Source organism: Salvia hispanica, chromosome 4 (assembly GCF_029641045.1).
Source record: "Salvia hispanica isolate PSC_SH4W2 chromosome 4, Shi_PSC_v1, whole genome shotgun sequence".
Taxonomy (NCBI): domain Eukaryota; kingdom Viridiplantae; phylum Streptophyta; class Magnoliopsida; order Lamiales; family Lamiaceae; genus Salvia; species Salvia hispanica.
This window is the reverse complement of record NC_142695.1, coordinates 8,359,715-8,420,662: the sequence shown is the minus strand read 5'-3', so window position 1 is coordinate 8,420,662 and position 60,948 is coordinate 8,359,715. Positions and strand designations below refer to the sequence as shown.

General features: G+C 36.6%; 6 protein-coding genes across 7 annotated transcripts; 3 read left to right on the top strand and 3 right to left on the bottom strand.

The window, feature by feature from the left end:
- The first annotated feature begins 6,913 nt into the window (after window positions 1–6,913).
- On the top strand, window positions 6,914–8,383 carry LOC125196721 (protein LATERAL BRANCHING OXIDOREDUCTASE 1-like). The gene is made up of 4 exons (XM_048095333.2): window positions 6,914–7,205; window positions 7,281–7,528; window positions 7,604–7,931; window positions 8,007–8,383. The coding sequence occupies exons 1-4, from the start codon at window positions 6,960–6,962 to the stop codon at window positions 8,253–8,255; spliced, it is 1,071 nt and encodes a 356-aa protein (XP_047951290.2). The 5' UTR covers window positions 6,914–6,959; the 3' UTR covers window positions 8,256–8,383.
- A 3,067-nt stretch (window positions 8,384–11,450) lies between these two features.
- Window positions 11,451–17,970, bottom strand: LOC125195894 (cullin-1). 2 transcript variants are annotated; one of them, XM_089056277.1, is made up of 20 exons: window positions 17,780–17,970; window positions 16,707–16,898; window positions 16,505–16,604; window positions 16,070–16,255; window positions 15,849–15,896; window positions 15,565–15,768; window positions 15,312–15,389; window positions 15,072–15,161; window positions 14,898–14,978; window positions 14,729–14,791; window positions 13,925–13,960; window positions 13,759–13,845; window positions 13,526–13,675; window positions 13,395–13,450; window positions 13,186–13,306; window positions 12,932–13,093; window positions 12,647–12,790; window positions 12,340–12,558; window positions 12,087–12,254; window positions 11,451–11,999 (listed from the first exon to the last, which is right to left on the bottom strand). In XM_089056277.1, exons 2-20 carry the CDS (start codon window positions 16,844–16,846, stop codon window positions 11,898–11,900), a joined length of 2,235 nt encoding a protein of 744 aa, XP_088912403.1. In that variant the 5' UTR covers window positions 16,847–16,898; window positions 17,780–17,970; the 3' UTR covers window positions 11,451–11,897. The 2 variants fall into 2 exon arrangements, with proteins under 2 accessions (XP_088912403.1, XP_088912404.1); XM_089056278.1 differs by having other exon boundaries at window positions 17,813–17,948.
- A 506-nt stretch (window positions 17,971–18,476) lies between these two features.
- Window positions 18,477–26,096, bottom strand: LOC125196300 (uncharacterized). The gene is made up of 16 exons (XM_048094755.2): window positions 25,838–26,096; window positions 25,307–25,477; window positions 25,078–25,197; window positions 24,885–25,001; window positions 24,422–24,574; window positions 23,929–24,066; window positions 23,464–23,595; window positions 23,105–23,254; window positions 22,858–22,995; window positions 22,643–22,789; window positions 21,192–21,453; window positions 20,737–20,866; window positions 20,358–20,663; window positions 19,518–19,625; window positions 18,998–19,435; window positions 18,477–18,689 (listed from the first exon to the last, which is right to left on the bottom strand). The coding sequence occupies exons 2-15, from the start codon at window positions 25,473–25,475 to the stop codon at window positions 19,019–19,021; spliced, it is 2,487 nt and encodes an 828-aa protein (XP_047950712.2). The 5' UTR covers window positions 25,476–25,477; window positions 25,838–26,096; the 3' UTR covers window positions 18,477–18,689; window positions 18,998–19,018.
- Window positions 26,097–27,031: 935 nt separating this feature from the next.
- Window positions 27,032–28,456, bottom strand: LOC125194580 (F-box/kelch-repeat protein At3g06240-like). The gene has a single exon (XM_048092839.2). It carries the CDS (start codon window positions 28,339–28,341, stop codon window positions 27,295–27,297), a length of 1,047 nt encoding a protein of 348 aa, XP_047948796.2. The 5' UTR covers window positions 28,342–28,456; the 3' UTR covers window positions 27,032–27,294.
- Window positions 28,457–31,213: 2,757 nt separating this feature from the next.
- LOC125196958 (uncharacterized) lies at window positions 31,214–32,043 on the top strand. Its single transcript, XM_048095628.1, has 2 exons — window positions 31,214–31,374; window positions 31,463–32,043. Exons 1-2 carry the CDS (start codon window positions 31,264–31,266, stop codon window positions 31,823–31,825), a joined length of 474 nt encoding a protein of 157 aa, XP_047951585.1. The 5' UTR covers window positions 31,214–31,263; the 3' UTR covers window positions 31,826–32,043.
- A 16,942-nt stretch (window positions 32,044–48,985) lies between these two features.
- LOC125193501 (epoxide hydrolase 1-like) lies at window positions 48,986–50,901 on the top strand. Its single transcript, XM_048091309.2, has 3 exons — window positions 48,986–49,501; window positions 50,245–50,474; window positions 50,562–50,901. Exons 1-3 carry the CDS (start codon window positions 49,025–49,027, stop codon window positions 50,806–50,808), a joined length of 954 nt encoding a protein of 317 aa, XP_047947266.1. The 5' UTR covers window positions 48,986–49,024; the 3' UTR covers window positions 50,809–50,901.
- The last annotated feature ends 10,047 nt before the right edge of the window (window positions 50,902–60,948 follow it).

Here is a 60,948-nt window from a genome sequence, read left to right as displayed (position 1 = left end):
AGTAGCGAGCCTTCCTGTTAATCCTCTCAGATGTGTACCTTTTAGGTGGAACTCCCCTATTCTCCCGATGAGGAAGGATGTATCCCCCTGTGTCGGGGTCAACTCCTTCGACCCCTTCTACTTCACTAGCTTCTTCACCTGTGCTCTCCGCAATGGGGTCTGTTTCTTCATCAACACTTACATCATCAGTAGTAAAAGGAACCAGGATTACAGGCTTATCAGTACTTACATTGGATAGCCTCAACGGGGAAGTAGTTGGGTGAGCGTCACCTTCAGGAACAGACTGTCCTACTTCAGAGACTTGCTCGGCGGAACTGCTTACTGCCGTCTCTGTTAGGCCCACTTCGAGATTACTTGGTGTCGGCATTGGCGCTGATATCCAACTTAGCGGGTCCTTACCACTACCCTCCCCCTGACCGTTGAGGTGGGTATAGAAGTATTTGGTTTCAAGGAAATTGCAATCCATGGTGACAAACACTCGGTTGGTTTTAGGATCGAAGCACCTATACCCCTTTTGGTTTACCCCGTATCCCACGAAGACACACTTGATTGCACAAGGGGAAAGTTTGTTTCGTTCATGTTTCGGGGCGTGAACAAAAACGGAGCACCCAAAGACTCGTGGTTCAAGGGTTAAGGGTGGTGGAATTTTGGTGAAGGAGGATAGGGCTTGGAGTGGTGTTTGGTGTTTGAGGATACTTGTTGGTAATCTGTTTAAGAGGTAGGCTGAGGTGGCAATAGCTTCTGGCCAGAAGTATTTCGGGGCTTTTGACTCAATGAGTATAGAGCGGGTCATTTCTAGGAGGGAACGGTTTTTTCTTTCGGCTACACCATTTTGTTCGGGAGTATAGGCACACCTGGTTTGATGAATCAGGCCATTTTCTTGAAAAAATTGTTTCATGGTCGAGTTAACGAATTCCCTCCCATTATCTGATCTCAAGATTTTTATAGAGTGTTGGTACTGGTTTTTGATAAGGTTAAAAAAATGTAAAAAATATGTATAAACCTCAGATTTTTGTTTCATAAAGTATACCCAAGTCATGCAAGTGCAATCATCTACAAAAACTAAGTAATATCTAAGACCCTGTCCCCCAGTAAAAGGTGCGGGCCCCCAAACATCAGAGTGAATTAAGGAAAACGGGAAATCAACACGAGTATTATTCAAAGGATAAGAAGTTCGGTGGCTTTTGGCCAAAAAACAAGTTTCACAATACTCATCATGTTTAGAAACAAATTCGGGAAATAATAGTTTTAAGTAACCGATAGACGGATGTCCCAAGCGTTGATGCCAAAGCCAAGCTTTCCTATCGGCAGACCCGTGAGTTAGCATGGCGGCCCCTTTTTGAGCTATCTCATCTACATAGTACAATCCATCACGTTCAGTGCCACGTCCAATTATTTCCCCGGTTCGGATATCCTGCAGCAGACAGAAATGTGGTTGCATCAATAAGGTGCAGTTTAATTCCTTCGTGACATGGCTAATAGACAACAATTTGTGAGACATCGAAGGAATGTAAAGACAATTAGATAATTGAAGAGTAGATGATATTTTCACAGTTCTCGCTCCTTCAACTCTTGTAAATTCCCCATTAGCTGTTTGAATATGGGATTTCTGAGGTTTATGAATCTCTGTAAGATCCGAAGCATCATAAGTTATTGTATCTGTCGCCCCACAATTGAATATCCACCTATCGTTCTTCTCATTTTCACTAGACACTTTACATGCAATTCCACAATTTTCTAGGAGCTTAAACCTATTTTTACACACAATTTGGGCATTTACAGGAATAATACACAATTTGGGGTCTGATTTGCACGAAATAGGAGTTCGGGGGTCATTGGGCAACAAATGGGGTGCATAACCCACAGGTCCCAGGATCGGAACCTGGCTCTGATACCATGTTAAATGGTACAGAAAACATAATTGAAAGGGAAGAAGAAAAGAGAACGGTTGTTTTGAATAGGATGATAATTTCATTGTAGAAAGCACCCTTTAAATAGGGATTACAAATAAGTAAATATGGTAGAATTTTTGCTCCAAGTATTCTTGAGCACCAAGTATTATAAAATATTTTGTCAATCACCTAATTGGAGTAATTGATTCCAATCACAATCTTCCATTTTCTAACAATTTGTATATTAACTTTTTGATGTGAATTAAATTGAAAGGTTTATGTTGTCTATTAATACAATATAAAATTATGATAGTTGTTTAATGGTATAGATAAAAAAGTGATTATTGGAAACTTTGAATAATTTTATAAATATAAATGTATGCACTTGGTTGATTTAAAAGTAGTTTAATTTTATGCATCGGGATTGTCGGGATTGCTTGCATGTTTGTGATTTCTAACCCTCGTATAAATTTACTATGATGAATTAAATCTATTCGTACATCGTACGAGTGTGACACTAGCTAGTTCAATATAATGAAGAATTAATTCAATATTGAAACTTATTGAAACTTATATTAATATACAAGGTAAAAATGAATTGGTCTTTAATTAATTTGTAACGAAGAAAGCCCAATCAATATAAAACTAATATAGGAAACATGACCCTTCTTCTCTAAGCTGCCAGAACTGATGTTGACGACGGGGCGGATATGTAGAGACTGTGGGGTTGGCGGCTGATTGAAGGCGTTTTCAGGCGATTCACCGGAGCCAGCGGTGGGGTCGGCCGACCCCACTCGACCCCACCTAGATCCGCCACTCATATAGATCATAGGTTAGATAAAAGACTGGTGGTATAGATGAATATAACAAGAGTGAAATTACTAGTCAATATAGCTAATTATCAGAGTCTTTCCATTAACGAAATATTTTGCTGCATTTCATCACCTTCCAAATATTTTGCTGTATATTTTTGTATGATTAACGTTCATTCGAAATCTATAAAAAATCAGAAGAATTTCGAATCGTCTCTATGATTTATAAACATCCATCCCACTAAGACTACTTTGTGGGACGTACAAGATTACAAACATTCAACCAATATTACACACAAACATTAAAACTCAAGAATAAAAACTCGAAATGTTTCAAGCCTAGAAGAGATGTGATCAAATTATATAGCTTAGCTTATCTCAATTTAACTTTTAAAAAAATGGAAAAACAGATGTGGAATGTTGGTGGAATGTTTTGTTAAATAAGTTAGGTTAAAAACCACAAAGGAATGGTCAAACCAAGATAACTTGATTACGAAGGAGATAATAAAAGCGTGTAGAAGACATTGATTAAAAGGGAATTGACATAAAAAGATTTAGGAATATTTTGCTTGTACGAATAGAAAATACGGTGTTATTATTGGGATTTGAATTGTTTGTGTCGCCACGCGTTGTGAGGGGGATTGATATTAAGTTGGTCCCAAATAGACGGGAAGGGTTGGTCAATTTGCAAAGAATAATTGGTTGATAGACTTTAGCACTATGTATGGACACCAAACTCAGATATATGAGCCAACTTGTATTTGTCACCTCTTGTCAACTCTCATTCTTAATTTGGAGTTGTTTTACTTTCATCATCAATATTACTACTAGAATAAGATATTTACACGTATTTTAATTGTAATTTATGTAATCATGTTATTACTTTTATATTTTTTCATTTTTTTTCTCTATATTTGTGTTTTGTTGGCCATATTGATGATTAAAAGTTAAAACAAATCTTTCGTTCCTTATGTTAAATCTAGTAGTCGGAAGATGACCCCTTCCTTGAGCGGCACGTAGATTTATGCAATTTTATTTTGTGTGTTAAATAGAGAAAGTAAAGTAAAAGAGAAGTAATAAAACATAAAAAAAAGTGTTTTAATTTTTAGTAATGAAAAGAAAAATGGATCATCTTCAATTGGATAGAGGGAGTATGAAATTTGAATTTGTTAACATCAGACAAACCAAACATATATTGCAATGCTAGGACTAGACACATTCATGCAAATGGCTTGATATATCAAACAAACCTATATGCATAAGTTTGGTAAACCTAAGTGTGAATTTAGAGTTTTACGAAACTTATGCACATGGGATGATACAATAGTACATGAAACCTAAGCGTGGATGAAGATTTTTCTCCATTGTGAATAATGGAGTTTTCGTGCACCATTATATCACCAAACACATAAAATCTTCCTCCAATTTGTATGATTAAATCGGTTTAATTTAAAATGAGTTGCTATATATAGATGTATCAATCGATTCCCTAGACGAATTGAAGTCGGACCGCTCATTTAATAGGAGTACCATTTTCTGACGGTGATGAGTTTTTTATTTTTGGTTTGAATTAGGAGTGGACATTCGATCGTCAATACATATTTCGCCGGAATATACCCCCTCCATCCCCGATTAAGAGTCACACTTTTCCATTTTGGTCCGTCCCCCATTAAGAATCACATTTTATTTTTACCATAAATGGTAAGTAGGTCTCACATTTCACTAACTCACTTCACTCACATTTTATTATAAAATTAATATAAAAAAGTGGATTCCACGTTCCACTAACTTTTTCAACTAACTTTTCTTTACATTTCTTAAAATCCGTGCCCGGTCAAAGTGTGACTCCTAATCAGAGACGGATGGAGTATCTTATACTCCCTTCGTCCCAATAAATATGCAACATTTGATTTCCGGCACAAGATTTTATGCAGTGGTGTTTTGTGAGTTAATGAAGAGAGAGTAAAGTAAGAGAAAAGAAAAAGTAGAGAGAGTGTTGTTTCCATTTTAAGAAACGTTTCATTTTTATTGGGACAGCCTAAAAGGAAAACGTTGCATTTCTAATTTCTAATGGGACAGAGGGAGTAATTATTACTGGTTTTTGTTCTATCAAATTTAATAGATACAGTATAGCTGCGAGAAAATAAGCAGTGTAATCCGTTTAATTATGTTACATTGGAGTGCTAATTGAACGACTAAAAATAAAATCAATTGTCACAATCGTTTGATACAACACTTAATGACGATGGTGACATGGTGCTATTAAATTGCATGCGGCCACCAATAACTCTCATCAAACTTTTTTTAAGTCTTTAATTTCGTAACTGTTTCATTTTTTGAGAAAATGTACGATTAAAATTCCTCGATGAGAACGTCAATCAGTTCCATCAATTAAAGAGTACATTGTCTACAAATAGTAAGTTTATGAGTAGTGTATTACTGTAGTATTATTTAAACTCTAAAACACTCCGTATATTCTAGATATATGTTCAAAAAGAGGACGAGAAAAAATTCGACAACATTGGGAAAGATTTACTAAAATTTAATCACTAAACAAAAATGATAACACTAATTAGAATAAATGTGAAGGTTAAAGTCGAAAATCATATTTAATTATTTTCATAAATTATCCTATAAGAACATACACTCCATAAGTCCATATTTTCTTTAATTTTGTGAAGGTACATTTATTGATGACATCCAACACCAAGTATCTCTGTACAACATTAAATTTAAAATCATTAAGTTTGACAAAAAGTTTTTGGTCAAGATCTATAGTCTATGTTATCTCCTGATTAATTTGGAATATTTGAAATAAAGTTACGTTCCAAAGATTAGAGTTTGAACTGAGAGCTTGGGAGAAAAGACTTCTAGTGTATATAGTGTACGATAATAGATTAAGAGTTGGTGTCCGAATTTCTCCCTTTCAGTGGGTTCCGTCAAAATGATTTTAGTGATGTTAGAGAATGAGTTGGATGTTAAAACAAGTTCTATGCTAAATGCCTAAATCTCCTCTTTTATTCTACTTTATTGGGTGTTGGTGAATGACTTGCGCACTATTTGGTTTTGGTTTTGGTTCTGGTTCGAGGGTTAAATGATGAAAATTCATGTATATTAATATATTTACTTTACAAGATTTCTCTCCTTTTCACTTGTCACCCTTTAGATTTCTTCATAGTTTGGCAAGATATATTTATCTTTATAGTTTGGGAAGATATATTTATCTTTCTATGTATTTTCTTCTCTTGAATTTTCTTACAATTTAGAAATATATATTTATCTTTTTATGATAACAAATGAGCAATATTCCATTCTTAATTTAGAATTAATTTGTATTGGTCTTAGCCTATAAGGAGAATATGATGGCATCAATCACTTGATTTGGTCTGTCCAAATGAAGACACACAATAATAGTTGAATGGGAATTTTTTGGCCCCTACTACTTACTACCACCACTTCCTCTCCATAACCCGAATCACATCACATTGTTTTTTATTCAAAAAAAAAGCAAATACACATCACATATCCTAGTCGTAACCTTAGAGATTCCAAATTCTATTATTCCCCCTCTTTTTTACCAAACAATCTCTATTTACCACTCATTTTCGCTTTATGTAGATTATTATTTAAGTAAATAAATTTGCTCTCATTCTATTTCATAATAAAAGTTTACATCAAAAGGGATATATGGCAAAAACACTAAGAAAATAGCATCCATAACGAATGCTCTGAGTGCTCTGGGATGACGTTCCAAGGGGAGGGGACGGGATGGGACGAGCCTCACACCTGCACGCGAAGGTTAATATGATGGCTTGCAATTTTTTTTCCATTTTTCTTTTATTTTATACTCCGTTTGTATAAAATAATAGTGGCATTCCTAACCATAGTCTTATATGAAGAATTTTGCAATATAAATACACCACGTTGTTTTAGAAGGCCACTTTTGAAATTTGAATTTAACCCACAGAACAACATCAATTTAATTTTTAACTAAGGTAGTATAAGTAGAAAATACAATTAATGATAGTATGACACTCGTCCCACTAAATAATTTCAAAGAATCATGCCCATAATACAACAACCACTAGTACCAAAGATCACTAATTTTTGCCAAATTTTTGTTGCCTACAATTATTGAAAAAGTATTACTAGTACAAGTTACTACAATGCATACCCCATCTATAATTCTATAAATAGAGGCTTGATCACCTCATCAACTACCACCTTCAAAATAACCTCAACATTTAACTTAGCAATGGCTCCAGCTCCAATCTCAGCCATCAAAGTAGGCCACATAGATGATGTTCAAGAGCTCAGAAATGCCAAATCCTCACACATCCCTCCAAGATTCATCCGCGACACAACGGAGAGGCCAGCGCTGGACAAGCCCATCTTCTGCTCTGACACCATCCCTCTCATTGATCTCTCCAAACTTGCCAAAGGAACCACTGCTGAACTACACAACCTCATGAAAGCCTGTCAAGAATGGGGCTTCTTTCAGGTTCATCTCTAAATTTTTTTGCATCCTTGAAAAATAAGTGTATTGTTTTTCTAATTACTATGCTTTTTATTGCAGGTTGTGAATCATGGGATTGATGTGGAGTTGGGTGAGAGAATAGAGAAAGTGGCTATGGATTTCTTCATGTTGCCTTTGGAGGAGAAGCAGAAGTACCCCATGACTCCTGGCACTGTGCAAGGCTATGGTCAGGCCTTCATCTTCTCTGAAGATCAGAAATTGGATTGGTGCAACATGTTTGCACTTGGTGTCATACCAGACTACATTAGGAATCCCAAACTATGGCCATCTAATCCTTCAGATTTCAGGTGAAGTTTTTGCACCACTATCTTGATTGTTGAGTTTCATTCATAGTCTGTGCTTATTTAAACTGTTTTCAACAGTGAGACTGTGGAAACATACTCAGCACAAGTAAGGCAACTATGCAAGAATCTACTGAAACATATAGCCACAACACTTGCACTAAAAGAGGATGTTTTTGAGGAGATGTTTGGTGTGGCTGTGCAAGCAGTGAGGATGAACTACTACCCGGCTTGTCCGAGGCCCGATCTCGTCTTAGGGCTAAGCCCGCATTCCGATGGAAGTGCCCTCACAGTTCTGCAACAGGGGAAGGGCAGCTCAGTTGGCCTCCAAATACTAAAAGATGGTAAATGGATATCAGTTCAGCCCATTCCCAATGCACTAGTCATCAACATTGGAGATACAATTGAGGTACTTTTCTTATTAGCACAACAACTTAATCACTTTACTTGATAGTTGTTTATAACTTTTGTTTTTGTTTTGAAGGTTTTGACAAATGGGAGATACAAGAGTGTGGAGCACAGAGCAGTGACTCACAAGGAGAAGGATAGGCTGTCTATAGTGACATTTTATGCTCCAAGCTACGATATCGAGCTCGGTCCAATGCAGGAGTTTGTAGATGAGAATAACCCTTGCAAGTATAGGACATACAATCATGGAGAGTATAGTAAGCACTATGTTACCAACAAACTGCAGGGGAAGAAGAGGTTGGAATTTGCAAAGATTGTGAACTAGTAGTAGCTTCTTTTTCTTTGAAAATGTCAAGTGTTTTAGGACTTGTGAATAGAAGGTTGTTGATGTAACAGATATCTCCAGTTCTATTATGTTCTCATGTTCAAATCAAATGTTTTTCTCTTTTTGAATTTGCCTGGAATTTTTACTGAATAATTTAAGCAAGTGGGCTGATATAACTAGTTTTTTCTTTGGGTTATTTACAATTCAGGACTCTACTTTTGAGGTCTTTTACAATTTAGACCAACTTTGACCTATTAGAGCTCTCAAATTTGTTGCATGAGACTTCAGTAGAATGTTAAAATGGGGGCTTAAATTGCCAATGGCCTAAAACTTTGTGAGTGCTTTATTGCAATGAAGGGCTAATATGCAAAGATTCCAACAGAAGAGGATCACTTTTCACTGTTTGTCCTAACAGATTCCATTGTTTGAAAAAGGTGAATGTAATAATGAGATCAAATCTTGGTGCATCACCATTCACTAACACCATGTTTTTTCACTACAAAAAAAAGAAAAAAAGAAAAAGAAAATAAATGTTTTCAGAGTTCCATTGATTGATTGGGGAGCTTTTGTGAGTGGAGGAGGAAGAAGAGGAGAGCCCACAATCATGTTTGTCTGCATCAAGTTGGTGGTATAATTGGCACTAACTTCCTCTGAGCAACTTGGCTTGGATTTTTCTTGTTATGTTTGGATCTCGTGACTTATTAGAATTGAAGTCATCGTTAATTGCGAGACCATATCATATCATGCAAATTAGTACTCCTACAAGACTAGATTTTTTTTTATAGAAAATAGAAAATTCCAAGTGTAGGCTTTATGGCATTGGTGTTGATGTAGCCCTTGAATCGCCATTTCAATTTTCAAGACAATATCAAAGTACCCGTTGGATAAATCACAACACCTCCAACAAAGAAGACAAACATGAAGCAATACAATATTAGCATATTCCCAACACTACCCACGGCCAAGCAATAACAAATTAATCACTATAGTATTCTCTTACTTTTACTATTTCTCATTTCTTACTAGTTTCAGTTATAATTTTCAATTAAATTAACTTTTGAATTAACAAAAAATACTAAAACTCACTAAAACATTTAGATTGTAATAAATGAAATACACATAGTTAAAATAAATAAAACTTTCAACTCATATAGATTGGTAGACGAAAAACACCCGTTCTCGTCGGTAGCTTTCTTTCATGGTGAATGTCTTGCTTCAGTAGTCAGGGTTGATTGAATTCCATTGCAGCCATAACACATTGTCAGTGCTGCCACATCACCATTGAGGGGTGTGAATGAAGTGGAATACTAGCATTTATAGGAGAAAATCAAAATTATTTAAAAAATATATCGTTAATAATCGTTGAAAAATATGTATTTTTTAAAAATCAATTGTTGTATTAAAGAAATGAGAATGTCACATATCATATGCTGGTTGGGCCACACAACTCGTGTTCAAGCACGAGCAAGCGTGCAAATATTGGGTGCACTTTGTGTCACAACGCCGTACGCTAATATGTACAGCGTAGTGACATGTGTCCAAAGAAATGTGAATTATTGAGACAAAATAGTTCTTTTTAACTATGCAGTGAAAGTAGTGGGTTTGAAGAGGGAAATTTCCACCATCATCACTAGAAGGGCTACAATCATTAAATAATTTCTAATCATGCTAACTATATTCCAATTCCTCCTCTTACAATAAAATATAAAAGGGACAATCAAACAATATCACACATCAAAAATAGATTATTTCATTCGCAAGTACTATAGTCTCGCAATCTCATTAAAATAGACATCTTTTGATTTTGATCGTCCCATAAAAGTAATCCACTTCTATTTTTGAAAACCTTTTTCTTTCTAGTGAGATGACACTTTCTAGCAATTATTCAATTCCTCTAACTCTCTCCTACTTTTTCAATTTTACACTAAAACTGGTTTCATCCCAAAAATGTCTATTTTTATGGAACAAATATACTACATTTCCTAAGATTTTATTCTCTTTAACACATAAAATGTGAGTACTACTTATTTAGTAGTACAAAAAAAAATAGTGAAACCAAATTAATACTCCACTTTTATGTTTTCAAGCTAAACTTACTCAAACAATCATAGTCTAGCTCATGAATAATTCGACTCAATTACAATCCTAATCTTATTCATATAGGAAACCAAGGTTTCTTAGACAAGTTTATAAAGGAATCAAAATCCTCATAGTTATAAACTAGGAACAAGATCAAGGTTTGAATTTTTGTAAAGTAGCATGTAAACAGTGTAAAAATGGACAGGCGCTAAAAAAAATCTCACTCACATAGTCACAACACCATTGACGTTTGTAACTGATCAACTTATTAAAGTACTTTATGTTTAGATTTCTATCAAATCATAAAGCACCCATCTAACAACATATACGTATTAATTAATTGTCTCTATAGATTCAGACCGTCAAAGAAAAAATATTGATGAACAAATAAAAATATTGTAAGCTGAATGAGAATAACACCAGTTAGTAGTTACACCATATCATTCTAGAAAATCTAATACTCCATGAATTATTGCCGTTGAATTCACCACTCTTTAAATATGTGAAATATATTAAGTTGTCGTCATCATAAGAAGATGAAATCATGTTCCATATTTGAGGGAAGAAAACTAACGACAAAACGTGATGTTTGTGCTTTTCAGTTGCCAACCCACTAGAGAAGAGCCCCTATAAATATAATAATAAAAAATGGAGTACAAAATTATGTTAGTGTAATTGTGATTTGTGGGATGACATCTTCAATAGTCATGACGGAAAATTTCACCCAATTTATTACTTTGACTTTGCTTAATTTATTTGACTGTCATTAATTTTTGCAACGTCATTACCTAAAATAAGTTCATAAAAATTTTAGGAAAACATCACTCTAAATTTCAAACTAACTCTTTAAATATTTATCAACAATGTTTAGAGATACACTTTCAACTCCGAAATAAACTTGGCTTGCATGAGGCCGCATGGTTAAATCGAAATTGCGTGAGGCCGCATGGTTAAATCGAAACCATGAGTTCGGCTCAGAATCGGACCAACAGCTACAATTTGGAACTTTAACCATCTCTCATGGGTTGAACCAAAAAAAAATAAAAAACACGAAAAACACCACTGAAAACCCAGTAGAAAAATTGGGCAAAATCCGCCCAAAATTAAGACACGGTATAACAGTATCAGAAGAAATACGAAATTATACACACTAAATAGGTGAATAATGTTTCTTAACATAAGGTTGTACAACTAATACAAAACCAGCAAGAAAGCTTTGACACAGGATGACCGCTTTAAATTTTCACATTTACTTGAGAGAAAACCCAACCTCAACAAAATAAGTTATCCAGATAAATAAACATACATGGATCTGTTGCAAAAGGAAACCAGAAAATGCTAGACTTGTCTCAGCCTCGGCCTGCAGTTAAGTTTTTCAACGCAGAACCAATCCATCAGGACAGTCCTTCCCCGAACCAGGCTAGGGCGAAATGTTCAAGAATTCCCTTCACAGAAAACATGCAGAAGACGACTGTACAGTAGACGGAGCTCGATTGGTGTGTTTGTGTGACTCCATATTCATGCTCACAGTACCAGCTTGATCATCAGCAGGCACATGCGGATTTACGCCAAGTATTTGAACAAGTTGGGGTTGTCCTTGTCCCGTTCAAGGTAGTCACGAGTGATTAGATCTTCGATCCTTTTCTTGATTGCTTTGACATCAGGCTTCACATTGCAAAGTTAGATTTGGGTTAAGGGCAGAAGATTAAGGAAAAACGGAAAAGTAAAATCAACCACGCCAAGAAAATGTACCTTGAACATTCGGCCCAATTGCTCAACACACTCCATAACCAGCTGCTGGTATCCCAAGACCTTCCTACTCTTCATGATACGCACAATTGAGGCATCAATGGCATATCGTCTGTCCTTGTCGACATCCTCAATCACTTTCTTCTTCTCATCCACAGGGGGAAGAGGGATCTGCATTCACACATTAATTAGCTTCATAATCGTAGTGGATCTCTCTTTCTCTCTCTCTCTCACACACACACACGCGCATGTGTACCTTGATCCTTCTCATTTTGTCAGTGAACTTCGAATTAAATTCGAAGACATCAGTCGGAGAAATTGTTTTGGTGCTAGGCTCCTTAGTCAAAATCTTATACTTAGCACATGAAAGTGAATGAAGCAGCCTGACAACATCGTCATCCGATAGATTTAACTGGGTCATGATTTCTTGATAACTTAATCTATCTGATGCATTGAAAAGCAGCAGCGCAGCAGCCTGAAGAATGAAAATTAAAGATTGGTATTACTAAGATCACTTACAGAAACAAGGAAATATAAGCTGACATCTGCCCGGCCAAAGTTACCTGATAAGTAGTCACAATCAGCTCTATTGTTTTTTGTTCAAATTTTCCATTGATGTTACAAGTGCCCAAAGAATATATCCATGTAAGTTTCCTATGCTTCGTTTTTGTTTGATAAAACTCTCTGAACACTTCAACACATTTGACCTGGAACAGATATCAAAGCACAAAAGGGAAAGAACGTTAGTGGCAGGGTGGATTCCACAGAAGAGAAGAGACCGACACTGCGCTCTCTTGGGGGTTTGGGTGGTTGTGTGGGTTGGGAGGGATTCTGTTCGGCAGCCATACCATTTCGGCAGGAAGGTTAAGATCGAAGGACTTGTAGCTAGGCCAGAAACCTGTTGTCAGAACAGTCACTGTCAAGTCTATCCCTGGATTTGCATTTGGACTATTGCTGAGATACTCCTCAAAGCTAGCTTGATTTTCTCTAGCTAGGGTCAAATCAGTTACCTGAAATGTTAAGAAATGAAAAAAACGCTTCTTACAACAGGACTGCCGACTCATACACCATCATAATTCATAAGCAATACTATGAAACTAACCATTCCCTCCATTTTTGAGGTAAATTGGCCACCACATTGCTGCTTCAACTTGGTTAGGATGCTTCTTTCGTGCTCGTCGTTAGCACTTTTATCAAATAACAGACGCCGTGCGAGCTTTTTCCTGTCAAAAGAGCAGGAGACAGAGTACAGATATAACTTGGTATTTTAAAAATGAAGAAACATTATTACCATAACCGAGGGAAACTTACCTATAAAACTCAGCAAATAAATCCTTATCGCTTATGTAAGCGAGCAGTTTTACAACCTGAAAAACACTCAGGACCTCAATCACAGTTTTAAATATGCCAATAAATGCAAACAGTAACATCACGAGACACACCTTCTCCAGAGTTTCTTCTATAGCTTCATCACTCAATTTTTCACTTCCACCCTTTTTGAGAATGTTATCACAAAATGTGGCAAGAAGTTCCGCACTAGAACTTCCAGAAACTCCCTTATTGCAGAAAACTTCAAAGGCCTCCTTGAGAGCCTATGCATTATACAGTAAAATTAACTTCCACATTTATCAGAGTAGAGAGGAATACAATGACGAATGACTTTTACAATTCTAACCTTGTGGAAAAGCGTGTGATTTAGAAAACAATCGTTCACATATGCCATGAATTTGTCATGCAGCTCGATTACTTTTCGCACAAATACCTGGATTAGAAGAATGATTTCATCTCAGATGAGAAACCATACACGGAAGTAATAATAACGAAATTCAATATAGTTGTACCTGCTCCTGCAATCCAATAATATCTCTCTTTTCTGCCTGTTAAAATAAGAAATTTCATAGTTTCAGAAACAAAAGTATTCATGATGTACATTATGCTGCCAAAACTTAGCATGAAGGGGTAATATATTGTCTTACAGTTTACGGACACAGATTGTGCTTGTTACATCTATCTATTAAATGTAGTGCAGTCACGTCAAATAAGATATCTCTTTTCTTTCAGAAAACAGTTTCTTTCTTACAGAGAACCTGAGGATACTTACTCCATACAAAATTTTAGTCCACCTTCGTCACTTGCTTAGGTTAAGAATGATTTATGACACTCAACAAAATTTCTTGTGTTCCGTGTTCCCTTATCTAATGAAGTTTAGGGCTTGCAAATAATGTAGCATAGCATTAAAATTGTCAACTTGTTCTGAGAGTAGATAGCAGGATGGGAAAGAATTATAGTATCAATTCATCATATACAAAATCTTCAACAAACAGAGCATTTTTTTAAATAATAGTATTCACTTTTTAGATGTCATAAGAAAGAGACAAATTGAAACTATAACCACTGGTATAGGAGTGAAACTTTTTTAATAATGCAAATTGATTCATTTCTAGATCACCGCATCATACAGTATGTGCATGAGAGACCGACTTTGCAGGTGATTTTCCTACACATTGAAGAGACCTTCAAAACCAAAATAAGAGATATTGTACACGACTTTTTAGCTTTTACCAGATTAGCGTGGCAATACTTACAACAGTTGTTCATAGGCAAAGTAACACAAAGATTCATCGGAAAAAATACTAGTGATTAACCTTTTTGGTACTTGCAGCATCTTCGGCTTGTTTAACCAAAGCTGTGCCTTCAGCAGTAACATGCTGTGAATTTGGGGAACCATCAAGTGTTAGTCCTCAATAATTCAAATACAACTACGACATAATTAAATGCCAATTGACATTGACTATAAACAAAAATAACACAAACCTGCTTAAAAATGTGTGCGACGGGCTCTAAACCACGAGGTATTTTTGAAAATAGCCTATACATCCTTGACAAATCATCAACCTAATGGACGGAAATGTAATGATTAGCATCAATAACAGCAAGTCACAAAAACATAAATACGACAATTGACAGCAGAGACTCAGTAGCAAGTACCTTGTCATCCCTCAATAAAGCATGGCAACCTGAGTGCTCCTTCTCTAGTAGTTGAGTGGCGTACACAGATAAGAGCTCATGTTGTACTTTCTGTTGGAATAGAAAACACAAAAAAAAGCTATAAAGTGAATCTGACAATTAAAAGGACTTCAAATGCGGATCACGCACAGCATACATTCCAATAGTTGGATGCTAATCTACGAGAAATTTGTACAACAGTCATTAAGGAGAAATACAAACCTCAAGCAACTTTGACTCACTACTTGAATGAAGATAATGAGCAACCCTGTCCTTTTCTCGTTTCAAACACTCCTCAGCCTGGATTTATTAGACAGATAGTAAGAAACTAAACAGAAAATAGCTGCAAGCACTACACTGGCAATCTTGACTAATATTTCCATGTTAATGAGCATGTGCGAGACAAGTCTACTTTCAGAGGCCACAATTTGTTTTAGCTAAAAAAAAGAACAATATTTATTTTTATAAAAAGAACCTTTAACATATAGTCAGGACATGAATCATCTAAGATCCAATTTGAAGCCTTCCGGGAATAATAAGCTGCTGTGTCCTTCAGCATTGCAGCTTCAAAGTCATTCTCATAATAATCCATCTGCCCCATTCCAATCTCAACAAAGATATCCAATACATTCTTTAACAAAGCTCGATCTATTTGCTCTCCTTCTCGCTCTTGATCAATCTATTGAAAATAAATATATTAATACACCAAAAAAGGGGGAAACCTATGCAAAATGAATCTGAATTAACAATATTACATACCAGAGAAATAACAGCATCCCTAACTTTCCCAGATAACTCCATATATACCTAAAACAGAAAGTAGCGAATTGAGTAGAGAGATTGAAAGAAAAACTGCTGGGGAACAAGGTTCAAATCATTTCATCTGAACTTCAGTGGATTAGTTTTTTTCCGAAGCAAAAGAAAAAAGGGCAACTGATAGTTCGAATTTCAAAAGAATGATTTAGAGGCTAAAATGTTACCAGGTCCCGGAAGCATGTCAGACCAACTTCCTTCAGTGCTGGAAGTGACCTTCTGGCTACAAAGTACCGGTCAAGATAATGGAAGAACCTTGAAAGCCACCGCACCATGATTTTATGATTTGACCATCTTTTTACAAGCTCCCTTAGCATGAACTCATCATGCTTTTCCCTTAAAGAAGGCAAAACCTTCATAGAAAAATTAAAACAAACTTAATTCATGGAAACTAAACTAATGAATGATCAAAAAAGCTTAATTTGCATAAATGAGCATTTCAGAATACTGGATTACAGCATATGAAATTTTGATGTAGGAATTTTATCCTAGCTCAGACGTCAGAAACAAAAAAAATTCGAAATCACTAACTGAAATACGATAAGCACTTCCAGGTACGTGCAGATGATGAAACTGTTAAGAAATCATCTTTAAGTCCTTACTGTTGTTGTAATGTACTCTTCGAAAGACTCCCGGTACTTGTCATATAACTGTTGAGAATAATCATGTGGGGGCTTTTGAGTGCACATGTTGTAGATTGTCCTGTAAAATAGAATCAAGTGAGCTCCCAAGCACTTGACAACAGCACAAAAATTTATGCAAATTTCAACAATTTGTATAAGAATATAGAGTGCTGAATAATACGTGTAGAGCATCATGTAGTCCTCTGAGCTGAACTGGGGCTCTGGCAGCCCTTCAAGAATATTTTTCAATTTTGTAATGCCTTTTTGCATAAAATCCCATCCTTGTTCTAAATCAATCGTGTTGCGCTGATTCATAGTCATCTTCTGTGCTAGACAAGATGAATACTGATCACCACTTAAACCAGTTGACAACCTGCCATGATACAGATGAGTAGACGCTCAATTCTGAGCAAGTGCAAAATGAAAATTCTTAACCAAAGTGGAGCCAGAAACAAATTATTGAGACATTAGGTCCAAAATATCAAGTAGTAATTTAGTTGAAGCTACTTGAATCATGCTAACGTTTGTGTATCAGACGACTAAAGATATAGGTTTCTCACTTACTACAGAAGCTAATCAATCAAGCTACAAAGATCAATCTTAAAGTAAAAAAAAAAAAAAGATAATGGACAGAACACAAGAATACAGAGATGGCAGCTCATGTATAATATACTTCAATAAAAACTATACATTTAACCCACAACAATGCACAACCATCACTTAATTACGATCAATCTTAGTACTCAATGATAGAAACTCAGTACAGATATCAAATTATCAAAACTTAGTAAATAATCATCACACCATTTAATTTCAACAGGAGGCCAACAGTATATCCTAGTATATTTTATATCCTGAAAAGTTTCAATAACAGTACAATCTTAAAACAGATGCTTCACAACTCAAGTATTCCAATCAAAACCCATACCATATTAAGCAAACAAATATAAATAAATCAGCTAATGATATTTAAAAAACCCCACCAAAAAGGAACGAAAATTGGTCAAAATAACCACGTCTAATCTCCATAAAGATACCACTAACAATACCCCAAGAATTAGAAAACAAAACCCTAAAATAGAAGTATAACGAGACAAATATAAAAAAAGAAAATCCTAACCCCCAGAAGGTGGAATTTCGAATTTGAATCAGCTAGAATCCGAAAAAAAGAGAGTCGTATCAATCCAATTATCCACAATCAAGCAGAAGAAAAACAAATGAAGAGCGATCGCACAAAATAATACGCATACATACAATTTCAGCTATCACCGACATAAAATCCACGACCTGTTGACATATATACACTATATATTCGTGTATATATGCAAATATAGAGATTTGGAAGGAAGGTAGGAGGGAGGGAGATCCGAGAGGAGGGGAGAGAGAGTGACTTGGGTAGGATGCGAATCCCTCTGGATCTTTTTGTTTTTCCCTTCTGTTTTTCTTTTCAATCTCTTCATTTTCTTATTTTGTGTGTATTACATAATTTTCAAATCGTATACTAATGTTTCCGATATTGCATTTGTGACCACTCTACTTTTCCAAATTGTTTTTGACCAGGGAACTATTAGTTTTGGTTCGGGGTTAGTCCTACTAAAATTATAGACTTATTTGATTTGAATTTATCGAGTTATAAAAAAGTTACAGGCTGTCCACCAAAAGCCAATCATTCTTGAATATCTTCTTTAGTAACCTGTTGTTATAATATAGACATACTCACATACATGTTGCTAAATTTTCATCAGTTGGATAGGAATATAGGATAAGTAACGAATTAAGAGGAATTTATCTTGATTAATTTTAATTGTTGTCGGCAAACATCAACTAAAACATTATGCATTTTTAAGTGAAGAACGTTTATGAGGAGGTCATGTAAACAATGAAAAAATCTGGACCTGGACCAAACACTTGTGTTATAATTCTAATAAACATAATTGTTAAATTCAAGTAATGAGCTTAACTTTTCTTGATTAGCTTAAATGATCCTTCATATGATACATATCTTGAAATCCATGATGAGAATTTTCATTTGTAGTTGCCTTCTAGTACTACGTTCTATCACTACCCAAAGACTTTGAATATGTAAGGGAAAGAAAGTCAAATCTTTTTGACTGATGTAACAAATTATACTTGTGTATTTTCTCCTGCTGTCCATGTTCCTCCCCTACAAAAAAAAAATCGCCATTTAGTGACAAAAATTTCCGTCACGAATAATCATATTAAACAATGTTAATGACGGACGTATTTCCGTCGCTAAAACTGTTGCATATTCATAAATTACTAACGGAATTTTCTGTCACTAATCTGACTTCTTGATCAATTATTTTCCAGTTTTAATCATTAATTTACCTGAATATTCAAATAAACCTCAATTTAATAACCAATAAACATTAAATCTAAAAAGCGTGATGACTAGGGATATAAGTTAGTAGTTAAAACAAGCAACAAAAGTATGATGTTCAAAAGACATACATTTTGTGATACATGGGTCAATCACATCCTTGAAGAAGAGTGGCTTGACTTGTGGGATTTCATGAGCTGCTTCACCATCTTTTGCATAACCGCAACATCATTTTCTATCTTGGTTCTTTTCTCACGATCGACATTTAATTCCTGATGTATTTCTTCTCGTAATTCTTCTCGTAATTCTTCTCGTAATTCTTCCCGCAATTCTTCCCGCAATTCTTGGCGCAATTCCTCTCGTATTTCCGCTCGCACAGAAGGATCTAAGCCGGCTGAGGCATGAGCATTCATACCTGTAGTTCGTTCTGACACGAGGCTTTCTGCCAGATTCCCAGTTCCAAACATCCTTTTCTTCTTATCGAGTTTACCTCCAAAAATATCATTGATAAAGATCTGGCTCAAATTTGCTTTATCACCCTGTGTTGCAGCAATCTCTCGCACTCTTGCCTAGTTATTGAGAAAAAAATTATATTAACAAAAAAGAAGTAATATATATTTAAGTTGATGTTATATAACTAACTTTACTTACATCAATGTCTGCAGCCCTCTTTGATGTATAGGAGCCATCCTTGAACATGTGTGTGTCATGGAACGCCTCATACACACAATCCATCACCGAGACTCCCCTCTCGGCCGCCTATTTATTAAAGTATCAGGAGTTAGCTATTAAGAATTACTACTATAAAAAAAGATGTTTGGTCTGATTGTATTAACATAAATCCTAATTTCCCGAATCATCCTAGTGGCTAAACTAATGGAGAAGAAGGTAAAAGACACCAACTGTAACATTCGCAATTAAATCTGATTGTATCAACATAAATCTGATTTCCAGAATCATCTCAGTTGCTAAACTAATGGAGAAGAAGGTATAATACGCCAAGTTGCTATAATAATGGAAAAGAAGGTAAAAGACACCAACTGTAACATTCACAAGAATCAACATAAAACTGGTTTTATGTTTTGAACTAGAAATATATAAGATTTATATTACTCCCTCCATCTCATAAAAATATGGATATTTGGGGCGGCACGAGAATTAATGCATAATTGGTAAAGTAAGAAAGATGAGAAGGGTAGTTAAAATAGTGTTAGTGGATAGTGGGACCTACATTTTTGTTAGTGTTTAATGGTGGGCCCTAGTGGTATAAGTTGTAAATAATTAATGTATTCCATAAATGGAAATGAACTATTTTTATGGGACGAAGGGAGTACTATTTAGTTTTGGATCCAACATGCACGCCTAAATGTAATCTTGTAGATTGTAATGAATCTAACATGCATGCCTCAATGTATGGTGAAACAACTCATAGGCACGCTATTAGAGAAAACTATCTAATTTCTCGATCATATATAAATATATAACACTTACCTTCCGCATAGCTCTCTCCTCGATAGACAACGACCCACCTCGTTGCTTCCTTATTCCGGTGCCAGGACCATCTGGTTCGGACATTCTTGCCTTCTTTGCTGCTTCGGACTTCTCAATAACTTTTGGATCTTTCCAGTGGTTTATCAATCCACTCCACATCTCCGGAGGTACGTAAGTTGGCCGGGATTTTCCGTCTGTGTAAATCTTCTTCAAGTAACTAATAAAACCCGAGTATCTTTTTGCAGCTTTATCATCCCACATCTTCTTCACCTCATGCTCCCAATCGGAAGGCCATGAAAATGCATTCTGTAAAAAGATGAAATATTTGGATATTAGTGCAAGTCAAAACAATCTTCTACGTAATTAAAAGTATACTTACCCGAAATTCTTTATAATACTCATCTTTTTGCTTCTGAGATACTAATTTCCAAGTAAAACCAGTGACATTTGGAAGCCGTTGGAAAGAAGAGGTGATCTCCCTTGAGATCCGATGATGAGCGCATATTTTCCTATAAAATCCAAATATTAGAGATTAATCGATATATAATGCTAAATTAATACTCCCTCCGTCCCACTTTAGGAGTCCCGGTTGAGTTCGGCACGGGTTTTAAGAAATACAAAGGAAAGTTGGTGAAAAAAGATAGTGGAATGTGGGTCCTACTTTTATATATTAGTTTTATAATAAAATGTGAGTGGAAAAAGGTGAGTGGAATGTGGGGCCTATTACCAATTATGGAATATTCCAACCGGGACTCCTAAAGTGGGACACCCAAAAGTAGTAAACCGAGACTCCTAAAGTGGGACGGAGGGAGTAATTAGTAACTAATAACAAACCCTGTATCGGGATTCATCCGAAGTGGCGTCCGACCATCAAACATAGCAAGAGGTCCTTCCTCGACACCCTCCTCCCTATCAACATTCTCCCCCCTATCAACACCCTCCTCCTTATCAACATTCTCCCCCCTATCAACATCCTCCCCCCTATCAACAGATGATGTCCCATCCGATGTCTGCGTTTGAAGCGATCCTGTGCAAAATGAGTTGGTATTCTGCCCACTACCGATACTAATGGCACGATGCACACAGTGATCCATATCTAAGTCAAGTAATGAAAAGTTAGTGCAAAATATGTCAATCATTTTCAATATTTGCATTATTAGAATAAATTAATAAACTTACAAAAATCAACCTTATCATATATCATCATCATTGTCATAGTGTGACCTATATCCATTAACAACATATCCATGATATGTATTCACCTTTAATAAAGGCCCTTTTGCTAGGTCAAATATATTTGTTCTCGTCAAAGAGGATATGGCTTCTTCCTAATCCTACCTTTGAACCAATCAACAAATTATGTATATATCATATCTCCTAAATCAGAATCTAATAGCAGCAGCAAACCGTCACTGTTCTGTGTAGTGAGGGGTCACCTTCTATCACTAATGCACTCAGTAATATGTGCTTTTTTTGTAGAGCTCTATTTCGTCCTCGTCGAGTAATCCATTATTTACTCTTCTTCGTGCAGTTGATCTTGGGCCGGCAATAGACGGTAGTGGGCGGCGCAGCTGGGGTTGATTTTGGGTGAGACTTGAGAGAGAAGAAGAATATTTAGGATTTGCGTTCTAATTTTTAACTTGATCTCTGTTTAATTCAAATATGGCCGGGTTATGTGGGTAAATGGGGGTTAGGTGGGTAAACGGGTCGGGCTACGCAGGTGATTTGGCTGGGTTATGGGTACATGGGCTGAAAAGTCAAAATTGAAGCTAAAAAGTCAAAATTGAGTGTCATGGCAGCTATGGCGGCACCATGGTGGTCGCCATAAATCGGCATGGTGATGGTGTTTCCATTTCAAACCGCCATGACATAGCGCCATGGCCACTATTTGACAACATAGACGAGTCGTAACTACAAACTAAATGCTATATCATGAATATATATAAAATGATCACAAAGTAGCAAGTAAATTTCTCCACTAATGCTAAATGAACGTAAATGTAAAGTAACTACTAAAAACATGGGATACTAAATGAAGTTTTGACTTTGAATAGCAATTTGAGCAGCGCTTATCATTTCTTCTTCCTGTTGCGGATGATAAATAGCCTATGTTGAAGATGGTGAGTTCAAATTCCATCTATCTATTCATTAGTGAAAGCAGGATTACCATTTTCATATTTAAACCACAAGTTTTATAGATTTAATACTCGTTAACTCACAAATAAGTGCAACTGTGTTAGTCCTACTTTACGTTGATTGAAACTTCTATAAACTAGATAACTAACCTTGTTGATCTTTAGTTTGCTGAGTTGTTAGAAACTCTGGTACTTCTTCATTTTGGTGCTGTCTATCTCTTTCGCTTTGGTCCTCGTCTCGTAATATGTTATGCCCACTTTGGTTTGTAGTTGCCTTCCAAGTTCTAGAAGCCATAACTGTAGAAACAAAAGTACATCTTATGAGCAAGAAAATCTTAAGACAAAAAAAAAAAGATCTTCCTCACCTGAAGCTTGATGACTGACTTGCGGCTGTAGTTGTTTACTATTCTGTGGCTGCCCATTTTCCTTCATTTGGTTCTTATCTTGATATCCAGAACGGGAATTTAGATCTGTAATTGCTCTGAGAGTACTAGGAGCCATCACTGGAGGAAAATGAGAGCTAATTAGCTCATGTAGCCATGACAAACGATGTAAAAAGATGTAATCCAAGTTCGGTCATTTATGTTACTAACAAATCAAACCGAAACTTACAGAACTTTAATGCATTTTCAACTTCTTGGGTGAATTCCAAGTTTGGCTGTTCATTTCCTTGCTGCCCATGTTCCTCTATTTCATCCCTATCGGAAAATCCTTGATTTAATTTTCTTTTCGCATTCGATCTTCGAGTACTGGAGGCCATTACTGCAAATGAAATGATAAGTATGATTTATGAATAAGACAATCACCATGATAGCAATAAGTAGCACTTCTCTACTGCTACTTGTACATAACATGTAGGCAGTTGACTACTTGTCATTGAAGTTTTGAATAGTAACAATACATACCCATCGATGTTTTCCTAGTTAAGCTACTATTCTATACTTTTAGTTGAAGACAATAAATTAGATTACCTCGTTGAGTCCTTTGTAAGTCTGGTTGTTCTTCATTTTGGTGATGTCTATCTACTTCCATTTGGATCTCATCTTGTAGTCTGTGACGCACAACGTGGCTTCCAGTTGCCTTCCTAGTTGTTGGAGTAATGACTGTAAAAAGAGAAGTATCTCTATAAGGGAGAAACTGGTATATCATAAACAGGACTAAAAACAAAAGAATTCATGATCTTTAGCTGTTATTTCCATTTAAATTTTAATAATATCATTAACAGATCTTTGAAATTCCATACGAGGCCTGTAAATCCAGAAAATTTAGAGTGAAATTAAACCAAAATTTGAAGACTGACAGAATGATCATATTACAAATATTAGGAGTTGGGTTTCATAGTTCCAAAAATATAGGGTCATGCAGTCGGACATCAAATTGCAACAAAGTGTACGACATTAAATCACCAAAAGCACCAAAAGCGTAATTTTCCTCACAAGAAGCTTGTTCACTGATTGGTGGCCGAATTTGTCCTCTATTTCTCCATTGCCCATTCTCCTGCCTTTGACGATTATCTTGAAATGCACTATGGGAGTTTCGATTGGTAGTTGTTCTTCGAGAACCAGAAGCCGTCACTACCAAAAAACACACACTTCATTAATTATTAATGCACTGTAATTGTAAGAGTACCAATTGATAAGAACTACTCCCTCCGTCCGCCATTAGGAGTCCCATTTCTTGGCGACACAGGATTTAAGAGATGTTAAGAAAAGTGGGTGGAAAAAAGTTAGTGGAATATGGGTCCCACTTGTATATATTAGTTTAAAATGAAATGTGAGTGGAATGTGGGACCCTATTATGGTAGAAGTGAATTGGGATTCCTATTCACGGACGGACTAAAATGGAAAAACGGGACTCCTATTCGCGGACGGAGGGAATAGTCAAGTAGATTAACTAACTCCTATAATAACACATTCAACTAACACTCACAGATCTGTAATGCATTTTTAAGTGCATCAGTTACTTCCAAGTTTGTAAACTGTTCGTTTTCTTGCCATCTATGTTCCTCCATTTCACCCTCCTCTAGATACCCATGATTTAGACTTCTATTTACAGTTGATCTTTGGGACCTGGGAGCCGTTTCTGCAAACAAAAGTTGTAGATGAATACATCAATGAAGAAAATAGTAACACATAACTCGTCTGTATGGATAAATCTACATAAATAATGATGACCCATTAACAAATTCACAAAAAGAATTGGATTAAACCATCTTCTGAAGTCCATGAATCCAACCTGATACGTAATATGGTTGGGCCTTTGATGTAGGTATATTATTAACAAATCAAATCAAAGTAAGTTTCATTTAATATCCTTGCATGCCCTCTTTTTTAATACTAGGTGTACATAATATAACTAATCATATCATTTGTAATTGTAACTAAAACATAACCTTGGTTTCGGTATTCTTCATCATTCTGAATCTCATGTTCTTCATTTAGATTCGTTTCTTCCAGCCCCCGATACCCACTTTGGTTTCTAGTTGTTCCCCGAGTTGTATGAACCGCCACTGATTCAAAAAAAAGAATTAAATAAAGTAGTCTAGTATACGCTATGAAATTTAAGTTCAACTACTGCTAGTGAACCTTTCCCGATAGCAGCTTGTGGCTGCAGTTGTTGCTGATTATCCATCATTTGCAGCCTATCAAGAATCCCAGAACGGGCAGTACGACTGGCAGTTGCACTTCGAGTGCTACGAGCCGTTACTATAAAAGGAAACAAGATGAATAATTAGTGCAAAGGCAAGCAAAACTCTACCTTATAAGTAACAAATTAAACCAATACTTAGTAGTTTAATACATATAAAAAATTAACCTTGCTTTTGAATTGGCTGTTGATTGACTTCCAAGTCTGGTTCTTGTTCGTTTTGTTGATGCTCATGCTCCTCCGTTCCACCCCCATCCCGTGATACAAGACTTGATCTTCTTTTCTTCACTGCTGGTTTTGATCTTTTCGCTACTGGTTTCCGAGTCTTGGGTGCCATCACTTTCAAGAAAAATGTAGGTTTTTTAGCAAAGATACAATGATCACAGCATTAGCAGGCCACAACTCTTCTCTTGCTAAATGTACCATCAAAACGACATGCAATGAGATTAATTTATCCGTGACAATTTTCATTTATTTCCAAATACTCAACTCTCCCACGGAATTACAATTGAATGAATAAGTTGAATATCGTGTTCTCAAGTTAAACAACTAATCAAACACTTGCAATTTCAACTTTTTGACAATGTAACGAGTAAACAACGAGTCAAAGAAAATTAAAATTAGGGACCAAATTGATCGGAAATCAGTAAGGCGACTACATAAAAACTAAATAGAGCAGAGGAAAAGCGAATTATATACCTCGAATTTCAAGAAATCTCCGAAATTTTTAGAAGACAGTGAGCTTCTGGGAAGCTACCAGGGCTTCTTGATCGGCTTATTTCCCCAAATCAGCCAGTAAAATGGAATAGCTCCCCGATTCAACTCAATGCTTGATTGATTGAAGCAAAGCTTGTCTAGGTTTTGTTGGGTCCCAAACGTTGAAGAGAGATGTTGGGAATGATTTTTGGAGCGATTGTACCGCGACCCAATAACGACGTCGTATCGAAGATGTAATTGTAGCCAATGCATTAATTCATCCGGAAGACGACGCCGTATCTTGGAGTCTCATTCTCAATGAGATTCTTGTGTTTCAATATGTGCAAATATATAAATTTATTTATGAAAACGTGGAGATGTTTAGAAAAATAAGTTTTCATATGGCTGCAAAATAAATCTCTCTTTAGTCTAAGTCTAGGAAATCGAGCGTGCTCATCATAAGTTGAAGGTGTCTAAATTAAATCCAAAAAGAAAACTTATATATTCTTTTTAGTTTGTAAATATATATACTTATAAATTCTTTTTAGTTTGTAAATATATATACTTTTGTTGGGCTCGTGATGTATTATAGGAGTCTCATTTTCCCGTTTTAGTCCGTCGGCGAATAGAAGTTCCGGTTCATTTCTACATATTCACATTCCACCGACATGTTATACTCAACATTACATTTAAAACTATATATGCAAGTGATACTCATATTTCACTAATTTTTTCCCCAATTTTTCTTTAAATTTCTTAAAACTCGTGCCGTCAAAAAATGAAATACCGAATGAAGTATTTCTTTATGGCCGGTGACTCGGTGGTGCTGAGAAAATTGCTAGTATCTCTGAATTTGACACATGCCCACAACTGCAATACAAAAAAAATAATTGAATTCAGTTTCTAATTAAGTAAAATATAATAATCACATAACTTATATAGGAAATCTCTTTTATTTATTTAAGATTCAGTAATCAATTACGTTTGAGAGATTATTACAAGAACATGAAATAAAATTCTCCCTAAGGTTTTGAAGCTAAGCCCAAATAAGTTATTAGTATTGAGGTATATTAGTAGTAGGAGTACAAAAAATGAAACCAGTAAGTTAGTAGTAGTACAAAAATTGAAACCTTGAATATTCTCACGGAATCCTAATCGTCTGATCATTTTATCTAGTACAAGTATTAATTAATTGCGTTAAAGAAAAAAAAATTCAATTTGATATCTAATGACAAATATGTCAGAAACCAAAGTGAAACAGACACTGATCAAGATTGGGATGTTTGTTTTCTAAGTGCAACAGCAAGACTACTGCAGTTCACTATAGCAATTTGTCCATTCCATACACTGCATTAATCTATTAACGATAGACATGAGCAACAGATACAACCAAGCAAAAGATTTACAGTGGATTCATCACTTTGTCGAATGAAATCACGTATTTACATTCCCCCCTCGTGTCAAGCAGGCGAGACGAGGCTGTGAAGAAAGACACCTCCGTCCACAAACACAGCCGGAACTCCATCAACAACCATCTCCCTAAACGACTTCCCCTTCGCATTGTAAACCACCAAACTCTCCCCCTCAGTCACCAACACAACCTCCTCATCTCCATCAAAACACAGAGGCTTAATCACATCAAATTCACACTCTCCCTCAATGCTGAATCTCCTCCAAGATTCTCCCACACCATACTCTTTCATAACCCAAACACGCGTTATATCTCTCAGAGCATCAACCAAACAAAGGCAACCACCAAGAACCACGAGCTTATAAAACACCAGCTTCTCCACATCAACATCTTTTGGAGCAGGCATTTCGTCGAACACCTCTCGTGCCAAATCGAAAGCAGCAATTACAGAGGCATAGCCCTCTTCCCGGCTACTCGCCAGCCAATGAATCTTGCCACTCACAAAGGCCCCGCAATCAAGATGAGGAACGGCGTGATCGTAAGGCGAATTATCAGCTCTTCTCCAAACGCCACTCCCAACAGAATACACGTCAACAAATGTATCGGCGCAATCCGGATTATACTCGTTGTCGGTGTCCCAATACGAAAGCGCCACAATTTTGTAATCGTCGCTGATCGCATCATGCCCTAATCCATACATGCTAAAGCTCTCACCTTTGGTCAAAGCAAGCGGTGAATCGGTTATTTCGATCAGCTGCAGAGTGATGGGATTAACTAGAAGCTTCCGATCTTCGTCGTCAACCAGCAATACTAATCCATCACAAGATCCGGCAAACTCTGTGATGTTTTGCGGCGATTGGAGCTTGCTTGAGACAGCGCCGTCAACGGCGGCGGCGGAGTGGACTGAGCCGGAGGGGGCTATGAGAATGAGATTTTCTTGAGGGGGGCTGCGGATGAGGTGAGATTTGATGAACTGAGGGGAGGAGAGCAGAATTTGCCATGTTTTCGCTAAGCATCTGCATTTTCCGACTGATTTTGCTGGCAGCCGGGAGAAAATGTCGATCAAGATTTCTTGGGGTAAGTCGGGTGTCGCCATAAATCCCTAATTTTGAGCAAGATTTCTGTATTTTGAGCAAAATTACTCCACTAATGACTTTTTTGACATGATGATTGTTTTTAGTTTTTTACGTTTTACATTCAAATACTGTGGGTGTGCGTGTATGTTTTGATCTTGATATGATATGGAGTATTGTCGTATTCAATTCAAGTAGTAGTATGGGCCAGAATAAGTAGATAAGTGAGCTTCTTAACAGAGTTGGCTTTGGTAGATGTGGTTCAGGTCACTTTTTTAACCAATTGGCTCAGTATTGGGATGCATGGGCCAGCCCGGACTATGGGCTGTTAGTTTCAGTTTGTAGCCCATAACTGTTGGCCTACGATTAACACGGAACCGGCTTATTGGTTGTAATGGACCGGTTCCGATTAAAGAAAAATGTAAACTGCGACCGGCTTAGTTTGCGACTCCTAACTGCTACTACTATACATCTAGTATGCATGCTTAGCCAATTATGGAGGTTGGAGATGTTTTAGGTGTTAAACGCACTAGGCATAAGAAGTTATCAAGTTTTTGAAAAACGCCAAAACCATGATTTTAACCTTTCGTAGATTTTGAGTTGAACTGCTAACACAATTGAACTTAATGATTGCCATAAGTGTTAGTTTGAAAATTTGGGTTGGATATTGGTATCAGACGTTTCTAACACTAAGTAACATAGATGTTACGTTGCAATAATCATATTGACGCATGGTTTCCAACTGATTAATGAAACATTTGATGTGGTAAAGAACTCAAAAGTCTATTTGTTCACTATATATATTCTCATCCTGTCAAACAATCAAATATCAAATTCATATATTTGGGGCTTAATTTCAAGAGAGGAACGACTAAATACAAAGGAGATGGATACGAGGAATTGCTGCAGTGGTTGTTTGGGTGTCGACAATGTATTCTCGTGCTCAAGTCCGATAAGGAGGGTGCCTTCTCATACGCATGTTGTCAACACGGTGAAGAAGGAAGAAATAGTTAGTCAAGGAGAAAAGGCAGTCATAGCAGCAATGCCTAAGGCCAGTGTTGTTGTCAAGAAAGAAGAAATTGTCAAAGTGGAAGTGAATGCCTGAAGATTTATCTATCTATGTTTGTATATGAAGATAATAAATTTGTCCCTACTATAATTTTGTCTGCCATTTTACCGCCTATTTCTCATTAGCTGAATCAGACCTTTTAATGTGCTACATACAACCACTCCTCTCATCCTTTAATTTCCCCTTCTTTTATCTCATAATAAAACGTATCATTCCATCTCATAATCTATTGGGCTTTAATTTTTTATATCAAAACACTAATTTCATTAGTTTGGTCAAAGCAATTAATCTCCTTTTGGTCGACCCACACTTGTCGAATTAATTATCCGCAGAATCTATTGGTGGTATGACTATGCACTAGTCCCAACCAAATTTTCATCTCCAAGTTAAAGAATTTGGCCAAAAATTTCATGAAGTTTTTTTTTTCCCCCATTCTATTTATAAAAGAAAGAGACGAATGAATGCACTATGGACATGTCATGAAGGTGGATTATTGATATTATCATATTATCACTTTCATTTCGAGTCAAAGACTTTGATAAGACATACATCCTTCACTTAGTACATAGTATTACTTCAATTTTGTGACTTACTACTATTAATTGCTCTTTCAATACTAGTATATTACTCCCTCCGTCCCGCTTTAGCAGTCCCATTGACTTTTTTGCACTCGTTTTATAAAAATGATAATAAATAGTTAACGTGGAGAAATAATAAAGTAAAAAAGAGAATAATGTAGATAAGACTTTCTCTATGTTATTCTCTTTTTTACTTTATTATTTCTCCACTTTAATTATTTATTATCATTTTTATAAAATGAGTGCAGAAAAGTCAATGGGACTGCTAAAGCGGGACGGGGGGAGTAGAAGTTTAGAACAAATCATTCATCCTCACTTGGTCACGTGATGTATGCAGTACTTTTCCACAAGCTATGTAATGAGTCTATTGACTATGAATGAGTATTATACACTCATGCTAGTAAATACTACTACTACTTCTTTCTTTTTACTATTATTTTATCAGTGTTCCTGTAATAGAGCCAATGCTGTTGGAATATGTATGCTTCGACACAGCAGTAAGAAATTACCATTAATGCTCTTTGAAGGATCATTTAGCACTCAAAACATACTCTCCATTGTGTAACATTGAGAATGATACAGATTTTATTTACTAAAATTGTGCAACATTGAAAATTATAAGTATTACTACTATAAGGTAAAATTATAAAAAGATGTACTTAAAATGATAATTAGGTCCAACCTTTTAATGGTCAAATAGTACAAATACCTTAATTATTTTTTATAATACGAACGTCTCCTATTAATTAGTTGATAATATTATGATATAATCATCTATAAATTCAATTTATTCAATTTTGATTTGGAAGATGTTGATAAACTTCAAATTCATGACTTTTTTTTTATTACTATTAAATGATCAATTATGACTCCCAAGATTAAATGTCGGCAGTACACAAAATCGTATGGTAACATATAGGCTAGTTACAACTCAATGGTATATATATGGAGTAATAATTTAGTGATTCTCAATAAAAGTTAAGTTATTTCATATTTATAATTACAATTGGACGTTACTAATCTCTATAATATGTAGTAGTACTATTATTTAATAGTAATTAATTCGATTAAATTGAATGCATCGTATACCTAAATGCAATCAATTAGTGTATAGCTGTATTTATAATAAATTCAGTATATATTAAACGTAATTATAGTGTATCACATGCGTTTGCAATTTTAATTGTTTTGAAGAATTGCATGTGATATTAATTAAACAATTGTATATATATTTAGTAGGGCGCCCGCTCCTCCAACGGCCATTCCCACACTCTCTCTCCTCATCTCTCTGTTCCAAAATGGAGATTTTCACAACAAAATCAGTGCCCAACACTTCCCCCATTTTCCCCATTCCTCAACCTCAACACTTTACCGACTACGGCTTTGAACCTCAACTCGACTACTTTCAGGTTCTCTTTCTCTCTCTTATAAAAAAAATTTAAAAAAAAATCAAATCTTGCATCGAAATGACAATGTGGGGGTTGAATTTTATTGCAGGTTTTGGAAGAAGCTCGAAAGCAGAAGAGGGAGAGATCCATAGACCTCCATTTCAAGCTGCAGAAGCCCATCTCCAAAGACGAATCCTCCAAGAAAATCAAGAAGACCAAGAAGCGGTGGTGGCGCAACGCCCTTCACTTCTTCAAGCCTCCCAAAGTGGCGCCTCCGGTCGCCGACGGCCGCTGCTCAATCCACCGCATATCGAGCCCAATTTACATCACCGAGAGCAGGAGCGGCGCCTCCACACCTTACAGGAGGCACGGTGAGGCCGCGGGTGTCCCGTATTTCAGTCTCCGGGAGCTGAATGCGGCGGAATCCCACCGGATTTCTGTGGCGGAGATGCCAATTTACTTGGTCACGTGATGACTGACTTGAGCTTTTGTTTCAAGGAGATTTTTTTAGCTTTCCTATGTAACCTTTTTTGACTCGATTTGTTTATTTCAAGTTGGGAATGCCACTCTCTATTTATTTGCAGAGAGGAATTGTTGTTTAAAAAAATTAAGAGAAAAGAAGAAGAAGAATGTGATTGTAATATTGTATTGATTGGGAATGCAATTTGGCTGTGCTTGTTTTTTGCTAAATTGGGTCTTCAATTTGTGATTGTATTGATTGGGAAATGCAATTTGGTCGTGATGAATTTCTGCTAAATTGGATCTTTCGCTTATTAAATCACTAATCACCAAAATTAGTTGTTGATTGGAGTACTTTGTAGCGGTGTCCATGCATCTTTTATTAACTAAATTGGATTATTGGAGCATGAATCGAATTATTCAAACATCCAAACCACACATTTCAATTATTTTCATTTTGCTTGTCACGTTTAAACAATAGAGAAGAAACATCAAATTAAATATGATTACAGTAGCCCAAAAGAAGAAGAAAATCTGGATCCAATTGCAAGAAAATTATTTTGGATCACTGACACCGTTTCATATAAGATGATATATGGACATTGTATCCAATACTATTGAGTGCTCTTTAGTAAATGGGGGATGGGGTTTTATTTGGTGAGCGATCCCAACTGTTAGAGTTTATACATTCTTGTAGGTCTCTATATAGTACTTCTGCAACTTGCAAATTTTCTTTTCCCATGGTTTTTGATTGGGTGTCTAATTTCCCAACCGTTCTTTTAGAGCATCCGCAATGGTGTTTAGGCCAGCCATAGGCCAGCAATTCTCTCCCCTGCCACGTCAGCAACACTAAAAAAACCACCTGCCACATCAGATTTAGACCAGCCATAGGCCAGCCGCAATAAAAATAATTCAAAATATACTACATTTACGGAATTAAAATTACGATTAAAATACGGAATTAAATTTACGACACATATACGGGAAAAATAATCCATTCCATTAAAAAAAAATTACAAAGATTTAAATAAAAAAGTACATGATTTTTTTTTTAAAAAAAAAGGGCTTCAACACACGAGCCCCGCCACTCTCTACTCCTCATCGCCGTCGTCGTCGTCCTCGTCGTCGTTGCCGCCGCCGCTGCCGCCACCCGTGGTATCTGAGCCCACGTCGGAACCCCCCAGCCGTGACCTCGCGATCTCTAAATCAGCACGCATGCTCTCGAGCATCTCGTAAAGAAACCTCTTCTCCGTGGGGTCAGTGGCGTTCTTCCACTCTCGAAAGACCTGTAACATCTGAGCCCGCGTTTGGTTACGCGAATGGAGAGTGTACTCGAGTGGGGCGGCTGGGAGGGCGGAGGACTGGACCTCGCGGGGCGATAGGGGGGATCCGCCCCTCGCAGCCCGCTGCGCCCGCTTCTGTCCAACCGGGCGGGGGCGACCAGTAAATGAAGGAGGGGATGGAAACTCCTCAGCATCCGGGGGGAGGTCGTGGGATCCGCCGCTATAGTCCAGTGGCAGCAGGCTGCGATGACTCGCCGACCGCCTTGCCCTTCCCCTTCCCCCTCGTCTTCTTCTTCGGCGCGGCCGGCGTCGCTGGAACGGGAGTATCATCGTCCCCGAGATCGATCCCCATATCATGCAATGACAGAAGGTCATCGCCAGAGAACTGCGTCACCGGGGTCAACGTGTGAGACGAAGCCGTCAAAAAATCAAGCGAGGGCCAATATACCGCGTCCCCTCCCGGTGACCCCTGCACCCCCCCCCCCGGCATCCCGGGATGCATACCGTGCGGCATCCCCCCCTGCCACATCATCCCCATCATCTGCTGCAGCATCATCTGCTGCAGCATCTGGGGCATACCCCCCACCCGGGCGCTGACTGCCCGTCGCTCCCCTGCCCGCCGCCCGGCATCCCCCACGGCATACCCCCCTGGTTCCCCCCCATCGCCCCCCCCCCCCGGCGCACCAGCCATCATCCCCATCATCTGATTCCAAGGGATGTTAAACCCCGGGCCCATCTGCCCCCATCCAGATCCCACGGGTACTGTGGGAGTCTGAGATCCGCTCGTCGCCGGACTGGACTCGTTGTTGTGATCCATCACTCGATGATGCTCTTGTACAGAAAGTTAGAGAGAGAGAAAACTCGTTAAAACAAGTGGTGCAAATGAAAATGAAACGAAAATCGCGTTTATATATGATTTAAAAAAAAAATTGAAAATCGGCGCTGGCCGATCGGGCCTCCACAATGGCGGCTAGCCTATCGGCTAGCGCTTCGGCCAGCGACGAGCGATCGGCCAGCCCACGCCGATCCGCTCGCCGAAATCGCCCTCGCCGATTGCAATGGTTCGGCTAGCCGATCGGCTAGCGCAACGAATCGGCTAGCCGGTCGCTAGCCGACCATTGCGGATGCTCTTATGAAGGAGCGTGGAGGTCCATTTTTTCAATCAATATTTGACATTAGGCTTACATATTTTGCTAGATCGTGTTTGTTTTACACTGTCAGTACTATATAATTAAGCATAAGATTGATTCAACAGTGTTACAGTGCATAAGAAAGGAAAAAAAAGAGAAGATAAATAGTGGTGAAATCAAGTAGAAGTGAAGATTGAATAATATATATATAAGTCATTGTTAAGAGTCTTCCTCTCAACGTGATGCCGTTAACAATAGCACGAAGTCACGGGAGGCGAAATCCCGTCGACAACTAAGGTTTGCGATGATAAAATAAAGAAAACAGAAAAGTAGGTGAATTCTCGATGATTCTTTTATTAATTTCAGCGCCTATTTATAATCTAAGGACCCTAGGGTTGGTTCGACTTACGGCCCGGAAAAGAACCAACAAAGAAAACCCGGAATGGAGCTTATTAATCGCTCGACTCAAAAGTTCCAAAAATAAAAAAAACAATAAATTCAGAAAATAGCAATAAATAATCATATTCTATTCCACGCTTCACTTAGAGACAAAATCTCCAAATCTAACAGGTGGTGTTGTTCTTTTTGTTGGAATCTATGTCCGGTCAATGAACTTTGACCAATTATAATTTCAACGAGATATTTAATTTTGTGAAATTAAATAATATAGTGTCGATCTACGTTCGGAGTAGATGACCGTGCTATATTTATTTTCTCAAATCCGATTCCCGGTGAGTGAGAAATAATGGATTAAAGTTGTGCAAAATTGCAAACTTAATGAGCTATGAGAGAATCTTAGGGAATAATTAAGAGAGTTAATTATCCCACATTGGAAGTTACAACCTTATTAAACTAGTATTTAATAAGAAGGATTATTACATGTAATAATTATAGTGGACTAAGATGGTCTGTAAGAGCCCACACGCGCGCCGACCGCCCCCCGCGAGCTGCGTGCCGCGAGCCCGAGCCCGCGCCCGTGCCCTTGGATCTTGGCAATTGGTCTTTGGGTTGTCTTTGGGCTGTTCTTTGGGCCTGGTCGTGGGCTTGGTGCTTGGGCCTAGTTGCGGCCCAAGTCTAGTGGGTCTAGTTCTTTTTAGACCACCATCGTTTCCACGTCAGCGAGCCAAGCGGGATGCCACCTCGTCAGTATGACGCGGTAAGCCAACGTGGCTGACACGTGATAGCCCACGTCGTGAACGAATCTAGAAGCTTCTAGACTCAGCCTCTCTAGCTCAGAGCGTGTAACGGCTCGTAACGCTCGAACGTTACAGCTCGTAACTGGCGACCGTTACGGTCTAGCATTAATGACGGCCATTATGGTCGTTGACCCCCTGCAGTGGACCGAGCCTATAAATAGGCTAGCCATTCCATGCATTCTACACACATCAAACACTAGAAAGCATTCTGCATCATAAGCTCTCTCTCTCTCTCTACATTGTTCTTCTGTCGAAGTTCTGTCCTCTCCTCCATCCAGTTCGCCGGAGCTCTGCTGATAGCGGTGCTGCTTCACCAGAGACGCAGCCGTTTTATCTTTGGGGACGAAACGCCAATCCGAAGAGCACTACCGGGGCGTATCTCGTCTTGCGGAAAGAGGCCTCCTCGACTCGGCTATTTCCTGTTCTAAAGTTTGTAGTTTCGATTTCCATTTGTATTTTTCGTTTCAGTTCTTTTCTGTATTCCTTTTGGGTTGTATTACCCCCGATTATCTCTTGTAACTCCCTAAAGCCAACAATCGCAAGACGAGATATAACTTGCTTTTGAAGGGATCTGGACCTAAAACTGAAACTAAACCTTTCGAAACTATAATCACCTTTGCTGGAGATGTCGACCGAATCAAACACTGCCGCTTCCACCACTCCGGCCACCACCGCCGCCATCATTTCCTCCACCATGGCCTCCACCACGATGATGCCAACCCTCGGGCTCTATCCATCTTCATCAACAACCCCTTGGGTGCATACTAATACCCAGGGGCTCACTGGTGGATCCACCTCGAGTGGGTCGATTGGTTCCACTTTTAGTGGTTCCTTCGGATCCTTTAATGGATCGAGTGTTGGGGCCTTCGGGTCTCACACGAATGCGAGGACCTTCGAGTCTCACGCGACTGCTGGGGCTTTCGGGTCTCATGCGAGTGTTGGAACCTTCGGGTTCAACACGGGCTTTGGCTCCTTTGGGACCAATGCGACCATGGCGGGCTCTACGCCCAACATGAATGGTGGGGGCCCTATGCCCAACCATGTTGTTGGCTCCTTCAGGGGGCAACATGAATGGTTCATTCCAAGGACCAAGTGCGGCACCGTTGGCACCTAGAATGATGCCACCCGCCGAAAAACCACCTAAATTTGGAGGAGCTGACTTCAAGAGGTGGTACCAAAAGATGTTGTTCTACTTGACAACATTGAGCATCGCTAACTTCCTCACGGAGAACGAGCCGCCCGCGCCAAGTGATCAAGAGACAAGTGTTGAGGTCATGGCGGACTATGAAGCATGGCGCAAAGGAGATTATCTTTGTAAAAATTTCATTCTAAGTGCTTTAGATGATAGCTTGTATAATGTATACTCCCTTGTGACCACATCCAAAGAAATGTGGGTAAGCCTAGAAAAGAAGTATAGTATAGACAATGCAGCCGGTACGGAACATGTTGTAGTATCCAAGTTCATGGACTACAAAATGGTCGACTCTAGACCGGTCATGGAACAAGTTCAAGAGTTCCAAATGATCATCCACGGACTCATGGCTGAAGGGATGAATTTGCCCGACAACTTTGTTCGGTGCATACTTATTGAGAAACTCCCTCATAGTTGGAAGGACTTCAAGCACTACCTCAAGCACAAGCGAAAGAAGATGAGTCTTGAAGACTTGATCGTGAAACTGCGCATTGAAGCGGATGTGCGCAAGATCGATCTAAAGGCTAAGAGATTTAGCCCACTTGATGCCAAAGCCAACTTGTTGGAGCGGGGCGGACCCTCCAACAAACGCCCCCGCCCAAATCAGAAAGACAAAAGGAAGGGCAAGCAGGCTGCAAAGAAATTTGAAGGCGAGTGCTACAAGTGTGGCAAAATTGGCCACTTTGCCAAAGACTGCCGCAGCAAGAAGAAGAAGCCGGCAGCCCACGTCGTTGAGAAAGAGTTCAAGGACTGGAATGAAGATCGCCTCGTTGCCGTGGTCACTGAAGAAGTCAACATTGTTGACAACAAGGGCGGCTGGTACATCGACACCGGCGCTACTGCTCATGTTTGCTCCGATAGGAGCAAGTTTGCCTCCTACACTGCTGTTGAAGGGAGGAAGATCAACATGGGGAATCAAGCATCATCCGAGGTCCTCGGCATTGGCAACGTGATTCTCATGATGACCTCTGGCGTCACTATCACTTTGAAGGATGTGCTGCATGTCCCAGACATCCGCAAGAACCTAGTGTCAGGATCAATACTAGTTAATAAGGGGTTTAAACTTGTATTCGAGTCTGATAGGTTTGTTTTGTACAAGTTTGGGAAGTCCCTCGAAAAAGGTTATGTAACCGACGGACTTTTCAAGCTTAGTGTGGCTACACGCCTTGTTCCAAAGCCTTTGGCTAACAACAATAATAAAGCATCTACTTCCTCTTATTTGACTGAGTCTTCAAATTTGTGGCATTGTAGATTGGGACATGTAAATTCAAAAGCCGTTAAAAGATTGGTGAACTTAGATTTACTAAAGTCAATTGAAGTGGATAGCCAAGACAAATGTGAAATATGTCTTGAGGCTAAAATGACTAAGTTACCGTTTCACTCAATTGAACGAAAAACAAAACCCCTTGAATTAATTCACACGGATGTATGTGATTTAAAGATGGTGCAAACTAGAGGTGGTAAAAAGTATTTTATCACTTTTATAGATGATTGCACAAGATATTGCTACATTTATCTTTTAAGAAGTAAAGATGAAGCAATTGAAGCGTTCAAAAATTATAAGAACGAAGTTGAGAATCAACTTGGTTGTAAAATCAAAGCGATTCGAAGTGATAGAGGAGGCGAGTATGTAGCCCCGTTTGAGGAGTTATGCAACGCAAGTGGTATAATTCATCAAACAACTGCTTCATACTCACCACAATCTAATGGTGTAGCAGAACGCAAAAATCGAACTCTAAAAGAGATGATGAATGCGTTGCTACTAAGTTCAGGATTACCCCAGAACATGTGGGGGGAGGCTATTTTGACAGCCAACTATATCCTAAACAAAATTCCACTCAAATGAAAAGACATCACTCCTTATGAATTGTGGAAAGGTAGGAAACCATCCTACAAATACCTCAAAGTGTGGGGGTGTTTGGCCAAGGTGATGGTTCCCCCGCCCAAAGAAGTTACAATTGGCCCTAAAACAGTCGATTGTATCTTCATTAGATATGCACTTAACAGTAGTGCATATAGATTTGTTGTTCACAAGTCTGAAATATCGACTATTACAGTAGGAACAACAATCGAGTCAAGGAATGCCGTATTTCTCGAAAATACATTTCCTTGCAAGGACAAAGAAGAAGTCCCAATCAATTCCGAGACAAGAATTGAAGATGAAGCCACTAGTTCTAAAACAGTGGATGAAGCCACTAGTACTAAATCCGCGGATGAAGAGCCTAAATCACGCAAGCGAGTGAGGCATGATCCAAGTGATGCAGTACTAAGACGTGGTAGTAGGGTCAGAACACCAAAAATATTTGGTCCTGACTACATTGCTTTTATGTTGGATGAAGAGCCAACGTCAATAAAAGTAGCATTCGATGGCCCAGATGGGTTACATTGTAGAGAAGCTGTTCAAAGCGAAATTGACTCAATTCTGCTAAACCACACTTGGGTGTTGGTTGATTTGCCCGAAGGTGCGAAACCTTTAGGGTGCAAATGGGTGCTTAAAAGAAAATTTAAGGCCGATGGAACAGTGGATAAGTATAAAGCCCGATTAGTTGTAAAGGGTTTTAAACAAAAGGAATGACATTACTTCTTCGATACCTATTCACCTGTAACGAGGATTACATCTATCCGAGTGCTTCTCGCGATTGCTGCATTGCACAATCTTGAGATTCATCAAATGGATGTTAAGACTACGTTTCTAAATGGTGAACTAGAGGATGAAATCTATATGGAACAACCCGAAGGGTTTGTAGTGCCCGGACAAGAAAAGAAGGTATGCAAACTGGTTAAGTCCCTCTATGGATTAAAACAAGCGTCGTTGCAATGGCACTTGAAGTTTGATAATGTGATGTTATCAAATGGGTTTAAAATCAACGAGTGTGACAAATGTGTCTATATTAAGAGCACTAATAATGGGTACGTTATAGTGTGTCTCTACGTTGATGACATGTTAATCATGGGGAGTACCACTCAAGTGATTAACGAGACAATAGCCATGTTAAAGATAAACTTTGACATGAAAGACATGGGTCTAGCCGATGTAATTCTTGGAATGAAAATTCTAAGAACATCTGATGGAATCATCTTAACCCAATCTCATTATGTTGAGAAGATATTGAAGAAATTCAATGCCTATGATGGCGTGCCGGTTAAGACTCCAATTGAACTCAATGTTCACTTGAGCAAAAACAAGGGCGAACCCGTTGCACAAGAAGAATATGCACGGGTCATTGGGTGCATTATGTACTTAACTAATTGCACTCGGCCGGACATTGCTTGTGCCATGAATAAGTTGAGTCGCTACACGAGTAATCCAAGCAAAGAGCATTGGAGAGCTCTTGTAAAGGTTTTGAGATATCTAAAACATACTCAAAATCATGGGCTACACTTTTCGAGATACCCCCCGGTACTTGAAGGGTACTGTGATGCGAATTGGATATCCGACAATAAGGACTCACTTTCAACAAGTGGATACGTCTTTACTATTGGGGGTGGTGTTGTCTCATGGAAATCCACGAAACAGACATGTATAGCCCGTTCAACTATGCAATCGGAATTCATAGCTATAGATAAAGCCGGGGAAGAAGCCGAATGGCTTAAGAACTTCCTTGAGGATATTCCAAGTTAGTCTAAGCCAGTGCCATCAGTGTTGATTCACTGTGATAGCCAAGCCGCTATCGGGAGGGCGAACAATGGCTTCTATAACGGTAAGTCTCGACATATTCGTCGACGACATAATACCGTAAGACATTTGATCACAACAGGCGAGATTACAATTGACTATGTGAAGTCAATAGATAATCTAGCGGATCCGCTAACCAAAGGGTTAAACCGTGATCAAATGAATAAGTTGCTAGAGGGAATGGGTTTGAAATCCACAAACTAAAGAATTGTCATAGTGGTAACCCAACCATGATGACTGGAGATCCCAAGAACTTGGTTCAATGGGAAAACTAAGCTATGAGAGTTCGTGAGAAACACTCATCGACATCTATTCCCTAGAGAGCAATAGAGTGTTTGAAAACTTGCCTTGTGGTGAGGATAAGTCTATGACTTTTAATGATTTCTAAGGATCTCAAGGAGATTGAGTTCTCAAAGAGACCGAGTAGGGCAAGATACTCGAGTAGGAATCACCTATGTAAGTGTGAAGTGTGGCCGCTTCAAATTACACACTTATGAATCCAAAGTGGTGTCCAAGGCCCTAAAGGACACAAAACGTGAGAACGGATGAGGTTGAGGTGTTTAAGTGTTAACACCATTGTCTCGGTGCACGCCGTGGGGGACTAGTTCAAAGCATCGCGCTACTAGGCCGCCTGTGTATCCGATGGCGTTGACTATGGAAGGTTCAAAGCTAAAAGCTACCTATCCTTATGCTTATATACCTCTCGAGGGTTGAGCTTGTGTCTGCATGCATTTGCATTTGGCTATTTCCACTCATGTGGGGGATTGTTGGAATCTATGCCCGGTCAATGAACTTTGACCAATTATAATTTAAACGAGATATTTAATTTTGTGAAATTAAATAATATAGTGTCGATCTACGTTCGGAGTAGATGACCGTGGTATATTTATTTTCTCAAATCCGATTCCCGGTAAGTGAGAAATAATGGATTAAAGTTGTGCAAAATTGCAAACTTAATGAGCTATGAGAGAAACTTAGGGAATAATTAAGAGAGTTAATTATCCCACATTGGAAGTTACAACCTTATTAAACTAGTATTTAATAAGAAGGATTATTACATGTAATAATTATAGTGGACTAAGATGGGCTGTAAGAGCCCATACGCGCGCCGCCCGCTCCACCGCGAGCCGCGTGCCGCGAGCCTCGAGCCTCGCGCCCGTGCCCTTGCCCTTGCCCTTGGATCGCCAATTGGTCTTTGGGTGGTCTTTGGGCTGTTCTTTGGGCCTGGTCGTGGGCTTGGTGCTTGGGCCTAGTTGCGGGCCAAGTCTAGTGGGTCTAGTTCTTTTTAGACCACCACCGTTTCCACGACAGCGAGCCAAGCGGGATGCCACCTCGTCAGTATGACGCGGTAAGCCAACGTGGCTGACACGTGATAGTCCACGTCGTGAACGAATCTAGAAGCTTCTAGACTCAGCCTCTCTAGCTCAGAGCGTGTAACGGCTCGTAACGCCCGAACGTTACAGCTCGTAACTGGCGACCGTTACGGTCTAGCATTAATGACGGCCATTATGGCCGTTGACCCCCTGCAGTGGACCGAGCATATAAATAGGCTAGTCATTCCATGCATTCTACACACATCAAACACTAGAAAGCATTCTGCATAATAAGCTCTCTCTCTCTGCATTGTTCTTCTGTCGAAGCTCTGCCCTCTCCTCCATCCAGTTCGCCGGAGCTCTGCTGATAGCGGTGCTGCTTCACCAGAGACGCAACCATTTTATCTTTGGGGACGAAACGCCAATCCGAAGAGCACTACCGGGGCGTATCTCGTCTTGCGGAAAGAGGCCTCCTCAACTCGGCTATTTCCTGTTCTAAAGTTTGTAGTTTCGATTTCCATTTGTATTTTTCGTTTCAGTTCTTTTCTGTATTCCTTTTGGGTTGTATTACGCCCGATTATCTCTTGTAACTCCCTAAAGCCAACACTTCTTCTCGGCTTCCCCTGTTTACTCGCCTCCCTTGGCGATGGTCTTCCCCGTTCCATCGTGTCGCAATTCAGCTCCGGCGCTTGCAGCTCCTCGACCTCATGCTGCTCCGTCTGGATTGGAGGGACTACCGTATCAGTCATGCACTCTGATGTGCAGTTACATGCTAGAAAAAATCGCATGGCGATTAGATCATGTGTGTATCGCATCCATGTGTTGGTTGTATGATAGGCCCTTCTAAATAAGAGACGCATATTAAATATTCACAATTTAGTGCCTCATCACCAACCACGAGGCTACATTTGTTACTTAGATTCATGGAAATATATAATGCTATATTTTTCAATAAATTAATAGAGGCCATTGAATTTTTTTATTGTACGTAGTTTGTATATTAGAAAATGCCAAAATGGAGTATGTTTTTGAGCTCTCGTGGAAATATACGACTATTAGACGAAGAAATAGGGAAATGAGTTGGAACTATGTTCAACGAATCCAATTTTCGTAAGACTCATAATCACGAAGAAAAACAAAGTTTTTCATACAAAGTGTTGTGACATGTTTGGTCAAGTTCTTTAACGAACGAAATAAGTGTAAGGAAAAAGTCTTTGCAATACTAATTGAGTAATAGTAAAACACGCATCATCTCAATATTACTTATGATTGAAAAATCACTCAGATTAATTAATTTTTGAATTTGTAATTTTGCAATTGAAATGAGATATATACATGTTATCAATTTTATTTTGCATATAGTATTTTTAGTATAACCTTTAATATGGCTGTGATCAATTTTAATAACAAATTAACAATCTTAAATTAAGATTCGTGCTTATCCACTAGATTAGCAGATTTAGACCATCTCCAACTGCAAAACCTAAAATGCAGTAGAATAATACCTTCAACCGTACTGCAAAACCAATCTCATTATAGATTTTTGAAGAAAAAATACAAATCTTTAAGTTTGCACTAAAAATATATCAAAAACACTTTTTCTAGTTTGAGTTATTGCATTTAAGTCTAAATTAATTTATATTTATCAAAATAGAAGAAGAGAAGGAAGAGAATTTAAAATACAGATATTAAAAAACTTACAGATGCAGCGGCGTGGAGAAGAAGAAGGTGTAAATAATAACATAATCTAATCTTATTAATATTTGATTAGTTATTAAATAGTGGTCCGCCATAGTATTATATTATTCAACATAATTGAAAAAAAAAGTATCTACTGTGTTATTTTACTAACATCAGCCGTTACTTTATTTCAATACAAAATCAAATGTTACTAAATAGATTAAATAACTGACGGTATATACAAATCTATAGAATCAATTATTTTATTAGTTAGTAATTAAATACTATACGTACATTAGTAATTAAATACTATATGGAACCAATTATTTTATTAGTTAATTAATATTATTCAAACCAAATATGCTATCAAATATAACAAAAAATAGTTAAACCTTAGTAATTAACACGATACATAATATGAAAATTTGAAAATAGAGAAACATAAGCCAAATACATAAGTTTTTATAGTATTTTTATTATATTTAAATTTTCTAAATTTTATAATTTATTATTTAATGAATAATAGATTTCATATTTAGTTATATTAATTGATAAATCTTATCTTATGGAGTCTTATTTAATTTAATTTAAGATATTTACAAAGTGTCATGAGTTAGTGTGTAATTTAGATAAATATATAGATATGATTAAAAAGCATAAAAAGTTAGTGGGTGAGAAATATTCTTTTCGGTTTGAGTTTAGTGTAAATGGTTAGAGCAAAATCAATATTTGGTGTAACATTTACACTAAAATGAGTTTGAGTTTAGTGCAATGGTTGGAGATGCTCTTAGACCATCTCCAAGGGTATACTAAAACTTAAAATGGGATAGGTATTTAGCTCTAAGACCATCTCCAAGGGTACACTAAAACCTAAAATGGGATAGGTATTTAGCTCCAATAGTACTCAAAAACCAATCCTATTTTTAGTTTTTGAGAAAAAAATACCTATCTTTAGGTTTACACTAAACCAAAACCTAAAATTTTTTCAAATTTTGTGAGTAAAAAAGACATAATATAGAGAATATTCTTTTAAGTTTAAGTTTAGTGTAAATGGTTGGAGTAAAATCAATATTTAGTGTGAGATTTACACTAAAATGGGTTTGAGTATAGTGAAATGGTTGGAGATGCTCTTAGTACTCCTCAAAAATCAATCATATTTTTGGTTTTTGAGAAAAAAATACCTATCTTTTGGTTTACACTATACACAAACCCAATTTTTTTTCAAATTTTGTGAGTAAAAAAAACATAATAGAGAGAATATTTTTTAAGTTTGAGTTTAGTATAAATGGTTGGATTAAAATCATATTTGATGTGACATTTATACTAAAATGGGTTTGGGTTTAGTGATTAAAATAGTGTAAGTGTATTATATTTTAAATTTAAATAATTAGTAAATAAACTTATTACTATATTAATGTTATTTCTTATACTATAGGACACTTAAACTAATTACTTTCTCTCACTTCAAAATCATCTCAAAACTGTAAATTTACTTAACTCTCTCAATTTTAAAAAAATTCGCAAAAAAATTTAGTATCAAATCAAAGGCAATTTTATAAATATTCTAACGAGATCTCAATTGCATATGTTCTGACGACGTTCAGATGATGAAATTTGATAATTTTTATTTCAGTTTTCACATACCAACAAAAGCATACAAAATATTCAATATAATGCATGAAAAATATCAATAATACTGTTGATTTTCGTGTATGTTGAAATACTCATGTCATTGAGTTGATATTTGTAAACACTATGTTGATATCGAAAAAAACTACAAAAATTATCATATGATAACGAAATGACGATCTTACCCATTTATTGATATTTTTCCTAATATTGTTGAAATTCGTGAGTTTTAATCTCATTCAATTCAAGGATGTAGATTTTGTATTAATTTTTTGATTATGAAGCTGCAAGCATTATAAGATGACGTGCACTATGGTCAATAAGTGAAATCCTGTCAAAAATTAAAGCAAATCTCAGCCCTTGGATCCTTAGATTAGATGGTTGTGATAATAATATCCGGGCTACATTATTACACTAAAAGCGTTATATTATTAGCCGAGCTACATTATTAAACTACACAATCTACATTATTAGATGACATGCGACATTAATTTAACAGTTACTCCCTCCGTCCACAAAAACATATAGTACATTTACCATTGCTGGCCGTCCACAAAATATAAAGCACGTTCATTTATGGAAAGTTTTCAACAAATAATAACCTTATACATCATTCCATGACGGAAACAGATACTCTGCTGTTTAAGAAAACACAGCACAATATGCTGTACATTAAACACAGAGGAAATTGAATGAAACGGCAGACATAAGTTATTTTCATTTTCAACTCCTTTTCCCTTTTATTTATGCTTTTGGCTAATATTAATACAAATTGCATTCCAACCCCCATGGCCCACTTTACAGAGGTAACAGAGCCACTACCTTTTTCATACTCCGCATAATACACATATCATTTTTTTACAAAAATTTGTTTTTTTATCACTAATTACTAAAAATTGATACTATGTTTTATTGATAAAATATGTTGTAATACAGTCTAAAATATATTATAAAATACTAGTAATTATTACGTTGAATACTTCTTTATACAATACTTCTAATATAATAATTTCATCCCACAATAATTGTCATTTATTTTCCATTTTGATCGTCCCACAATAATTGTCACACTTTCATTTTACCATAAACAATAAGCATGTCCCACATTAATTCACTTCACTCATATTTTATTATAAAACCAATATTATAAAATGGATCTCACATTCTACTAACTTTTATAACCAACTTTTCTTTATATTTATTAAAACTTGTGTTCACAATAAGAGTGATAATTATTGTGGGACGGAAGGAGTAATATTTTAGAGATAATAGAAATACATACTTAGTTTTATAAGTAATTATTAAAAACCAAGTGTTATTGTGGAGTAAGTACCACAAAAGAAGCACCAAAAAAAAATTCTCTTATAAGTTAAAAAAATAATATCCAGCATATCAATAATAAATATTTATATTAGTAGTATTTACTTATATGTCAAGTTGATTTTTACAAATTAGAATACAATGACTTCTATACGAAAAATAGACTAGTATAAGTAGGATTCTGGTGAAATAATAGATTATTAGTTAAATTTTATCACTATAATTTACTAGTTATTTACACTTTTACATAACTCATCACGTAAAAATCATCTTATTTAATTTTCTAAAAAAGTAAAATCAAGTTGATTTATAGATTTGTACTCCTTAACAGAAATTTTAATTATTGATTATCATGTTGAATAATATTTCTATAAAATAATAGAAGTATGTATTATTGTTATGATATACACTTTGTTTTATTACAATTCTAACACGTTTTTATAATATATAAAAATAAATCAAATCAGTTTTTAATAACTAATTATAAGAAAATTGAAATAAACTTTTATTAAAATATTACTCCTACATACATGTATTAATGAAAGAGATAATGATTATTGGCTCTGTTACTCTGTATGGTGGGCTATGGGGGTTGGAATGCAATTTGTATTAATATTAGCCAAAAGCATAATAAAAGGAAAAAGGGGTTGAAAATGAAAATAACTTATGTCTATCGTTTCATTCCATTTCCTCCGCGTTTAATACACATCAAATTGTGCTGTGTTTTTTTAAACAGCAGAGGATCCGTTCCTTTCCACAAACACTATTTCTTACTTACTTTTTCTACCTCTCTCTTACTTTTCTCTCTTCCCCCTTACTTTACCAATTCTATATTAAAACTCGTGCTATACACTAATTGTTCTATTATTTGTAGACGGAGGGAGTACATCACAAGATCCAACGATTGTGATTTGTTTTGATTTTTGACATAATTTCAATTATGGATATGAACACTCCCCCCTCTTTAATATACATAAATAAATAAAAGTTAAATAAAATCCGACCTGATCTAGCCCGGCCCAGTTTTCAAGTGGGTCTGGACCAGTCTGGGCCCAAAAGTATCAATAAAAAGTTGTAATACAACCCCGGTTCCAACATGGGCCTGGGATGGGCCAAACTGACCCAACCCATTTAACTACTCTACCTTGTAAGTTAAAAATAGTATTATTGTGAATTTTTATACAACTCTCTCTTTATATTTGGTTGTCAGGATTCTGTTTGAGAAAGTAATTTGATTCCTAACATTTTAAATTAATGTGTTTGTTTTGGTTTTTAATCAAATTGGGAAAGTAATCAGAATCCCAGAACAAAAAAAGTTACTACAACTTTCCAGGATTCAGAATCCTAGCTTTTCTTAGGATTCAGTAAAGTTATTAGGAATTGTATTCACGGGATTCATTTTCCCAGGAATCATATTCCTTTCCAACTTTACTTTCCTGTCAACCAAACGTGGACTTAAAAGAAAATTATCTAATTAAACGTCTCAAACCACACAAGGAGCTCACTAATATACATGTAACACAAGGACCTCACTAAATTTATTTTTCTAATATACATGTAACACAAGGACCTCACTAGTTTTATTTTTCTAATAGTACATGTAACACAAGGACCTCAGTAATATTATTAATTTTTGTAGGAGATATAAATTCACAGTACTAATATTTTTTTATCACTATAATTACGTGCATCACACTCGACGAAAATCAATTCGATGAAATACCAACACGTCTATTGCTGGAGACGTTTACTTGAGAGCTTTTTTTTATGAAAAGACTTGATAATTACTAAATGTAACACATGCCCCTCATGGAGTACTATATATAATTAATTGAGTGACTAGATCTATTGTTGGAACTTGGAGAATACCCCAAACGAGAAAATAATAAATCAACTATATCCGTTATTAAATTGATTACGTGCATCACACATTCACACTCGACAAAATCAACTTGCTGAAATGTCAAACACGTAAATCTGTTATTGGATAAGACCCCAAAATACAAAATACGGAGTACTTAATAAAGTACCAGTATCATTTATTCTATAGATTCCGTGAATAACACTCGAAAATCTATTTGCTGAAAGTTGAAATACCAAACACGTATGTTGTTGGAGAACCGGATTAGACTTATTTACAATACTTTCAGAAGATTCATGATTTAAAGATTTATTTACTTTTTTTCACTTTTAGTAAGTGAATCATAGATTCACTACAATTATTATTATCACTATCTATTATACAGTTAATATATTAGATTAAAACTCACATTCCATTAATTTTTTTACACCTATTTTTCTTCGTAAAATCGAATAATTTCTTAAAATTTGCACCGAGTATAAAGGACTTCAAATTATGAACGATGAGAATATAACTCACATGGATAACAAGACAGAAGCCAGTTCAGCGAAATACCAAAAACGTGTGTATATACATTAAAAATGAGATGAATTAGCAGCCTGCTAATAAAAAAAATTCAAAACTAGCAAACCAAAAAAAAAATTAAAATATAACTATACAATATGCATGTTATGTTTACGATGGCTGAAATTGAACCACTTCTTGTTAGATACTGCAACTATGTATTTAAATAAATTGTTCCAGTTATTAACAATTACACAAGATGGGCAATATGTATTTTTTAAGATTAACGTGTTGGACGTAACTAAAAATATGAATAAGGAGTGGTTTCCAGCTTCTTTCCTCTTCGACTTTTATTCATACGCAAGCTTTTGTTTTTCTTGTATAAAAGTTAAAGAGTTCCACGGCGAAACGCACACACTTACACACAAATGGAGAAAATAGAGCACAGACAGATTCCGGTCAACGGCCTGCAGATGCACGTGGCGGAGCTCGGCGAGGGGCCCGTGGTCCTCTTCGTCCACGGCTTCCCGGAGCTCTGGTACACGTGGCGCCACCAGATGGCGTTCGTGGCGGGGCGCGGCTACCGCGCGGTGGCCCCGGACATGAGGGGCTACGGCGAAACGACTGGCGCGCCGCTGGACGATCCGTCCAAGTCCAGCATAATGCACCTGGTGGGGGACCTGATCGCGCTGCTGGACGCGGTGGCGCCGAATGAGGAGAAGGTGTTTGTTGTTGGGCATGACTGGGGCGCCATTGTGACGTGGCATCTCGCCATGTACAGACCTGATAGAGTCAAGGCTTTGGTCAATCTCAGCGTGCCCTTCAGTCCTAGGAATCCTCAGATGAATGCGGTTGAGTCGGCTCGCCAAACGTATGGCGATGATCACTATATCTACAGGTTTCAGGTTAGATTCTTCATTCTGCTGCTCTATTACTCCCTCCGTCCCCGATTAGGAGTCACACTTTGACCGAGCACGGGTTTTAAGAAATGTAAGAAAAAGTTGGTTGAAAAAGTTAGTGGAATATGGGGCCCATTTTTTTTATATTGGTTTTATAATAAAATGTGAGTGAATTGAGTTATTGGAATGTGAGACCTACTTACTATTTATGGTAAAAATAAAGTGTGACTCTTAATTGAGGACGGACCAAAATGGAAAAGTGTGACCCTTAATCGGGGACGGAGGAAGTATGTTGGAAGAAAGTTTGTGGTTTGTTAGGATCTTGAAATTTAGTGCCGGAATTAAACAAATTTGTTTGACTTTTTCCTTCAAGATCCTCAATTTCTTTGTGCAAAGGTGTAACTATTAATCAGATTATAGAACCTTCATTTATTTGGTGAACTGTGGATAATTGGATTGGAGGTTGCTCTTGGGGTGATGAATGTTGGTTTTTGCACTAGAGATGTGATTTTAGGGGGGAGATTAGATCTTGAATTTCACTTGGTTTTTCAAATTTAATGGGAAATTATAATAATTTGCTTGCTTGCTTGCTTTTAAGTTTTAGTAATTCTCATATTTATAGTATTCCATTTGTTCGACTATTGATTGGATTATGCAACCTCCATCTATTTGTTTGAGAACAAATTTTCTGGTAAAATGAAACCTAAATTCAGGTAGATAATTAAAATTTATACATGTAAAATTTGCAGGAACCTGGTTATATAGAAGGTGTGTTTGAGGAGGCTGGCACGAAGGAGGTTCTCAAGAACATTCTTTCGTACCGCGACACTATTCCATTTTACTTCCCTAAGGGACAGGGATTTAACTACTCTGTTGATAGAGCACCTTGGTTGACAGAGGATGATCTTGACTATTATGTTACCAAATTTGACAAGACGGGCTTCACCGGAGGAGTGAATTACTATCGTGCATTGGCCTTGTGAGTAGAACACTAGTTTATTATTTTCTCTTAATATTTCATATGTTCAAGTTAAACAACGGTTGCTTGTGTTGCTGCTAATTGCAGAGACTGGGAACTGAACGCCCCATGGTCGGGAGGTGGAGTAACAGTGCCAACGAAGTTTATCGTGGGGGAACTTGACTTTCTGTATCATGGTCCCGGGGTCCAAGATTACATACACGGAGGCGGGTTCAAGAAATTCGTGCCATTGTTGGAGGATGTGGTCGTGCTTGAAGGTGCTGCTCACTTTATCGGTGAAGAAAGGCCGGATGAGATCAACCAACATATATGTGCTTTTATCACCCAATTCTAATGTGTGCAACTTCAATTTCTCCTTCCTCTAATAAATGAATAATGTAGCTTCCATATATGTGTTGGAATAAAGGAAAATAATTAAGGAATATTACCACAAGAATTAAATTCAATCAATATCTTGTACTAATATGATAACAATATAGTACTCCCTCCGTCCCAGAGAAGTTGACATACTTTTGAAAATGGCACGGGATTTTAGGAGGTTTTGTTTTGTGTGTTAAATGGAGAGAGAAAATATAATTTTTATATTTATGTGAGAGAGAACTTTTTCCAAAAAGGGAAATGTGACATCTTTTGTGGGACAAACTAAAAAGGAAAGTGTGCCAACTTCTCTGGGACGGAGGGAGTATTTGTTTTCCATGTATACACATAGATCAATCTTGGGATGTCAATCAGGCAAGCATACTAGGTTAGGTTACAGGTCAATCCTCTTATTTGTTTCGGAATAGAAATTTTTGACCATACTATATATTTATGTTTTGGGCTAGCGCAGTGGGATAATTAGACTACTAACGATAAAATTAATATTTGATATACAATGATGAATGCTACTCATTTTAGAAGGTAAAACATTTACCTAGTGAGAACTTTGGAATACACTATACTCTATTTTATTACAAAAGTCATTGTTAGATCCAAAGTTTCCATGGTGATGTTCCTCTTCGAGGAGATATTTGTGGTCTTCCTCCCTTGCGCACATTAGGTGTTGTGTACAATGTGCAACGAGCTCCACGAGAAGCAGGGAATGAAGGACTGCCCATCCTGTCGAGCTCCACAAGTAAAGTCCTTAATTGTGAGGAATGATATACTCCCTTCGTCTACGAAAAAAGTCACATTTTACCATTTTGGGATGTACACAAAAAATAGTCTCATTTCTAATTAAAAATAGAAAGGACCCTTCTCATACTTTATCCATTTTATCTCCATAGTTCTCTTACTTTATCCACTTTTTCTCATCTTCTCTCTTATTTTATCAATTTTATATTAAAATCTGTGTCGTCCATAAATGAGACTATTTTTATTGGACGGAGGGAGCAGTTAAAACCAAACTTAAATTCAAAATTACAGGTTCATGTTTATTCATTAGGTACACTTTTGGTTATTGTTGGGCATTTAAGGCCTTTTGCCTCTTGGGTATAGATTAAGGTTCATGAATCATGACTATTTGAACCTCTTTTGACGACAAAACATAGACCAAATGATTAATCGTTTTAGATGCAGTTAGTATGTTGAATGTTTGAATTATTTAGTGTGTGACTAGTGTGAATGCATTGTAAGTTTGTATCTACAAAAACATAGCTTAGTATGTTGAATGTTTGAATTATTTTGTGTGTGACTAGTGTGAATGCATTGTAAGTTTGTATCTTCAAAAACATAGCTAAACTTTTCGCGATCAACTTCTCATTAAAATTCAAAGATTGTTTTGGTTTTAAAAGAAAGATTGCTGTTAAGAACCCAAAATATTTTATATAGAATATATTGAAAATTTTGTTATTTACTATATTTAACAAGCTATAAGATAATATTTTAGGACGAAAACTAATTAGTAGGAGTGGGGTGAGGGGTCGTAAAAGTCCAATTATTTGAATTATTGCATTTATTTATCAATAATACTCCTGCTGATAACCCAAATCATAGAATAATCATTTTAAGAGTTCTAAATTTGTTGGAACCTTAACTACTATGAATTTAACCGTTTATATGGTCTTGATCTCCAATATAACAACAATTTAATTTGGGTTATCAACATTAAATAATTTGTATTATGAAATAATTTTGCATAAAAAATAAAATAATGGAGATTAACGAAATCATTAATTCCATTACAATGTGCTTGACCTGTTTAGTTTTATAATAATTAGAGTATGAAACTCCTTAGGCGTTTGCTTCTGTAAACCATCGTTTCACGTATTAAGGTACGTATTAAGGTCGGAGTAGGCGGAGTCAGTTGGACGTGAGGTGGAATCGGAGTTGGAGTGCCTAATGAATGTATGATAATGTAGCAAAATATATGATGTTCGACCAACTAGATGATCCGGTATGTTCCCATTATCTTAATCTGATTAGTTGTAATTGTATGTTACTAGTATTCGCATTGGAATATAAGATATATGTTGGAGTAGTAATTTAGTTTGGAAGAAAAAGATGAGAGGACAATTAGTGGAATATATGAGAAATGATTTAGAAGATGTCGGTGATATAGAAAAACAAAGGAACAATTTATTTTTAAACTCCATAACTTGTGCAAAATGGTATATCTTTCCCATATTTATAGTCATTCCTAACTTATTTTAGAATTCTCTACTTCATTCTTTTATATTCTAAATATCTTAATTTATTCTCTTAAATAATACTATCAATAATCTAGAGAATTCAACATCTAGATAATTCTCCTAAAAGTATTTAGATATTCTAATTGCTTATACCTAGAGAATTCTACAAAAATATATAGAGAGGGTCATGTTAGGATGACAACTATCTTAAATTGATAACTGACAATTATGTCAACAACCTACGTTATAGATGTCAACACGTAGATATTTGTAGGCCAACTAAACGTAGTTGACATCTATATTTACATTTCAACATAAGACATTAAGACATATGTATGTCAGCTACATTTAGTTGCCGTACAAATGTCTACGTGTTGACATCCATAATGCAGGTTGTTGATAGCTGTTAATTATCAATTTAAGATAGCTATCAATTAATCATATATTCCTGTTTAGGTATTTGTAAATATCTAGATTTTTTTATTAAAAAATCAAGTTTATTCATTTATATTCTTTTGTATTTCTTAAATATGAGCCTAATTGATTTGTAATAGCTAATGGCGGATCGTAGGGAGTAACTATTGCAGTGCATCACACTGTATGAAAATAATTGAAATAAAATACTCTTGATTCAAGTAAGTGCAGAATAGTAAACACGAATAATTGATTTTTTTGTGTTGGATAATTATTAAGTCCACAAAGAATATAAACAAACGATGGATTTGGTAAATATAGAATGCTAACTAAAATAAAAAATATATAAAGCGTTGTCTAAAATGAAAATAAATAAATGAAAAAGACAATTCAAACGTGATGGATGGAGGGAGAGACTGAGAAAATTATAAACTCTTGTTTGCCTGTACAAGAGTGGAGTAAATCATCTCACCAAAAAGAAAATGGAGAAAATAGAGCACAGTTTAATCCCCTTCAATAACGGCATGCAGTGATATGAGTCATGAGAGGCTATTACATTATTGGCACTGACACTTTTTTTTTAAAAAAAATGATCAATTCAATATTAAGAATTTAATTAAAGCTCAGTAAAATGGTTATCAAAAAGGTTCAAATAAATGTTTGGGTTAGCTTGAAAAGGTTTGGAAATGCCTTTTTCACAAATTGTCCCTCTATTTGGTTAATTTGTTAGTGTGAAATGTTGGAATAATTGAATGAACAATTACTTAAAGCTCTCTATGATGATCAACCGAGAACGACGGAGAAGGAGCATAAACTATAAAGCGGAAGCGTACCTTGATCCATCTAGAATTGAACGGTGGAATTGCTTTTTGCTTTGCAGCGGCTATGGATCTTCCAAACGATCAGAGACATTCTTCGCAATAGTCTGCCGAGAGAATACAGAGATATCGAATGTTCTTCTGACGTCTGGGGACCATAACCCTAGCTTATATTTATATTAAATATAAACCCCTTTATTTTCTATTCGGTCCCTCATCAAATAGAAAATCACTTTATGGTATCTACACTTATTTCCATAACAAAATAAATACACTTTAGGCCAAACTTTAATCTTCATTGGATCACTTTAATTGGACAACTGAAAGATAGCCATACACATTAAATTAGTCATGTGGAAGCCCAAATTTCTAACAATCTCCCACTTGGGCAACACATGACACCAAATAAATGTGTACAAACCGAATGAGCGCTCAAAAGTGCTATCACATAGTGTATTTCCGAACAATCTTATTATCAACCATATCGACATAGGACTAAAGGGGCAGTCACCATATTTTTTCATGATTAAACCCATCAGTAATCACATATGCAAATATAATCAACAACAGATCAATTATGGAGTGTAGCATGAAAATTTCATGCAAGGTGATCATACATGCCTATTTCCAACTGGTCCTCCCAAAGTGAGATCAAACCTAAAATAATGGACAAAACATAATACTTTATTTCTGCAGAGAATAACATGAGTTTTATAACTACATGTTCAAAACACAATATAGAGCAATAACCAAAACTACTCCCACTGAACGGAAGTATCCTTAAACAACGTAACACCCATTTGGGCTACATGCCCATGAAAGACCTTAGGTGATAGTCCCTTAATGATTGGATTTGTAATCATCAAATCCATTCCCTTATGCTCTATATGTATTTGTCCATTCCAAACCCTTTATTTAACAACCAGGAAGTTCCTGTTGTTTTAGAATATAATACTGCAGAGTTATTGTCATAACATAACTTAAGTAGTCTTTCAATACCTTACAATATGCAGCCTAGTGACAAAATTTCACAGTCATATTCATTAACTAGATGCCCCAAAACAAGTTACGAATTCTGTTATCATGGCAGAAGTAGCTACAAGTGTTTGCTCAGCACTTCTCCACGAAATGGCTCTACAGCCAACAGACACACGTAACTTAAAATGGATCCTTTACTGTATTGGCATCTAACAAAATCAGAATCAAAATTCCTAAAGATCTCTCCAAATGATCTGATTTTATGTATGCGAGCATGTAATGCTTAGTTCTCTATATATATCTCATAACCCGTTTTGCTGTTTCCTAATGATCCATATCGGGTTATTGAAATATCTGCCCAACATATAAACAATTGAAACCAAATTGGGTCTGATACACACTTGAGCACACATTAGGCTCCCAATCACCGAAGCATATGGAAGCTTCTGCATTTTCTAAATCTCAAGATTTATCTTATGGCACTGAATGAGACTAGGTTTGTCTCCGTTAGTCATAGGGGTATTTCTTTACTTGCAATTATGCATCTCAAATACTTTAGGCACCTTTTCACTATATCCCTTCTGTGACAATCGAAAATTATTTCATTCGATTCCAAATACAAAAGAGGCTTCCCCAAGATCTTTCACCTCAAATTTCTTCGAGAGTAATTCTTGGTGTTGCGCAATATTCTTTATCATTAATTGCGATCAATATGTCATCGATATGCAATACCAACAAGATGCATTTGCTCCCACTGAACTTGTGTTACACAACCATCAATAGCATTCTTTCTGAATCCAAATGAAAGAACTACTTCATAAAATTTGTGGTACCATTGACGAGAGTCTTAATTGAGGTTGTTGAGATTGACTTTAAATGATATCATCCGCATGAGATTGAATGTTTACAACAATATCATCTTGAGGTTCTTAATATGCTTCTTCAATGATAGTAATTGATACCTGATCATTGTCAGAAGCAGTAGTAGGTGTCTATACAGACTCCTCCTCAAAAGTAATGTTCCTTAACACATTCTTCCCCCCAAACTCAACATCCTCAAGGAATACTATATTTCTCGTCCCAAAAATTAGTTCCTTTTGTGGGATCATAAAATTAAAAAACCCCTAAATTTTTCTAGAAGACCAAAGTGAGGATATATGCTACAGTCTTTAATGCCTCTCCCTAAAGCGAATGCGACAAGGAAGAATGATAAATCATACTCCTTCACATATCTTTAAGAGTTTTATTTTGTCTTTTAGCTACACCACTCATGCTAGGCGATCACGGCATGGTGAACAAAACGACGATCTCACACTCTTCCAAATAGAAGGCAAAAGGTCTTTGACATTGTTCACATGTGCAGTCATTTCTTTCGTAGTATTCACCACCACGGTTAGATTTGACTTTCTTAATGCCTTTGTTGAGTTGGAGCTCAACATCAACCCTGAATATTTTGAACTTGTCTAAAGCCTCATACTTTTAATAGATTAAATGTAGGTGCCTAGAATAAGAATATTCATTTGTGAATGATATAAAATATTGTTGATCATTCCAAGAAACCGAAGTGAATGAACCACAAATGTCCGTATATATCAATTCTAAAATGTATAGCTCTATTGGCACCTAATTTCTTAAGTTTGGTCTGATTTCCTTAGATACATTAAACACACAAATCAAGTTCTGAAAAGATAAGTGTATTCAATACAACATATGACACAAGTCTCACAATCCTTTATTTTGAGATATAACCAAAACACTTGTGTCATAAATTAACCAAATTCTAGTTATTTAATTTGCTTAGTCCCTTTTGATTCAACATGTAAAGCTTCTGAATATGAAGTAACATAATTGAGCATACAAAGATTGTTATATGCACTTAGGGAAACAGTGTCCACAATACTAGAATTATTTGAAGGAAGAGCTTTACTATTTCTGAATGAACAAGAGAAACCAAATTTGTCCAAAGCAGAAATAGAAACCAAATTTTGTCTAAAAGACAGTACAATAAGGTATCCTTCAAAGACAGAATAATTCCAGTCTTTAATAACAATCTATAATGCCCAATAGTCTCTACTTCCACCGATTTGTCATGTTCCACATAGATGTATCTTTCACCATCAATTGACTTTCGGTAGCTCAAACAGCCTTGCACTGATAACCTTATGTGAGTAGTAGCACCAGAATCTACCCACTAAATACCATTAGAGACTAAATCCAAATTAACTTTAGAACAGACCAAAACAAGAATTGTAACTTCCTTTGCACGCCATGCGCGATATTTACAATTCTTCTTTTTATATCCATGTTTACCACAAAAGAAACAACTATCATTATCTTTATGTTGTTTCTTTTGTGATCAACCCTTATCCATAGTAGCATTCTCAAAACACTCTCTTAATGCCTTTTTACTTTATTTCTTGAGATACTGACCAGATGTGCAACACCAAATGCACAAGCAAGTCTTTAAAGTTCAAGCTTTAGCGAAGCAACGTGAGACATTTGCATAATGTGCTCCCTTATGTTGCCCTTGCCCTTATACTTTATTGAGATCAAGCATGCTTGTCTCAGCCTTAATGTTTTTCGCAAAATGTACCTTAGTTTTGGCAAGGTATTCACTGACCTTAGTGATATACTTAGATGCAATGCCTCAAAAGGCTTCTAGGATGCTACACCTAATGATCAATAGACTTACACGATTCGAGTATTCCCACTTCTCGTAGTTTCTCCTTTGATAAGAAGCACTATAGTCCGTATGAGAAGTAGGTTGCTCAATCCTTAACGCGTAATCTAGATCCATGCAACCCAGAGCAATCAAAATATAATCTTTGCAATCCTTAAAATTTTACCCATTCAATACTAATATATTGTTCATGTTGGAAGAACCTGCAGAAGCAGACATCACAATTGAATAGAGAACAAAACCAAATTAATTGTCATGCTCACATCATAAAATTCAAATAAAATGGTAGCATCTCGAGGTACCGGCACAACATTCAAATCAAGTCTGTGGACAGTAATATGAACTTGCAAGTGGTAACCTTTTGTAGTAATCAAACACTGACAATAAGATCATGTCAAGCAATGTCCACCTGTGGGCATCACATTTACTCACACGAAATCTGGATAATCATCACGTATTTATCACCACAGGTATGTGTGTATCTCGTGCCAAATATTAATCTTCCTGTGGGCCGACTAATATCCGCATTAAAAATACGCACACACTTACCGTCCTAACATTCGCAGTAAAGAAGTCTAGACAAGAGAGGTTACTGTTGCAACGTCTTATTTCGACTAATCTATTTGAACATTAGTAAACCATATCGAGGTACCGAGCACAACATTCACAATAAGTCCTTTGACAGTAATGTGAATTTGTAAGTGGTATTCTCTTTATAATGATCAAACACTGACAATAAGATCATGTTAAGCAGTGTCCACCTGTGGGCATCACACATTACTTACACGAAAACTGAATAATTGTCACGTATTTATCATTAAAGGTTTGTATGTATTTCGTGCCAAATATTAATCTTCCTGTGGGCCGACTAATATCCGCATTAAAATACACACATTAACAAAAGGAACATGAGATGCACCAAAATTATTGAATTTAAAATTTTAAAACTGAATATAAACGCTTGCAAGCAAGTCGTTGTTAACTGTCTGGAATATAGTGGCTAGCCAACGAGTCACTAGGTTCGCGTACCTTGCGAACTCAGTGAGTCGCTAATCCTGACGGCCAGCCCTATAACTCCTTAGCAAATCACAAATTGCTGACTCCTAATGGGATTCCATATAATTTTGCCAAATCCGATTTTCACTAAAATCGACAAAATCCAAATTTTGATGTTTCCCAAGATCAAATTAACAAACACAAATAACTAAAAGCAACATCAAAACAACCAAATAAATCCACATAATACAAATCCTAAACTTTATGGATTCACATGACAAGCGAGAACGAAATCTAATCACCGAACAAGAACATACAAAATTGGGCAGTTCTTCACATAAATTGAATTAACCTTTCATTAACAGAAAACAATTATCGGTAAACCACAATCCAAAACTCAATTTACTATATGCGATACCCAATCACATAAGGAAAACTTTGATTTGCGCAAGGTTAGAAAAATATTGCAAAACCTTCATCGATCAACCAAATTCTCAATCAATACGTGTATATACATAAATCCACGAGGACAAGTATTAATTCACGGGGCATAATCCACAATCTAACTCATCAAAATAAACAACCAAAACTGTATTGGAATACGTGCACAATCATAACCTTGAATTGAAAATACCTAAACCATATTATATCCGCAAGATTACAGGAACAAAAAAGAATTGAATTATTGAATTCAAATTCACATCAAATTAGGGAATTGATCCCGAAACAGCTGACATATATATATGCATAATTATAAAACGCAACGCAAAACCCTAATATCAAGAAACTGAATTTCTTGAATTCCCAAAAAAATAAACAAATCTTAATTCTCCTCTTCCCAATTCTCAGAGAATCATCAATAGAGTGGCTCTGATACCACTTGTTGGAATAATTGAATGAACAATTACTTAAAGCTCTCTATGATGATCAACCGAGAACGACGGAGAAGGAGCATAAACTATAAAGCGGAAGCGTACCTTGATCCATCTAGAATTGAACGGTGGAATTGCTTTTTGCTTTGCAGCGGCTATGGATCTTCCAAACGATCAGAGACATTCTTCGCAATAGTCTGCCGAGAGAATACAGAGATATCGAATGTTCTTCTGACGTCTGGGGACCATAACCCTAGCTTATATTTATATTAAATATAAACCCCTTTATTTTCTATTCGGTCCCTCATCAAATAGAAAATCACTTTATGGTATCTACACTTATTTCCATAACAAAATAAATACACTTTAGCCCAAACTTTAATCTTCATTGGATCACTTTAATTGGACAACTGAAAGATAGCCATACACATTAAATTAGTCATGTGGAAGCCCAAATTTCTAACATGAAAAGCCATGAAAGTATGCTCGTTCATATTTCTTTCTATATAGTCATGACTCATGAAAGAAGTGATCATTCTTTTAATTTTTGTGGATATGATTCTTCATTCTTGTTTTTTTGTGATGGCATTGATTGATAGTACTCTAAAACTAGGGGCGGAGCCACGGTGGGGCAAGGGCCCTGGGCCCCTCAGCCATTTTGATGAATAGTATATATACGGAGTATATGTATGCAACAATATGGATATAATATGTTAGCGCAGTTGAGTTGTGTGGCAGCCTCTAATGCTCAGTGTGAGCAATGGTGTCGAGTTATAATCCTAGCGGGAGCGGCATTCTTATTTTCAAATATTTTCTTCTATTTTGGATTCATTTATGTTTCATTATATTCATATTAAATAGATTTATAATATTCGTAAAATTGATTTTATTCCTGTACTAGTTCATTTACCTTTTTTTTCTCAAATTATTGTTGTTTATTCCCTCATACTCATTTACTCCTACACTGATTTTATGCTTGTAAGTCATTTACTTTTATAATATTAGTAAAATTGATTTTATGCTTAAATATATTTTATGGTTTTCTCACATTAATGACTTCTCTTGATTTTTTTACTAGTAATTTTGTACGAATCATTTTATATTGTA

Coding starts and splice junctions, on each gene's coding strand:
- LOC125196958 (XM_048095628.1), top strand. CDS start 31,264: ATGGAGATTTTCACAACAAAATCAGTGCCCAACACTTCCCCCATTTTC. Junction 31,375..31,462: donor CTCAACTCGACTACTTTCAG/GTTCTCTTTCTC, acceptor ATTTTATTGCAG/GTTTTGGAAGAAGCTCGAAA.
- LOC125196721 (XM_048095333.2), top strand. CDS start 6,960: ATGGCTCCAGCTCCAATCTCAGCCATCAAAGTAGGCCACATAGATGAT. Junction 7,529..7,603: donor TCTAATCCTTCAGATTTCAG/GTGAAGTTTTTG, acceptor TGTTTTCAACAG/TGAGACTGTGGAAACATACT. Junction 7,932..8,006: donor ACATTGGAGATACAATTGAG/GTACTTTTCTTA, acceptor TTTGTTTTGAAG/GTTTTGACAAATGGGAGATA.
- LOC125196300 (XM_048094755.2), bottom strand. CDS start 25,475: ATGGCACCCAAGACTCGGAAACCAGTAGCGAAAAGATCAAAACCAGCA. Junction 25,002..25,077: donor ACAAGCTGCTATCGGGAAAG/GTTCACTAGCAG, acceptor TTTTTGAATCAG/TGGCGGTTCATACAACTCGG. Junction 19,436..19,517: donor AGAGGGCTGCAGACATTGAT/GTAAGTAAAGTT, acceptor CTCAATAACTAG/GCAAGAGTGCGAGAGATTGC.
- LOC125193501 (XM_048091309.2), top strand. CDS start 49,025: ATGGAGAAAATAGAGCACAGACAGATTCCGGTCAACGGCCTGCAGATG. Junction 49,502..50,244: donor ACTATATCTACAGGTTTCAG/GTTAGATTCTTC, acceptor TAAAATTTGCAG/GAACCTGGTTATATAGAAGG. Junction 50,475..50,561: donor TACTATCGTGCATTGGCCTT/GTGAGTAGAACA, acceptor TGCTAATTGCAG/AGACTGGGAACTGAACGCCC.
- LOC125195894 (XM_089056277.1), bottom strand. CDS start 16,846: ATGACTATGAATCAGCGCAACACGATTGATTTAGAACAAGGATGGGAT. Junction 15,897..16,069: donor TGACATGCTTCCGGGACCTG/GTAACATTTTAG, acceptor TTTCTGTTTTAG/GTATATATGGAGTTATCTGG. Junction 12,559..12,646: donor TGATTGTGACTACTTATCAG/GTAACTTTGGCC, acceptor TTCATTCTTCAG/GCTGCTGCGCTGCTGCTTTT.
- LOC125194580 (XM_048092839.2), bottom strand. CDS start 28,341: ATGGCGACACCCGACTTACCCCAAGAAATCTTGATCGACATTTTCTCC.